Source organism: Arvicola amphibius, chromosome 12 (genome assembly GCF_903992535.2).
Source record: "Arvicola amphibius chromosome 12, mArvAmp1.2, whole genome shotgun sequence".
Taxonomy (NCBI): Eukaryota; Metazoa; Chordata; class Mammalia; order Rodentia; family Cricetidae; genus Arvicola; species Arvicola amphibius.
The window spans coordinates 58,435,349-58,507,437 of NC_052058.2; the positions used below are offsets into that span (position 1 = coordinate 58,435,349).

Genomic DNA, 72,089 nt, shown 5'->3' on the forward strand with positions numbered 1-72,089 from the left:
CATGGAAAGCCTGTCTATAAGAAGAATTCAAAGCCAAACCTCAACGGTGTTGGTACCAGTATTCCTGCCTCATAAAATTAAAGATTAGAACTGAGTCTCTGACCGTGCTAGCTTTTGTTTTCATTACGCATTAAGGCAAAGAGGTTTCACAGCTATAATTAAGGGCAATGGTAAATTGTCTTCGAATTAATCTAAAGAGAGAGTATCCAAGTGGGCCCAACTTAACCTCACAAGCTCTGTAATTCTTGCTCTAGTCTGTTGGAAACAAGACAGTGTGGGAGGCCCATGTCATGGTGTTTATGATGGGGAATGGGAGATGGGTTCTAGGAGCTGAGCCACAGCCACCAGAGAATAAGGCACAGGCCTGATGGGCCCGAGCAGTGAGTTATACCAATAACCTAAGTGTGCTTGGAAGAGGATGCCCACCCAGCTTGATGAGACAGCAGTCCTGGCTCACACCATTGTGTCTGGGAAAGAGGGCCTCTGAGCAGAGGGCATGAAGAGCCCATGCTTAGTTTTGGACCCAGAGAAGCTGAAATGACTAAGGGTTGGTGTTCGTTAGGAAACTGAGTGTGCAGTGCTTGCAGACCTAAGCTGGAAATTAATGTACGCTTCACGTCTTATAACAATGTAGCTTCAAATGGACAGAGTAATACCAAACGAACAGAAAGGCCCAGCTTGTGTATTAATGCCCTGTTCTCTCTTGCAGCATCATTAGAAGATTCTAACTCACCTGGCAGCATGGTACAAGAAATTTCAAATACAAGTAAGGCTTTTGGACCTGAACTATTGGGACAGAGGAACTATTGGGATGGAGGGTCTGAACTATTGGGATACTGGTGTGTGTGTGTGTGTGTGTGTGTGTGTGTGTGTCTGTGTGTGTCTGTGTGTGGTGGGTAATGTGTATGTGTCTGTGTACGTGTGTGGTGTGAATGTGTGTATGGCTATATGTGTGTGTGGTATGTGTATATGTGTGTGTGTTTTCTATGTATGTCTCTGTGTGTGTGTGGTGTGTATGTATGTGTGGTATGTGTGTGGTGTGAATGTGTCTATCTCTGTGGTGTGTGTCTCTCTGAATGTGGGTATATGGTATATTTTATACGTGTTTGTGTATGCGGTATTTGTGTGTGTGTGTGTGTGTGTGTGTGTGTGTGTGTGTGTGTGTAAGATACAGACAGGGAGATTCAGATATTGAACCCTACCCATGAACACAGGCGATCTGCTCTTATTGCCCAATAAGATATTCATAGCACTTGCAGTTCAGTATATGATAGATATTTAGTATAAATTCCTTAAGAAGAGAAGTAATACAAGTTTTTTCTGATCATATGCAAAAGCTATAAGTGGACAACTTTAATATATATACATATCTATGTATATATATATATATAATGTTCTGATATATTGGGTGATATCTACACAGAAAACTATTTTCTGTTCACAATTTTAAGAAATCAACTACATATCTATTGCATTTATAATAGTCAACAAGAGTAGATCGAAGCATTATCAGGAAATGTTGCCACAATGAAAATTATCATGAATGTTTTCTTTTTATAAAAATTAATGCTGAGGGGCTGGAGAGATGGCTCAGAGGGCAAGAGCATTGCCTGCTCTTCCAAAGGTCCTGAGTTCAATTCCCAGCAACCACATGGTGGCTCACAACCATCTGCAGGCCTACACACAGACAGAATATTGTATACTTAATAAATAAATAAATAAATAAATAAATAAATATTTTAAAAAATTAATGCTGAGATTAGAATCATACTTTGGATTATAGGCTTCTGCACACCCTCTGTCTGGAATAAATGCCACTTAGTTATGACACATTGCTTTTCCATGTGACAATCTAGCATTTGCTAATTTCTGTTAAATGTTGCTCTGGAATACACATAATAGATTTATCTGTGGGGTGTGTGTAAGTGTATGTGTCTCTGCGTGTGCATCTGTATGTGTGTGGCCTTACCATCCAAGTCAGTACAACTTCAGTTTTAGAGATAAGATCTACAAGAGAATCACCCCAACCCTTATACACCCTCTCCTCTGTCTGCCTAGTGACTCGCCTCCAGATCCTGCAGTCCACTATGAAGTGGCACCATGTGGTATGTGATATTCTAGGACATTCCTTAGTGCATCAGAAGTCTCCTCCTCAGGGAAAACTCACACTCACTGTCTCTATTACAAATATGTTGAAATTAATACTTAACTTGCATAGGTAGATGAAGACAGCTTGGTGGGGGACTATCGCTTACGACATCCTCCACTATAGCATTATGTTTTCAATCACTCTCCTGCACATCTGGAAATGACCTTCAGCACCAATTCTAAAGGACCTAACCCTAGCCTACTGATTCTCCACCCACCACCACAGCCTGATGGCTCTCCAAGTCTCTGCACTCAGATACCGTTACTGTGGAAATCACCAAACAGCAGCCGCTCCTTCCCCACCTCACTTCACATGACATCATTTGTCTATTCAGGTGTCATTCTGCTTTGCATCTCTTTTTCTATTTATCTTCTATGATTTTTGTGCTAGGCCTTTGGACACTTTTCTTATCCTTCACTACTAGAGATCAGAGAATTAATTGTATATTCTTTGCTCTTTAAGTGTGTAAAACACCTGATGTATTAATGAGTATCCATCCATCAGCTATTTACAAAAAACATGGATTGAACTATTGAACTTTTAACAATCTCTAGCACCATTTTAGTACCAATATTTAAGTCAAAATTAGTACAAGGAACACCACCACAATAAAATGTGTAATCTTTCAGGAATGGGCCAGTATAGTTATTAAAACTTTTATGCATAGTTTCATTATGATCTTAGATAATTAAAATTAAAGGATTGGTGACAGTTGATGGATGAGTTTAATGTCGCTATGACATGAAATTATTCTCCAACATTCCAAACCCAAAGGGTGAAAAAAGAAAATTGTTGGCATTTCATACATCCGCTCATCCATTTGTTTATTCAAAAGCAGCTTTAAAGTACCTGCAGCATATCCAATATGACGCTGCAGCTTTGAGATGCAGCACAAAATGAAATTCAGAGACTAGTTTTAAATTGCTCAGAGTCCAACAGAGAAGTGATTTAAGTTACTGCTAAGAAATGTCAGTAACTTATAAAGAAGGTACAGCAGGTTCAACGAGACAGGTGCATGCTTGGAGGGCCCTTCCAATTTACCTGTGTTTAGAGAAGACTTAAATGGATGTTGTAGGACAGCAAATATCCAGTTGAAAGCAAAGTGCATCCCAGGAAGAATATGGAACACAGATATACAAGAAAGCAAAAAACACCACACGCCATAACACTTCCCTAAGGGAATGACTTTCTCATGAACAGGGATTTACCTGCTACTGCTACTTATACCACTTACTGGAGCAGAAGTGAGGACCAATGGGAGAGAGATAAGATATTTTGTCATGAATGAAAAAAGAAAGATAAAAGAAAGAAGCAGGCAAGGGAGGAATGGCGGGTAGGGGGAAGGAAGGAAAAATGTCCTCAATTTCAGAGGTACAGCCTCAGATTAGGAAGGAAGGAAGTGAGAGAAAGACAGACAGACAGACAGACAGACAGACAGACAGACAGATTGAGACAGAGGGAGTCACAGAGAGACAGAGCAACCTTCCCCATTCAAGCAACAACTTCAGCTAATACACAGGAAACACTGGAGCCATACTAGTTAGCATCTCCAAATGCTTAAAATCAGCAAACATTCACGCCTCATAACAGCCCTCTAGAGGAAGTGCTAAATTATTCCCACTTTGAAAAGAAGCAAAAATTGGCAGAAGGTGACTTTCCTGTGGTGACATAATTCTTAAGTGATAGAGCCAGTAAGAAAACTCCAAGTCTGGTGGCAGAGACAGTAGCCTAGTACCAAGGCTGTAGGCACTAAAAAACAAAACATTCTGAAATCTCAGTTTCACTTCATTGATTTTTTTGGGGGGAGGATGGTGTTTTCAGACCTCCTCCCTCATCACTTTGCAATGTGTTGATACCTTTACTCTTTTTTCCTCTGGGTTGCTTTGGTTAACTGGGGTCTAGTTTTCCAGTTTGGAAGGGAATCATTGCATATTCCTATTGAGATCTCTTTAATGACCATGTTTAGTGGTCACATGGTTATGTTAGATAGCTTTTCATGAAACGGCACTTGATCCTTGTTCTCTAGCGTGAATTTAGGTGGTCCTCAGTAAGACTGAACTTCAGTTACCTAGCTAACATTTCCATAGATTAACCCTATACCGAATAGATTGCTCTCAGCTTTTCAGTGGTATATAGACACACACCTGGTAAAGAGCATCCCAACAAAGATAGTCTGAAATATTATAAAAGCAGAATGGCTGGCTGTAAAAAGCTGCCAACACTGTGGCCTACTCACAGAACTTCTAGTTTTAATCCTATAAACTCTTACCATCTGATCTGCTTCTTCATTCTCTGTAAAAGGGAGACCTGACCATGGTGTTAGGAATATCACTGTTCTGTAATTCTTGATTCATTGGCTTTTGTTTTTTTGTTTTTTTCCTGTGGTCCTTAGGAGTTTGAAGCTGAAATACTAATGGATGCATACTCAGGCCTGTTAAGTGATCAATCCATTATCTTGGCCATGAACTCTAGGTATGTAAGCTATAATGATCCCTGATTTCACTAACTAAATATCTTGCAAGTGTTACAGATTTAAAACATAATAAACCCTTAATCGTTCTCCATTCATCGGTTTCAGCAAGCATTGTTTAACTTTTAGGGTCTCTCTTTGAGTTTCTGGATTGCATTGAAAATCAGATATTGTTTGGCTGATGGTGGACAGGTTTCTTTTGCAATCAACTTGAAGATGCACACAATACAAGAAATACTGACACGTGTAAGACATAGTATCACTGGCTAGGAAAATGTGGTAGGAATACTGTCCAATTATCTGAAGTACACTGTGGGATTTATGGATTTGGCTGGGCATGTAATCAGTCTATAACTTTATTTCTAGGTAAATAAATTCTGATTTCTAAAGAAGTGTATACCATATTTTCAAGGAGCATCATTTTTTATACTCGATGCACTATTGTTAAGAGAATATCAAAACCTACGTGTCACATAAAGGCCAAAACTGTACATTTCATGCTAAGAAAACTCCAGCCGAGTCAGGTTGCATTTGAAACCTCACTGACTCCATTATATTCCTCTTCCTTGTCAGTTTCGTTGATCCGCTGCTGCAATTTGAGTTGCAGTTGGGAATATTAGAGTTATCCTTCAGAAAGGTATTTTCCTTGCCAGATCTTAGCACAGTGCAAGCAATGCGGAGGAACTCCGAGGACACCGAGGACCTGGAGGTAGGCGCTTCCTTCCTTGTCTAATGATAAGACCTTGGCACATACCACAGCATGCTCGATGGCACACGCCTGTGGTTAGAATCTCCTGCTTGTGTTGTTGTTTGTCTTACTAACCCATATCCCTGACATCCTCATGATGATGAGGATTTAACAGATTGTGCAAGGTTTATAGGAACAGATGAGTGAAGATAGTTTGAGTTAATTGGTTTAGCAAGGCAAAGGAGCTTGTCAGAGAGTTCTGAAAGGCAGGATGCGGGCAGACACAGAAAAATGTAGATACAGAGAAGCCTAAGATCAAGATCAGCAACATTTGTGGGTTCTGTCTTGTCCACATTGCTACATGGTGCTTGTGAGCCATAAGCTGGAGCTGCAACTGATAGAAGATGCTAATGAGCAATGGAAGATGCTAATGAGCAATAGAAGATGCTAATGAGCAATAGAAGATGCTAGTGAGTCAGGTCTTAGCAGCAGAGCTGCCCCCTCCCCCTCTCCTCTCTCATCTTATATTTACAGAGGAAACTAGGGCGCTTAAATTGCAAAGCTATACATATTTGGTAAAATATTGTTTAAGGTTGGCTGGCTAATTGCACATTTCTGTTCTGTATTTCAGAATTTATATGAAAATATTTTCAACACGTATGAAGATACTCTTATTATTTTAGTGTCTAAAGATTTCTACAAGATACAGATCTTAAAGGTAAAAGGAAAGCAAATGGTTTTGTTACGATATAAACAGTCCAGCACATTCTGTTTATTTCTAATTGGCCATATCAGTCTCTCCATCTAGTATTGGGAGGCTGGAATTTTTTTTTTCTAGACTTTTGATGGTTTGAAATAACTCACAGAGTTACCCATTTCCTTTATTTGAGTTATTAAAAGATTAAATTTTAGGAAATGGTGTTAATGGCTGCTGAGAAGTCGTGTCTTCTGTGGAAGTATGTGGAAGTTGGGGGGTGGAAAGGAACAGTATCGATATAAGCTTGAGTCTAAACGACAATGGCGACTCTGTAGGGATACCTGTTTGCCTCCTGTCCTACCACTGCTGGAGCTAAGGACTGTGTCATAGTTTGATTTCTGTAGCTGTGATTAAACACCTTGACAAATACAGCTGAAGAGAGAACGGGGTTTATTTGACTTACAATTGAAAATTATAATCCACAATTGCAGAGAAGTCACCATGGCAGGAATTCAGACAGCAAAAAGGAATGATACCAGTTTGGTGTCTGCTTGCTAGGTTGCTTATGCTCAGCTAGCTAGCTTTCTTCATTTATATAGACCAGGACCACCCACCCAGGAAATAGTGCCACCACAGTGGGTTGGATCTTCCACTCTCCTGGCTATGACCCAAGCAGGTCAAGGTGTGGCTCCATCTACATCTCTGGGAGGTATGAACCATAAATCTTAGCGGTGTCCTCATGGCGGTAGTTCTGCAGACACACAGAACCCAAGATGTTGTCTCTAGAATATATAAATCAAGACACAGAATAGTTCTCAGGACAATTGCCATTTCTGGATCAGATGCAATTTCAATACTCTCTTAAAGGTGAAATACAAATACTATACTTTTAAAGGGAAAATATGAACTTAAACAAAGAGGTGACATAACATCATAGTCTTAAACAAGACATTTAATGACACCTGAAAGTTTGGATTATAGTGAATATTAGTAACTGTTGAATAAAATTAATAAAACACAAGCATGTCAATATAATAGTGAAAGCCATACAAGAGTTGAAGGGTTGGGGTCTTGGTGTAGATTTAGATAAAATGAGGTCAAATATTGACTAATAAATAGATGATGCTGCCTGCCTTGGTAAAGTTGGAAACTACAAAGATGAACCTTTCAAAAATGAAAATATTGTGGTTCTAAAACAGCCGCTATGTTTTCAACAGGAAATGGTCATGTGGATAAATCAGAATAAACAGCACCTGCAAGAACGAGCCATGATGGTCATCACCAGAGTGCTGACCTTTGCAGCCAAGAGAGTCAGGAAATATGTAAGTTACTGACTTCAGGAATGCTGTCAACTCGAGACTGAGTTTCTAGAGGGCTGTGTTGTAAGAGGCCGCTTGTTCATTTCCTGGCTGCCCAGACTCCCGAAATAATCACACAGAAATGATATTATTTAAATCACTGCTTGGCCAATTACTTAAGTGTAATGATAGCTAGCTCTTACATCTATATTAAGCCATTTCCAGTATTTTATATTTTAGCACGAGGGTTGTGGCATACTAGGAAAGTTCCAGCATGTCTGCCTCTGGTGGAAGCTCCATGGCTTCTTCTTTTACTCTGCCTCCTTTCTCCCAGCATTCAGTTTAGTTTTCTCCACCTACCTCTAGTCTACCCTATCATGGACTCAAGAAAGTTTATTAACCAATGGTATTCACAGCATACAGAGGGGAATTCCCACATCAGGGCTGTTTTATAGGCCTTTGGGCTTGAGATCACTGATCCTGGCTTAGTACCAACGGGCTGGTAGACAGGGCTATCTAGAAAGTGGCAACACACTATATAACTGTGACTCAGCTAAAGCAGTGTTTTTTTTTTTCAGTGATTGAGTAAACAGCATTTTACTTTATACATATACTATGAGCATGCTAAAACCCTAGATTTTTGCTCTCTAGACTCTTGACCCAGCGTTATCGGTAATGTCACATATTTCTTCCTGTTTTCTAAAGTATTTTTAGACTTTTATTTTAAACATATACAGGTAATTGTGGAGCTGGGGAGTGGAGGGGATCTTGGCAAATGACATGGCCTGTAGAGTAACAATCCACATAAGGCAGGAAGGAAATCTGGTTCAACACTAGTTAGTTAGTTAGTTAGTTGATGTTGGTTAAAATTTCTACAGTCTGACCCCAAGTAGTTACTGTAAACATATTTATGTATAGCATGATTTTGGGGGGGAAAGTTTCCTTGTGTAATACAATCCCTTGTGCACAAAACAATACAATTTTATCAAAACTCTTCTCAAAGTGCATGTCCTTTCTTCCAAGAAGATGGGTTCTAGAGCTAGGCTACCTGTGTTATCTAAAGGATCTTGTGTGGTCTTGATCACCAGATAGTGTAGAGGTCATTTAGGCTATTAGCCACCTCCAGTACTGGTTGTGGGAGTTAGGGGGTACCCCTAGCCATACAGATAATGCAAAGATCACCCAGACTATTAGCCACCTTCCTTCCTGCACATGGGAGCTTGTTATAACCTGGCCGTCCAGGTAGTGCAGATCACCAGGCTATTAACCATCTGGATTTCTGGTCTTCTGGATAGAAAAATAGGTTATGCATATATTTCTTGAAGGCATAAAACACCCTGGGTGTTATTTTTTAAAATTTTATTTATTATTTTTTAATATATGGGTGTTTTGCCTGCCTGTATGCCTACAGGCCAGAAGAGGGCATCAGATTCCATTATAGGTGGCTGTGAGCCACCATGTGGTTGCTGGGAATCGAACTCAGGACCTCTAGAAGAGTAGTCATGGGCTCTTAACCACTGAGCCACCTCTCCAGCCCCAGCTCCATGTGTTTAACATTCCTGGGTTTTGTTGTGCTATCTGTGAGCGCAAGGACCTTTGTGCTCCCAACAGCTAATCCTTGAGTTGTCTACTGTTGACCACACTAAAGTCTACACCTTCCCTTACTCTCCTCTTACTGCACTCTGTCCCTGTCAGTGTGATGTGCCCTGTCAAGCCACGTGTCCACTGCCTCATTTTGCTTTACCACGGTTGCCCTGTGTTTACTTACGGCTCTTCATCGGGCTTGTCAACACCGTGTCCCATTGATGTTTCAATACATGCAGCTTTATTTCACACTTCTAAATGCAATATGTGTCTCGTGGTTTCGGTTGGTTATGACTGATGTATCTGACTTTCTGGTTGATGATTATCAAGATGCATTTTGATTTTTCTACCTTAAATAAATGCATTCTGTGTAGGTCTGGATGTGTATCTGGACATGCTTAGTGAAGCAATTATTAGAAGAAAGACGTGAGTAGCTAAGGTTCATTAAAACGTGATTTGTATTCTCAGAGTGTCCTTTTTCCTCACAGCTGCTCAAACACTGGGATATTAACAGGCTTGGTTGTTGAATTTCACATGGAAATTGAAGAGATGTCCTAATTGTCAAGCTTTCTGCTTTGAATACCTCATTGTCCTCTTTCTCAGAAACCTCACAGTGTGGACATTTCCCTCTTGTGGATGCTTATCTCAGTATCTCCTTTTCTAGTTTACCCTCTAAGTCATTTCCAAATGGTCAAGGTACAATAACTAGATGTGAGTCTCTCGTAGGGTCGCAGTAGCTCTCAACCTAAAGGCTGATTGAAGTTAAAGAGATCTAATATCAACCTCGCTGAATCCGTCCTTCGTGTGTCTTTGCATATAAAACTTTTATATATGCTCTACTAATTGTTCATTTAATTATTTGAATGAGGCTTAGGATTAAGAAAAGCTCATCTCTCATTTATTTTCCGTGTTTCTAACACATGTTATCCACCCAGCAATCATTTGATGCCAGCTGTTTATCTGCGGTCTAGTCACAGGCTTCTCTCTGAATACATTGATAGATTCCCTTAAGCCACACCAGAGAGTAGGTCAGACATTTGGGAGTTGTCTCTTATGCGACCACTCCCTTTTCTCTCTCCGTTACTGCGGCATAGGACATGCTCCTTGGCTCGTGGGACACTTCAGGTATGAAAAGATGTAACCACACACATTCAGGTGTGAACCCAAAGCCGCACCTTGTTCCTTAACAACAGATTGGGCCAGTGCAAATGGGATAACCTAATAGTGAAATGGTCTGCAGTGGTCACAAAAGGCCACCAGGTGGCAGCACATCAGCATTTTTCAGAGAGTTGCTAGAGACCCAGCTGCTTACTTATGTTCCTGAGGACCTAAACCTCATTGAGCTAGCTTTCTTTTAAAAAGTCTTAGAAAAACGGTTAAATCAATAAAATTTTTATAAAAACATATCTAGAGCTATATTTATATTATATATTTATTTATAAAACATTTATGTTTTATAAATGTATTTATGTATTTATTATAAATTATATTGTTATGTATTATGTGTTATGTATTATGTATTATGTATTGTTATGTATTATTATAAATAAATATATAATATAGTTACATTCATTTAACAACATAATCCAAACTACTGTTAATAAATTAAAAGCTGAGCTTCTGACAGATCTAATCTGTCTGAGTATCTGGAACAAGTGTATTTGTCTTTTCTCTGATTATGTGTAACTATACACTCTGTGCTACGGTATTATCCAGGTACTACATGGAGACTTTTCCTCTATAAACCACCCTCGCCCAGGTAGACTACTGAAGAATTCTGAATACCACTTGTGTCTTGTTAAAATTACTTTTTAAAATGATGATTCCCCTCACATGACCATGTAGCCATTAAAGCAGAGAAGCACCCCTGCACTCCACGAATACTCTGTTTATTCAGTTAAAGGTGGTCGCTTTCTACAGGCAGAAACATATAAACTAGGAATGTCATATTGGGCCACTAATAAAAAAGGCTCCCATCTTCATTCCTTTGGCACATTTAAAGATGAATTCCAGGCAGTGGTGGCACATACCTTTAATCCCAAGACCCAGGAGGCAGAGGCAGGAAGATCTCTGAGTTCAAGGCCACCTGGTCTACAGAATAAGTTCCAAAATAGCCAGGAGACACAGAGACACAGGGAAACACTGTTATAAAACAAAACAAACAAACAAAAATTAGTTGGATGGTAGTGGTGCAAGCCTCTAGCCTTTGGGAAGCAGAGGCAGGTGGATCTCAGTGAATTCAAGGCCACTCTGGGTTACAAAGTGAGTTTCAGGACAGCCAAAACTATTACACAGAGAAACCCTGTCTTGAAAAACCAAAACGGGGGTGGGGAGGGGGACTGAAGAGACAGTTCAGGGGTAAAGGGCACTGACTGTTCCTCCAGAGGTCCTGAGTTCAATTCTCAGTACCCACATGGTGGTTCACAACCATCTACAGTGGGATCTCATGCCCTCTTCTGACACGAAGGCGTCCATGCAGATAGGGCTTTTACTGGTGAACTTCCAGAAGGCAGACCAAAGATAAGCAATACCCCTTATAGAGGAGCTCAGGGGTAGCAGCCATGGGCACTGGGATTGCACAGCTGTAAAAGGCACCAGGGGAGTCAGTTTTATAGTGTGCAGAGTCCACGGCTAGGTAAAGCATTGATAACGTTTTTTGTCCTGCATCTTGTATAAGGCCTCCTGGCGTTATGAATGCTAGCCAGCAGGAAGCAAGATTCCAGTTCACTCCTAACTTGATTTGTCCGTATCCTGCAACCAAAGCATGCAGTATCCTCAGCAAGACAGCAAGAGAGTCTTACATATCATTTACATTCTTAAACATGAGTAGATAATCGAAAGTTACCTGATATTTGAGAAAAAAACTATAACTAAAAGAGACAAATTAAGTCAAGAGAAAAAATTTCTATCAAAATATGTCATTCAAAGTCCAGATGGTGACTTATCTCCCCCAGAGGTGGTGAGGAGATGAATTAAAAAATAGTAATTAAATAATAATAATTGAAATGAGCATGACTCTGCAGTGAACTATTTTACTTAGTCACAGACCATATTTTAATAAATTTTAAATTTTAACACCAAACACTAAAACACTTGGAGTTGCTGAACATGATACAGCTGCTATGAACTTTACAGAGAGAGAGAGGGGAGAGAGAGAGAGAGAGAGAGAGAGAGAGAGAGAGAGAGAGAGAGAGAGAGAGAGAGAGAGAGAGGCAGTGTTCACATAAACACTGGTTTGAAAGAGTTCACTGTAGGAGAATTCAAAATAGCTAAGTAGAAGCAACCCAAAGCCACCAATTAATGAATGGATCAAAAAGATGTGACATGTCATACAATGGCATATCACTCAGCCAAAACTTCATACCAGTTGGAAACAACATCACACGCATGATCTCCTTTATGTAAGAGTCACAGTGGGGAAACCTATATACAGAAAGCAGACGTGTGGGTGCCAGAACCCATAAGGAAGGGACATGAGTAGCTTCTTTGAAGGCAAAGAATGACTATCTGCATGGAGACACTTGGAACTAGACGCTGATAGTTGCAAAGCATCATGAGTGACTTTCACGTCACTAAGTTACATACCTCACAATGGTTAAAAATGGCAAATCTTGTGTATGGCCATGATAAAAGATAGAAAAGTGTAGTTAGTAGAAGGAGGATGTTAGAAGCAGCAGAGGGGGAGTTGAGGAGAAATAGTGGCCCTCCACACTGTTTGTCATAAAATAGGTGATCAACACAATAGCTCTGCCACATGCAGCAGGAAATAAAAGCTTGAGCATTCGAGATGCCCCAGCGAGTGAAATACACTTGCTTTTCAAGCCTAGGACCTGGGTTCTATTCCCAGGACTGACACGTTAGAAAGGGAGAGCCAACTCCTACACATTATTTTCTGCCCTCCACACATGCTCTGTGACACACACACCCACGCATGCGCACGCGTGCGCGCACGCGCACGCACACACACACACACACACACACTCACATACACACAAAGATTTATTAAGAAGAAGGGAAGGAGTGACTCTACCAAAAGAATTGTTGTAGCTTAAAACAACATGTCTTTGAGTTAAATTGGGATTTATTGTATCGGGAATAAATAGACAAAATCTGTCCACTGGTGTTGGAAGTAGAAGTGGAAGCTGATCGTTAGATGCAGGTATAGCGTCCAGATGAAGCTGCTGAGATGCTTAGAAGGAGTTCCCTTTGACATCTAGCTCCTAAATCCATCATTGTGTCTAAGACAAGGAACTGAAGAAAGATGGGATCTGTAAATGTCTGCAATAAAAAGGGAGAGGGCAGAAATTTGATCACAAGTCCTTAACTTTAGTAGCAAAGCTACTTTTCTCCAGGCCTTTTCTTCTTTGGATAGATTTTCCACAAAAGTGGAGCATAGCCTGTTAAAGTTCTCAAAAAGTCTGAGTTTTGAAAACTGTGGTTGATGTCATCTGAAAGGACTGTGAGTAGTTCAGCAGTCGGCTTCCTCTTCCCTTGGCCAAATCTAATGCCTACCCTGCTAACAATCTAGACAGCCACACCTACCATGCTACAGAGAGAAACTGCCAATAGTTTTCTTTGTAAACTCAGAAGTTACATCCACAGGTTCGTGAGGAGGAATAACCAGACAGTATGAAAGGCAAGAACTGTAACGCGGTATACCCTTAAGAACTCTCCTGTAAGCAGTCTGCCCCCTGCTTCAGTGACCTAAGTTATGCAGTATTTATTTATCAGCTCCAACATAGAAAGAAATTTTCACCATCACCACTTCTTAGGCTCGTTACTCAGGAGTGGTCCTTAAGATCTTGCCAGTCCATAGAATTGAGAAAGTCGGCAGGCTGAACCAAACAGTGGGCCACCCAGGGGATGAGAGCACACCTCCCTAGAACTAGGTGGGTTACTCACTCACTCAGAGATTCTGGGTTGTAGGGCCCCTAAAATGGAATGTAGCAGGATAGTGTCACATCAAAGTGTGAGTGAAAAGAGTTTAAGGACACCCAAGGAAGAAAGAGCTCCATTTTGTCTTCCCTTCTCCCACTGAGGCCCCCCAGTTCAGTTATGGCCTTGGAACTCACAGGGACTCACAGTGACTTGGGGAGGACAGACGCAAAGGGGATGGCACAAAATGTGTAGAAAGAAATAGACCAGGTCTTGGCATCTTTCTAAAAGGTGCATTTGGAGTTTTAACTTCTTCCACGAACACCTGCAAGAGCAAACACCACAACCATCTACCCAGGACAATAATCTCTCATTTTGCTAACAAGAAATATCTTGACATCCATACCACTAGTGCACAAAACTACAAACTGATGAAGCACTTTATCTTTAAAAAACTATCTCCCACAAACTTGATAAATGGTATTCCTATCTTCGTAAAAACACACATCATCTCTACATGTTTCTGTAGTTGTCTTTACTCGAGGCAGACAAATTATTCAAGACAAAAATATAAATATCCAATTAGCTGATGAGTCAAAGAAACTGTAGGGAGGGATGGCACCAACCGTGACAACAGCTTGGGAAGGAAAAGCGTATGCTTTGAGGGTTTCGTTTTCTGTGAGCTCTTTTCAAAATCAATTTCTCTGGCAAGCGTCAACAAACTCTGAGAAGAAAACAGCTTCACCTTCTCCCCTAGAGTCAGTTAGAGCATTTTCCCATGGGAAAAGTGGAACTTTACAATTGTCTGAAGTTCTTCAAAACTTCAGAACTGAGCCGAACACCAACAGGAGATGCCTACAGGTCTCTGCCCATTGCTGTCTCCGTCCTCCAGCAAGCCGTTTGCTACCTACTGATTGCTACCTGGATTAGGAACTATAAACTGATGTTGAATTACAATTATCTCAAACAGCCCCTAGGAACCCCCAACACACACACACACACACACACACACACACACACACACACACACACACTGCCACTGTACCTACAGCACCTGTTACAAACACAGTTCCTGGTTTCATTTCACAGTGAAGGAAACTGAGTGTTGTAAGGAGGGCTGCCTATTAATTTTCCGGCTGCCCGGCAGCTCAGACCCAAAGTAATCACACAGAAACTGTGTATTAATTAAACCACTGCTTGGCCTATTGGCTCTAACTTCTTATCAGTTAGCGCTTACATTTTAATTTAACCCATTTCTAGTATTCTGCGTAACACCATGTGGCTGTGGCTTACCGGGTAAAGTTCTAACGTCTGTCCCCAGTGGGGCTATATTGCTTCTCTCTGATTCCACCTTCTCTCTCTCCCAGCATTCAGTTTAGTTTTCCCCACCTAGTTTTGTTCTACCCTATCAGGCCAAGCCAGTTTCTTTATTAACCAATGGTATTCACAGCATACATAGGGGAATCCCACATCAACTGAGCCTCAACAGCAGAGCCCTGTTGTACAGGGTTTTAAGACTCTAGAATAGCAGTTCTCTACCTACTTAAGGCTGCAGCCCTTTTATGCAGCTCCTTATGTGGTGGTGACCCCCAACTATGAAACTGTTTTCATTGTTACTTCATAACTGTAATTTTGCTGTTATGAATTGAAATGTAAATATCTGTGTTTTTCAATGGTCTTAGACAACTCCTGTGAAAGGGTTATTCATCCCCAAAGGGGTCAGGACTCAGAGCTTGAAAACTGCTGCTAACTGGTACCCTCCTACTTAAGAGGATTCATGAAGTAAGGAGATTGCTTGTTTGTCCCAGCTGTTCAGAACTGAAATAATCACACAGAAACTTTATTATTTAAATCACTGCTTGGCCCATTAGCTCTAGCTTCTTATTGCTAACTCTTACATGTTAAGTTAACCCATTTCTCTTAATCTGTGTATCACCATGTGGCTGTGGCTTACCAGGTAGTTTCCTATGGCTTCTCTCCGACTCTGCCCCCTTTCTCCTAGTATTCTGTTTAGTTTTCTCCATCTAGCTCTGTTCCCCTATAGCTCTGCTATAGGCCCAAAGCAGTTCCTTTAACCAATGATATCCACAGCATACACAGGGGAATCCTGCACCAGACTCATTACAAACTTTTAATGTTGACTATGCAAATCTAATGAACTTTCTCCTTTGCTATCCAATTAGCCAAGCATCGATGCCCCGTGTTTAGGTCTTCTGGTAGCAGAGCTCTCACTCCTGTGTTCCCACAAAAACCCCTCAGTCGCACAGCAAGCAACCATAGGGATGAATTACGTCCTCTACATCGGAATGTGTCAGAACTGTAAGTACGCCTTGCCATCTTTTTCTGTTACTAAAAACCTCCTCTAATTATTTGACTTTTTGAAGAAGCACCTGTACCTATGAGTTATGTGTAAATCTGTGGTCAAGATCTGTGACCTTACTGTCTAAAATATGGCTTTAAACATTACTTAAATCTTGTTGAGGAAATTTCGTAATTAAATAACTGGTACTTCAAGATCTTGGCAGCTTTAAGATCTATCTATACTTCTTGAGTTGATGTTGACCATTGATGGTGAAGGCAAGGACAACCGGTCAGGAAGAGAGAGGAAGAAGTTTTACAAATAAAGCATTTAGAAGAGGCATGTTTTCTAGCTAATGGCTGTAACAGAGAAAGATTCAAGGAGTGAGCAAAGGCTGTATTGAGTGCCAAACATGTATAAGCCATAATTCACAAGTCATGTGGAAAGGTTTTGTCGTATTAGGAAGAAAATCTATGCTTAGATTATGCTATTTGTCATTTAAGATTTTAAAACACAAGTTAATAGGGGGAGCTAGTTCCAGACACATAGGCTGCTCACCAGAACAAACCTGAAGCCTACTTCTAAGGATAAAAATGTTCCAGTAATCAACAAGTTAAATTTAAGAATCTCTGGCACCCAGTAAAAGCTGCAATGCAGCCGAGTGCAGTGGTGTTCATCTGTCATCTCAGCACTCAGGAAGTTTATGGAAGAGGACTTGACTTCAAAACCAGACTGGGCTATACAGTCAGATCTTGTCTTAAAGGAGAAACAAAGAAAAAAATCAGTCATGAAAAAAAAGTACAAGAAAGTAAAGCAACCCACTTTGAGGATAAAAACCAGTCAAAACTTATCAAAAACCACGTCGGATAATGGAAGAGTAGAGGGGACATCATTACAACTATATTTTACTTATTTAAAAACTTAAAGGAAAATGTCAACATGGTAAGCAGAGACACAGAAAATTTTGAAAAGACCCATAATGCTCCACTACTCAGGAAGCTGAGGCAGGAGGATCATGAATTTGATGTCACACTGGGTTGCATAAACAAAGGGGGAAGAAAAGAAAGAGAAGAGGTAGAGAGTGTGGGAAGGAAAAAGAAAGGGAGGAGAGAGAAATCCATGAACTCATACTGAATTTATACAGGACAACAGACTATGTGAAATGAAAAACACTTGGGAGAAATCAGCAGCAATTAGACACTGAAGAAAAAATGCTCCATGAGACTATGGCAATAGCAATTATCAATGGTTAAATAGAGAAATAAGAAAGACTGAACAATGACCAAATGTTATAAAGTTTATAGAAGTTACCATTTATAGACCTAAAAAGTTGAATAAAGTACAAAAATAAAAGGAAACACAATAAAGACACATTTTAATTAAATTATTTAGCATCAGAGATAAAGAGAAAATGCTAAATTAGAAACAAGAGGAAAGAAATATTTATTTATGTATATTAGATTGTTCATCAGAAACAATGGAAGTCTGAGGCAATTAAACACCAAAAGAAAAATTATCATCTTATTGTTCTCTTACCACCAAAAATACCCTTCAAAAGCAAATTCAGTAAAGATATTTTTCAGATATGCAAGCATTCTTTACCAGCAGGCCTGCATTTCAGGAAATATTGTAGGAACTTCATCAAGAAAACAAAGCCATAATGTGAAAACTTAGATTTTCACTAAAGGAATAAACTACTAGAAATTGAAACCATGTAAGTAAATATATAACATAACACAAATTATATGTTTTCTCTTATTTAAATCACTTTAAATGATAATTATTTAAGACAAGGATGGAAATAATATAAAAGCAAAGTGAATGTGAATAAATGAATTAAAGTTGGAAGTGGAGAAACATATGAATACTTTTTAAAGATTTTTCTACTATGCACAAAATCATGAAAAATCCTGTGAAAGTAAACTGTGTTGTGTTAAAATGTAGCATATAAAACTTAACACAGCAATTAAGATAATGTGTAGTTATATATAACTAACTAGAGTGGAAATAATCAATTCACAAAATATGTTTAATCCAAACAAAGTCCATAATATGTAGTATAAAAAGAAAGAAACAAGGTGAGAAAGACAGAAAACTCCAATATAATAAATAAAAATGTTCAAAAGACCCCAAAATAAAAGGTTGAGATTGTTGGATTAGACAAAAGCAAGATCCAACTGTATACTGTCTGCAAGAAAACTGTTTAAATAGGAAGACACAAACATTAGTTAGAACAGAACAAAAAATACTAATAGTAATCAAAAGAATATATGGGCTGGGCGGTGGTGGCACATGCCTTTAATCCCAGCTCTCGGGAGGCAGAGGCAAGTGGATCTCTGAGTTCGAGGCCAGCCTGGTCTACAAGAGCTAGTTCCAGGACAGGCTCTAGAAACTACAGGGAAACCCTGTCTCGAAAAAACCAAAAAAAAAAAGAATATATGGACTATAGCAATATAAAAGGATAAATTTCAGAGCAGAAAATGTTTCTGGGGAAAGAACTGTTTTATAATGATGCAATAATAGAACAACTAGCATAAATAATAATCCTGAAGACCCAGGTGCCTAAAAGCAATAAAATGTATTATCATAAAAAACAGAAATAAATTTACCAAAAATAGAAGTGTAAGAACAAAGAGAAAGATCTACAGTTACAGTCAGAGAATTCAACAGCCTTCTCTAAGCAATGAGTAATCATACAGAAAATCATTTACAGAAGTTTGCACCAGCAACAGAAAAATAAGCCTCGAGATAGATATTTTAGGCTACAAAAATTAAATTATTTTCGACAAAATGGTCTTAAATGAGAAATCAAAATAATAAATATCTGGAAGCTCCAAAGCACTTGTAAGCAAAATGCCATGCTCCTAAATAACCTGTAATTCAAATACAGAAGATACAGGAAATAAATTCTGAACTGAATGAAAGTGAAAAATCTAATGTATCCAAATGCGCAGCAAGCAGATAAAGGAGCAGTAGGAGGGTAATTCACAGGTTGATAGGCCTGTCTTAGAATAAAGACAAGGTCTCAGTCCTGAGCAGCCTTCATCTCAGAAAACCAGAGAAAGAAGAGCAAAGCTGGAGCAAGCAGGAAAGGGGAACAACAAACAGGGAAAAATGAAATAAAAAACAGAAAAAAGGGCTGGAGAGATGGCTTAGAGGTTAAGATCACTGGCTGCTCTTCCAAAGGTCCTGAGTTCAATTCCCAGCAATCATATGGTAGCTTACAACCATCTGTAATGAGATCTGGTGCCCTCTTGTGACATGCAGGCAGAACACTGTATACATAATAAATAAATAAATCGTTTTTAAAAAACAGAAAAAAAAAACAAGGAAGAAGGAATGACAGATTCTTTGGGATGATCATGGGGACAAAAATAGAGAAAACTGAAATTACAAGTGTTAAACACGGCCTCATTTAAGGGCTTTATAAATTCTGGACCCATGCCACCTTAAGCTTCTATGAGAATAGGGCCACGAGCAGAGTACCAGCATATTGCAGGCATCCAGAATTGGGTAGGAAACTGGAAATTACTACATCTTAGGTTGAAACAGTAGTTGGATAAAAACCTTATATTCTTTTCCTTAACACAGCTAACATTGAAAAATACAGGCCAAGTGTTGAAGAAACCAATAACCCCAAGGTGATAGCTTCTGAATTCGAATTACTATCTAAGGACACACAAGGAGACAGAAACAAAATTGCCAAGGTATGTTCTATGTAGTTTGTTTTAAATGTGTTCTTGCCCTTACTCATAGTTTATTTCCTTCAAGTTAATGTTTTTAATACCTTAAGTGTCCTTTTCTGTATTCAGAAACACAAATAACTGAAGCACAGAGCATGTGGCTCCCTATATTTCATGCCACTTAAGGACTATGTCTACTATCTTCAAATACAGCAATTTAAAATATACTACTTGTTATAAAACATAAATTATATAGATGTTTCTTAATGAGACTTCTCTATGTAGATAATTTCCAATTTTTTTGACGAAATTAATGGAGTCAACAATTCTTTTCTAACATGTAATCATTTCCCCCACAAATATCAGAATGACATTTTAACTTCGATTTTATTTTTTAAAAATTTATGAAGTTTTACAAAAAGGACTAGGCATAATAATTTATGCTTAGAATCCTAGCACTCGGGAAGCTGAAACACCAGTGTGGCAAGTTCAAGGCCAGCCTGACTTGCATAAGCATGTCCTCTTCAGGGGAAAAGGCTATTTACACAGTGCGCTGATAAGTCTCAGTATTTAGCAAATAATTTTTACCCTATGCTAATCCTAGAGAAACCATTAAGGTCTGTAACTCTGTATTACTCCTTCAGTTTTCACAGTTCAAACTTCTTACCTTATAAGGATCCCCGGCATTAGGTCCCAGTTGGGCTGTCAACTTTCAGACAGACATACTGAACCAACCATAAGACATAAGTTCTGGGAAGGACCCTCAGGTTAGCCTGTCTCCTAGGATCAGAAGACTTAGGGTGCTCTTCCTTCCAAACTCCAAATATAGTGTAGTGGTTCTCTTCCCATGGTTGACATGGCTAGAATTGTGGAAGGCTAAGGACATGCCAAAGCAAATGTATCTAAATTTTATACATGGTCAAAAGATACCATACAGGTGTTTGCAGAGAGAAAGTGTGTGTGTGTGTGTGTGTGTGTGTGTGTGTGTGTGCATACCTGATGATTTCTCTTTACAAAGACAAAGGGTTTTCTTACATACATACCTCAAAACTTGCAAGGCTGGTTGAGTAGTATGAAATTGTCCATTTCCATAAGCAAACTGGGAAGCTATGTAAGTTTGCGAACAAACCCTTCTTCATCCATACACTCCCCCTTCCAGAGCAATGTCAGGGGATAGATCTCTGAGCACCATGATTGGGCTATTGAATCTGGGAGTCTTTCCCCAGTGGCTTCAGAGACTTACTAGCAACACGTCTGGGTTTGAATTCTCTCTCATCTGAGTTCAGTGTTTCTCAGGTTTAGAAATTCTTCAGCTGGAGTGCCTTAGACCCATGTGCTTAGGCTTTGTTGTTCAGTTTCTTATTGTTAAACAACGTAAAGTTCAGGGGTATCAAGTCATGGGAGAGCAATGACTAGGCAACACAAATGTAGACCTCCAGAGTAGAGAAAACAGGGCTGAGAGAACCCAAGGTTCTAACAGGAATACCCACATGTGGGTGGGAGGAATCCAAAGCTGTACCAAGGCACTCACGAGACCGTGGTCAAGTTCAAAAGATGCAAGCAGGGATGCAGCAAGGTTGTTCACTAAGAGAGCTGGGTATAAAACAGCACTAACGTGTGAAGACTGTATTCAACATGAAGACGCATTGTAAGTCAAGTCACTTCTGTTTTCTATAGGACCTGTTGGTGAGGCCAAGACTTCAATAATTCTCAGAGGGTCATGAACATATCATTCACCAAAACAAGTTCATACAATACAAACTAGTAATCTGACTCACAGAAATTTATAGAAAGAAACTCAGAATAATTAATCTGTTTGTGAAATGCTGTTCGTCACAGACATTTTTTAAATATTTTTATTCCTTGAAAATTCTGTACAACATATTTTGATCACATTCATTCCCCTCTCCCAACTCTTCTGAGATCCACCATTACCTCCCTACCCACCCAACCTTGGGTCCCGTTTTCTTTTTACTCAAATAAAAGTAAATTAAAGACAATTCGTTCTGTGCAAATTACTCTTGAGTGTTGGGCCTGCCCTAAAATGTGATTGATCTACCAGAGGCCATACTCTTAAAACTGGCCCTTCTCCTCCCAGCAGCTATCAAAAGACAACAGCTCCTCAGCTAGGGATGGGTCTTCCTGCTGGCCACACCCACTCCCCCACCCTGCTCCATGGTGAGATTAGCAGAGATTTTGCTTTTAAACTAGTATGTATAACACGTGAATACATAGCATTTTATATACATGATATAAAATATCAATTTATAGTATATTTTCCAGTCACTAATTCAAGTGGCATCAGGAATGCATAGTATTGCAATGTAACAGTAATAAATGGATGAGGCGATCTCTAGATTCTAGATGCCCACAGGCATGTTTGTGTGTGGGTGTGCATGTATATGTGCATGTACATGTGTGAGGAGAGGAGCACCCATCCTTGTAGGATCACATAGAGTCCAAAAGTTAACATCAGGTGTCTGCCTTGATTCTCTATTTTTTTAGGACATGGTCTCTCACGGAGTCTGGAGTTGATTGATTCAGCTAGACCTGCTGGTCAGTGCCTCCGAGGATCTAGCTGTCTGCTCCAGCCTCAAGCACGGAGCTCACAGATATACATCACCAGTCCCCAGATTTCCCACGACTGCTGGCCATCCAAGCTCAGGCCCTAATGCTTGCACACAAGCCATCTCCCCAGTCCCCACAAACTCTAATTTTTAACGCAACCTGTTGTCATATCCACAGCTTTACAAGACAAAATCCTCTAGTACCAGCTTTAGATTTCATTTGGAACTGTTTTTTTTTTCCTGTAATTTTAGGTAGAAATTAGAGAAACCATTGTTGAGTAAACAAATATTTCAATGAAGAAAGTATCACTTCCAGTAATATTTCAAAAATGTAACTTTAACAATTTACTCTGACTCTCTTCAAATAGGACAATCTGTGGCAATTCATTTACCTCCTCCAGCCACAGTAGTACTTGGGGTTTCCTCCACAGGTTTCCCTCACTGGTTTGTCGAGCAGGTGTAGGCTAGCACTGGAGGGCTGGGTGTAGTCTGCTGACTTGGACCTCAGACCTGCCTTATTGAGCCAAAAGGACAGTAATTCATCTCTCTGTTTTTGTTTGTCTGACTCTATGTGCACCCTATGGCTGTCTGGTGCCTACAGAGGTCAGAAATGGGCATCCTATCCCCTGGAACTGGAGTTAGGGTAGTAGTGAGCCACTGTGTGGGAGTAAGGAGAGAGCCCAGGTCGTTTGCAAGAGCAGCAAGTGTGTGCTCATAGCTCCTGAAAAGTCTATTTAGCTTCAGGACTCCACCCCTTTAAAGGCAGCAAGTATCATCTTTTATTGGTGAGAGTAGAGGTATTTGACAATTGCATGAATGATTTGTTTTTCACACAAAGGCAGAAAAAGAAAAAATAAAAATAGAAATTGTGATACCTTTGTCCTTTCTACTCCTGTGATCATTTATAGATTGTGGATAGTCCTCAAACTTCAAAAGGAGCTGTTTCCATAGCAATCGTTAGAACTAAGTCATGGGCATATGGAACGTCTATGTTGGGTCACGTTCAATCATCCTTTCTCCCCATCTCTGTCTCTCTCTGTCTGTCTCGCTGAAAAGAAAAATGTATATTTTCACATCACCTTGACTCTCTCAGCCTAGTTTCTCCAGGATCTTCTATGAACCCCACATTTGTTTCTCACATGTTGAAGACATCTTGGTAATATTTGGCACTGAAATTATTTTAAAGGCAGAAATAAGTTTTGTATAATTCCTGGGTTTTGTATAATACCTGGGTTTGGATTGTCATTACAAGAACACCACCACAAACATACTTTCTATCATTTTTTTTAATTACAAAAAAAGCAGGTTCCATAGTTCATGAATGGCTTATACTTCTGCCTGGTCTAGAACTCTGCCCTCCCCCCTCCCCCAAATATCTAAGCTTCAGTGTCTTGCTTACCCTAGTGGTCACAAATGTCCTTTTGGTTTCAGAGTGTGGGACAAATACTACTGCCCACCTTTCTGACTGACTTTGTGTGGACCCTCCTGAAGAAACTTTCCTCTCCTGATGAGAAGACAGCCTCGGAGGCCGCGACCTTACTGATGCTGACTTTGGAATATCATGCTCAGAAGATCACCATGGTGATGTAGTTGGCAACGAGCTAAGGAGAACAGAGAGTGCTCTCAAAAGTCCACTTTTCAGCTTTGTTATCTATTTTTTTTACATTCCGATTTCTTGTTATTGTTCACTGAATCACTTTAATCAGATAAGGCTTTTGTGAAATGTTTCAAACAGGGAAATTGTTGGCACTATTATAATGAATATTCATTTACCAATCATGAAAAATTAGAACATTTTGCCATATTTACTTTGATGGCTTTTAAAAGAGAATTGTATTAATAACAAATACCTTTGTAATTGAAGTCTCCCATGTAGCATTTAAGAAACATTTTCAAGGACTCTCATATTGGAGTAACACTGGGTAAGGAATTTGTGCAGCCCAATACAACATAAAATATAGAACTATGTCTCATTTAAAGTTAAAAAGATGGAAGTTTTGGGTTATTCCCTTTACTTTATGACCTTTTTCTCTCAATTCCTTATGACATTTTTATTTGCTATTAGATGTCTAAGTGAAAAGAAAACTTACTTTTTCATTATTAGCATCTTTTGTCCTTAAGTACTTGTATAGTGACAATTAGATTTATGAATATAAGGATAATTAATTTAAATGCAGAATCAATGAAATAATGAGGTTTGTATTATGTAGTTCATACATGAATAAGCATGTCAGTTTTACCAGGAGCTGCACAAAATTAACTCAACTGTTTTTATTTCACTTATTGTCATTCACATATCTTATTAGAATTTTCTGCCTTCAATGTCCTGACAAATAAGGAAAGATTGAAAGAATAAATAGATTGCTGTTGTTTTACTAAAGCAGAATACATTTAGAATGAACAGTTTATAGTGAATAGAGGTTCGTTTCTTACAGTGTTTGATTCTGAGAAGCCCATAGCTTTTACCTTGCAAGCTTGCTGTGTCATCTCCTGGGAGAAGTAGGAAAGGCAAGAGAACATTGCAAGACAAAGAAGAAAAGGCCAAACTCATTCTCTAATCATACACCTACCCCAAGAGCAAGGAACCCACTCCTAGGGATAACCATAGTAACCTCATAAGCACTGATGCCCAAGATGTAGTCATCTCTTGAAGGCCTCACATCTCAGACTGATCAAATGACTCTGTGGGTAAAATGCTTGCTGGGCAATGATGGAGACCTGACTTTGATACCTAGACCCTATATAAATGCCAAATACAGTGGAATATGTCTGTAACTCTAGCCCTGAGTTATAGATATTCACCTGAGATAGGTGGATCCCTGTGGCTCCTTTGCTTAGCCAAAATAGCAGCCTTTATGCTCAAACACACATTATCTAAAAAGCATAACTTAATAAAATGGTAGAGGAAAGTCTTCCTGACATCAATCTCTGATATCTACTTGCACCTGCACAAGCAAACACACACACACACACACACACACACACACACACACACACCAGAGAGAGAGAGAGAGAGAGAGAGAGAGAGAGAGAGGAGAGAGGAGAGAAAGAGAGAGAGACATTATCACATTTGGGAGTTGAGTTTCTATTACGACATTTGGGAGACGTCCTCAGACAACGACACCCTATCTTCCTCTTCCTTTGTATGCCATAATTTTCCAGCTAAGTGGTTGCAGTTAAATGCCTCTGGTATCCAGTTTGTTTTCCCACTGGACTTCCACAAATGAAGGCAATCCTATGCACATGAAGAAGCACAGTGACCATTACATGTAACTGGGGCTGCAGGAACGTGTAACATGAGGGTCTGCTTGTTGGTGTTTCTGTCCTGCCTGGTTCCCACAGTCGTTAGGGCCCAAAGAAAATCACACAAAGGTCTATATAAGTTATAAACTGATTGGCCCATTAGCTCAGGCTTTGTATTAGCTCTTATAACTTATATTAACCCATTATTCTTATCTATATTAGCCACATGGCTTGGTACCTTTTTCGGCAGGGCAGGTCACATCCTGCTTCTTTGGTGTCTGGACAGGACTGCAGAAAGAACTTCCTTCTTTCCAGAATACTCCTGTTCTCATTGACCCACCTCTATTTCCTGTCTGGTTTTCCCACCTATACTTCCCGCCTGGCTATTGGCCAATCAGTGTTTATTTAACATATAATTGACAGAATATAGAATTGCCCTGCACCAGGAACCATGCAAATCTTACAATATTACAAGGATTCCTTGTAATTGTCCCATTGGAATTGAATTATAAAGCCCAATCTCAAAAACTGCAAAACTTTAAGATGAAAAATCCAAGTTTTAGACGAGACTGAGAGGATCTGAACATGGATCCCCAATACAGACCCTTAGGTCACAGACCTATGAAGACAGTCCTGACAATGATGGACACATGGGACTCAGAGTTTCCTCTCTTGATATAATCACGCACTGGGGCAGAAGGTAAACTAAGAGGAGTCATTCAAATTCACAGAGCAGGCCAGATAAAGGACCGCATCATAGAGAGTTCTCAGAGCTGCTGTGGGCAAGACATTCCATAGAGCAAACACAACCTGAGAGAAATGGGAGGTCTGTGGTCATCTCTTTAACCAGACGGAGTTCTCGAACAGGAGAGAGCACTCATAGAGCCTAGAAGAAGCCATAGCATATCGCTGGAGGCAGGAAGGAAAGTCAAAAAGAAAACCAGGGGTGTGAAACTAGCTTATACTATAGCAAATCACTAGCCAAAGAGAAACAGAACAGAAGTGTGGTTTGGCAATTTATCACCTCAACCCAGCTACGTTTTTAAAGCTATTTCATGTAGTTATATATCCATAACTACATGACTTTATAGTTCCTGACCTTAAATATTTTGCGTTGTAATAATATAAATATACTTTCAGCTATTGCTTATTTGTATGCTAATTGCTACATTGGTCCTTTCAATAAAGGTTGAGTTCATAAAACCAAGAAATGGCTAAGCTTAAAGGTAAACAAGGAAGGTGACACTTTTGCTGACCTACAAAGATTCTTCTTCCAGGTGTCTAAAATTGTGGACGACATTTATGAGCAGCTCTCTTGGAATTCTTCCCACACCATGAAGAATGTCTTGCTGCGGGTTATCAGCCTGCTGATAAGAGCATCTCCTAAGAAGGTGATCTTTCAACTCATGGAGTTCCCAGTCCCTGCAGACAAGTAAGGCATCCCGCATCTTGCCCCTCTGTACACACTTACCCACAAGTTCCATAGTCATATGGCCAAGATAAAGTCTTTCTTTCCTGTAGTTAGGCATAATCTCTTTTTATGAAAAAATTCAATTTTTTTGCACCATCTTTGCTGGCTATAGATTTAAGTATGTTATATGTTACGCATAACTTTGGATAATGGTTAGCACACAGTAGGACCCCAAGATTTTTTATTAGTGTCACTGTGGGGAGGATGTTAAATTATATGCTGTTACAAACTTGCTTCAAAAAGATATTGAGTTTTTCTTGCCTGTGTTAATTTAATCATAATTTCCTTGAGAAAAATCTCCTAGACAGAGATTTTCTTATTTATAAAGGACAGACTTACACTATTTTTACCCACCAATAGAATAAAAAAAAGTTAATTACCAAAATAAGGGCCAAAGAAATGGCTTTGTGGTTAAGAGCTGCTATTACAGAGTCCTAGAGTTCAATTCTGAGCTCCCACACTGGGTGACTTACAACCACCTGTAACTCTGGCTCCAGGGGATCCAATGCCCTCTTCTGTCATCCATAGGCACACATATGCATGTGTGTGCACACACACAGACATCCACATGCATATATGCAAGTAAAAACATAAAAATAAATTTATTTTGTTACTAAAACTGAGAATCTTCTGCCCATTAACTGTTCATCTGAAACTCGACTTAGGACCACAAGAAATCTTAAAGAACCGAACCTATTACTTTGAGCTTATGGGCCAGTACAGCTCTAACAAGTGCGTTAGAAGAGCTTAGTAAAATCACAGGGCTCCACTTCTACAGTTCCTACGCTGTGGGGGAGGAGGTGTCACTTCCCTTCTACTGGCCGCGCAGAACTTAAAACAGCGACTAGCAAGCATGGGTCTCAACACCTTGTGTTTGCAGAGCTCTGCTTCTGATGTGGCAAGCGGCGAGCACCGAGCCAAGTGTCGCGCCCCAAGTGCTGAAGACGATCTTGTCGATACTGAAAGGAAAGCCTGGGGAGTTGGAGGAAACCCTGGTAGAAAAAAGGCGATTCTCCCTGGACGCCACCAACTTGATGCCTGTGGCGGTAAATTCTGCCATGAGTGTTTCTGCCCCCTGCAGTCCTCCTGATGGTGAATCTCCTAGCCTCACTGATTAGGCCACGCCTCCTTGGCACAGTCTTCTTCATGCATGCATCCACCTAAAACACATTTATTGTGTGATACATCTTGATGATAGCGTGTGTAATCTTGCCAAGATACAAAGATAAGGAATGAATATTTATATTCAGGATATAAAGATATAGTAGTGTGTGCGAGGGAGACAGGGTGACAGGGATGGTTTAAGGTGAGTAGGACATGGCACACCTCCATACGGAAATGCCTTAGAATCAGAATCCTGGGATGGTCAAGATAATACTTATATGCATCTTGAAAAGACAGAGAGCAGAACACAAATCCTGTTGTCTTACTTAGGGTTTCTATTGCTGTGAAGAGATATCATGACCACGGCAACTCTTATAAAAGAAAATATTTAATTCAGGTGGCAGCTTACAGTTCAGTGGTTCAGTCCATTATTATCATGGTGAGGAGCCTGCCAATATGCAGGCAGACAAGGTCCTGGCTACATATTGATCAGAAGGCAACAGGAAGCAGACTGTGACATTGGGAGTAGCTCACCCTCACTGTAACACACTTCGTCCAACAAGGCCACACCTACTCCAACAAGGCCACACCCACTCCAACAAGGCCACACCTTCTAATCTGCTCCTATGAGTTTATGGAGACCAATTACATTCAAAATTGTCAGGATGCAACTGATGTGGCAAGAAGGCCAAAGAATCTGAGGGAATTGCCCAAGGGCAGACCTGTCGTTGACTTTAGAGAGATAGCCACCAGCTAAGTCATAGAAACTTCAGTGGTCGTGTGGGTACTGATATCATTTCTGTCTACCAGTTTCCTCTCAAGTGTGATGTTTGGGCAAAGAGAGAAATTTAATGAACAGGGGTGCCATTGTTTATTGATATGAGGTGATGGGATGTGCATATGGATGGTAGTGGGAACTGCAGGGTTCAAGCGATTCAAGGATGACTTGATGTTGTTTGCATCACTTCCCTGAGGTTTTAAGAAGCCTAACGAAGACTTTGCTTACTAGTCAGATTATTCCTCATGGCTCCACAGGAAGGAGACCTTAGAATATAAGCCCTCTGTGAGGACCAGCTTTCTTTCCACAAATTTGGCATCTGGGAGGGAACCAGTAACAGTGCCTTGGAATTTCCTTACCAACAACGCCTGGCCCAGGTCCTGCTTCCCAATACGCATGCGTGCTGAAGGAGGTTGGGAAGGCATGCAGTCTTTCTTGCCCTCTGTATGACTGCCAACGTATGGAGGGAGACGGTTGCCTTTTTTAACTCCAGTTTCCTTCCCCAATAGGCATCCCAGGCCCTGTGCACATTTCTACCTGTGAATTCCTATAGGAAAGCGGTGACGAAGCTTTTCCCCGAGTTCCTGATGGCCCTCATGCTTCAACTCTTCTACTGCAGCCAGCTTTTAAAAGACAGGGCCCAGGACAGACCTCTGTAAGAGAGTGCTCTTTAGGGTTGTGGGGAGAGAAGGGTCCAGCATCTCACGTGGGCTAGTGTGGGACTTGTTATAAGACCGTGGGAGGTTCTGCTCACATTTATTCCACTCTAAGGGTAGCGTGCCTTCAGAAAAGCAATCATGTTGAGGACATGATCATTCACTAGGGTCTCTCCTCTCTACATGCACCACATAGAAGAGTCACGAGCTCAGAACACGGTTTCTTCCCATCGCTCCTGCTGTCAGGTCAATGAGAAGAGGAAGAAGCATAAAGGGCCATTTGATCCAAAGCGAGACACTTTCAAACTCTGCCGTTCCATGTGCTCTGATAGCAACCTCTCAGAGTTGCTGCACACACAAAACAGAAGAGTGGGTACAAATATTGATTGTAAACATAAGTCTGTCATAGTTTGATGTGGCTATGATGTGGGTGAGAGCAGTATGACAACCGCCCTCTGTTTCAGGACAAAGGTCACCGTTTCCTTTTGGACAAGGAAGCTAATTTTCCTGCCCTGAAAGGAGAGTCAAAGGACACCTGTCAGCTATTTGCTGTGTCTGGTATGACCATTTAAGCCAAACAGAGCACAGCTGACCTCATTAAGATACTTAATCCATTCATTGTCCTCTAAAAAAGATACACACCAAACCACCCCTAAGAAGACAGAAACCTATCTTGCTTATTTAGAACACTCCCCCTCCAGCCAAAGAAAAATGATAGTTCTACCAAGTCATTACATTTCTGGGTAAGATAGTAAGCTTGTTAATGTGATTCAACCTAAATTTTATGTGCTACCATTTTATATTTTAACTTTTGCGATCCATGCACTGTGCGTCAGGGAAGATGAAAACCATTTACCAATTACCATCCTCTGAGGCATCCTTCTCTCTAAAACTGTATCCTTGCCGAGATAGATGGAAACTCAGGTTGCATGTACTCAGTTATGTGTGGGTCACTGTCCTAGACTGTCTGTTCTTCTCTGGACCTCAGCTACGTACGAGACGGCCTGAAGGTTCTGCTGAATTGCTCTGGACTAAAAGAAGTGCACGATGCTCTAGAGAAGAAGAATTTCTGGGACCAGTTTTCTCAAGTCATGGATCACCAGTACGGGATCCAGGTCATCGCCAAGTAAGAACAGGGGACTCTGGGTAGGACTCTTGCTCCCCATCTTCTCTTCTGCATCTAACTCCAGGGTTTCATGTGAGAACACATTCCCAAAAGCTTCCCTAACAGCCTACATTGAAACTTAATTTTTGATCTTTTGGTGATTTAAAAGATTTATTCTGAGATAAATTCTTTTCTTTCTTTTTTCCCCCTTTCTTTTCTTCTTCATCCACCCATAAAATAGCCTCTCTTACATACAATGTAAATGTGATACTTTCCTCTCTGATTTTTAGCTGATCCCTGCTCTGTGAACATTCAAAAGTGCCAGATGCCCTCTAACTTTAGAGAAATCTACCAAAGGTCCATACTCAGTAAGCCAAGCATATTCTAGAAAATATAATGGAACATACTTTAAAAAAATTCCTGCAGTAGAAATATTTTTGAAGAGTTGTTCAGTTTCTTTTTATTTAACCCTTTGGACTATAGGGATCCAATTTTCTGACAACAATTACAAAAAATTCAAGAATTCAGAGAATACAGGGTCATGGTGTCATAAAAGAGCCTTTGTAGTTGTGGCTGACTCAGAGAATACCTTTTCTGTGGCCCATGGGCTTTAGATGTTTCTAAAACTGTAACTGTGTGGGCATATGTACTTTGGGGATATATGTTTTTAAATGAAAACTACATTTATGTAGATTTTTTTTAAACTGGCAAAACCTAACAGATAAAAGAAGTCACATCATAAGACTTAGATCATCTCCAAATACATAGCATTTATTAATGAATGTAACTAGTAAGTTTTATCATTTTGATTTACTTTTCATCAACTTTGACTATATAGTTATTTGGAGAAAGATGGAGTTCTAAGAAAAATCCCACATCTGCATGAGCTCCTACAACAGGACTGTGTAGGGGAATGGATTTCTATCCTTATAGACTTTGACAAACTAGACCTTTTGTAACTTCAAAGACAAGTGTTTTCAAAGGTAGGGAATGCAAGGAAAATATAGACAGTCCATTAAAATATAATCCCATACAGGCAAAGATAATTTTCAGACTTTCAAAGTTCTCTATAAGACTATGAAATAAGGCCCATTGCCTTGCCCGCAGTCTAGCCTGCAGCCACTGACGCCTACATAAGCAAAATGTGCTCCACAGGTAGCAACATCAACTGGGGAAGTAAAACTATATTTGTGAGTTCTATCTGTTCAGAATGCACATTTACAGGTTTAGTCAAAGGACATGAAGTTTGAAATGAAAAGCTGTCATATGATCCTTGAATATCCTACCTCTACCAATTGGATTCAGGATGGTTTATGAGGAAAACTCTAAGCCTGGCCACCAACTAAGTGTTCCTGGAAAATGATTTAATGACTCTGAACTTACTGCCCTTTCTCTGAAGTAACTTAAAGTTGTCCCAAAAGGAAGAGCACCATCCAAATCCAAAAGGCTGACCTTCAGCCTGTGTGGTTACCTTGGATTGCCATTTAAATATATATATATTTCTTCTCTCTTTGGTCAAAGACTGATGGATGCTTATGTAAAAATAAGCTTTTCTTAAAGTGAAAAAAATAAGAGATAAAAGAAAAGGGATGACGATAAGGAAAGAATTATTTCTCTCTAGCTTTGTAGTGATGCTGAAGCTTGCCTTAGATTAGGATACTTTTTGGAAAGTCTTTCTTTCTAACCTGGGTAGTCAACAGTAAGGACTGATAGCTTGTCATTGTCCTTGTTAATGCAGGATATTTATCTTCTTTGCTAGTTTGGTGTCTTGTACTCCCTTACAGAACTCTCAGTGAATGCAACTTCCCACAGTTCCCAGAGACCCTACATTATGTCTACAAGATTGCAGTAGAAGGTCCTAGAAGATCAGAAGACAGTATCGTCACAATAATATTCTTTGCTGAAGTAAGTTTTAATAGTACATTGTGACCAACTGCGTTCTCTCGTTCCCATTCCCTGAATAAACTTAAACAAAAACTCCAGCATCTCATCTCCCTAAGTACTTTTCTCATGAAAATTTAATAAAGTAAAAGATTTATAAAGTTGAAGCCCCAGGGCCGCTCTCCCCACCCCACTGCAGTGAGGACCACTGGTGCAGAGAGGCCGGCTGAGGTCCAGGCGCCGTGCAACCCGAGCACAGGGGCAGGGGATACAGGGATGCAGGGATGAGGGCTTCGGGGTGTTCCAGACTGCTGTGCCCACGGAAGTTCATGACTTCCCTGAGGTCGCAGCTTAACCACAAAGGCATGCCTACATGAATTGATCAAGGGGTCCAATCCAATCTTCAGGGCCAACAATCCAGGATTATCTGAATCAACCAAGGCCTACCTGGGAGGAAGTAAAGGAACAACTAGAAAAGAAAAATAAGGGTTCCAAAGCTTTGGCTGAATTTGAAGAAAACATGAATGAAAATTGGAAAAAAGAACTAGAAAAACACAGAGAAAAATTATTAAGTGGAAATGAGAGCTCGTCCAAAAAAAAAAAAAAAAAAAAAAGACAGAAAAAGAAAAAAGAAATCTGGTCGGTATTCTTCTTCTTCATCGAGCTGATTCTTCCAGCAGTTCTTCAGATTCTGAAGATGAGGATAAAAACAAACAAAAAAGAAGAAGAAAAAGAAGAGTCATTGCCACAAGTCTCCTGAGAGTTCAGTGTTGGACTCTGACTCGGACAGCAAGGACGGTTCAAAAACGAGAAACAAGTCAAAGGATGTGACTGAGACAGAAAAGGACACTAAAGGACTCAGCGAATAAAGAAAGCTGTATGAAGACAGAGCACTGACTTTCTGAGTCATTGTCAGAGTTGGAGTGTAAAGAGGTGATGTAGGTGTGTCTTCTATCAATCTGTTGATTTCATTGGTTAATTAATAAAGAAACTGCTTGGCCTGATAGGTTAGAACATAGGTGGGTGGAGTAGACAGAACAGAATGCTGGGAAGAAGGGAAGTGAGGCAGATGCTTCAAGCAGTTGCCATGACTCTACTCTCCGAGATGGATGCAGGCTAGAATCTTCCAGGTAAGCCACCCCTTGTGGTGCTACACAGATTACTACAATTGGGTTAATCAAGATGTGAGAATTAGACAATAAGAGGCTGGAACTAATGGGCTAGGCAGTGTTTAAATGAATAGTATTTGTGTTGTTATTTTGGGGCATAAGCTAGCCGGTAGCCCGGAGCCGGGCAGGATGAAAAGCAGGCCTGCCCTGCCCGCAGCTCCTCACTACAAAGAGGTACAGGCAAAAAGGAAGAAAAGCGGGGAAATGTGCGAGAGAACAGATAAAGATAAAGCCAAAAGGTAAAAGAAGCATAAGAAACACAGCAAGAAGAAGAAAAAGAAGGCTGCCAGCTCCAGTTCAGACTCATCACAGCATCAGGAAGACCAGGGCCCCTTACAGGGTGCAGTGCTGAAGGAGCTCTTAATGTGAAGATTGTGGCAAAAGTAGTAACGTGCATGAATTCCCTTGTGTTTAGATGTGGCCTGGCCTAGTCAGTAGCCACTCGGATGCTGCTGTATGAAAGGCCATGACTGTTTCCTGCTGCCTGAACAGCTTTTCCTCTCTCCCAGTACTTGATGACTCTGGGAAACCGTACTTTGCAGTCATACTAGTGGTTAAGGTATTTGGAATAAAGCTAATGTTTTTTTAATTAGATGTACTTAAGAATAAGTCAACAGAAATAGTTTGAAGCCATCTCCAAGATGTGACCAGAAATAATGAGATGACTCTAGGGAAATTTTGATTCCTATGCTGTAGATAAGTGTATTTTAATTTTTCCCTGTGTATATTTTGATTCACTTGGGGAAGGAGCTTTTAAAGGGGGGTGGTTTGCTAGCTCTTTAGCTACCAGAACAGCATGCCTTTGATCTCACACTACTTTTGTGGACACAGTAGCCATGTTCCCTGGGAGGTCAGAGCTGAGCACCATCAGTCCTGCCCTTGACTGAGGTTAATGATATTCATTGTATGCTGCTTTGAATGAACCAGAGATACTCGGCCCTTTGCAGCTTGAGAAAGGCCCCACAGCTCTGGTATTTACCTCCACTTCAGTAATACCTACCTGAATGTTTTTTAGGGTTAGATTGTGTTATATCATTTGATTTAATTCTGCCTACACTTTGACTTTGGAGAGGAAGTGTTTAGCAGACACTGGTACCTTCTGAACTGATAGCTAACAATTCTAAAGTGAATGTTTTATGCAGGTTTTAACCAGTCAGTATGGGTGATATAGCCAGTTATAGCTACTTTGTTTTGTATAGATTTTGTTTAAGCTGCAGTGTTTAACTTTTAACCCCTTACTCTTGCTATCTTAAGTTCATTACTATGTTGAGTGGCACACAAGATATTTAGCATGTAAAAAGCAGGACTTTTGGTTTTCATTTTTAACAGCTTCATATTGAAGCTAAGACTTTTTACCACAAACAAGTTGTGTGACAGGCCTAGTATGCTGTATCTTGTTACATAAAGCTGTTGCTAGAATCTTAGTAGATTTGTTTTTTTAAAAAAAGATATATAAAGTCAGAGGGGGAGGTGGGAAGGAGTCCTGACTACTCATTAATGTATTAACTGCATTTTTTTTAATTAAAGTTACTGAACAACTTCTTCAAGGAATCATTACCTGAGGAATTTTTGGTTCTCTTCAGAAACTGGATTAATGATTCCAATCCTTCAGTTAGCAAAATGAGCCTTCAGAAAATCGCAGGCATGGCGCCCGTTTTCAGCAAAGTATGTGAGTGAAGTGTGATGCGTGTCACGATTGTATGTCTTACGTTGATGCTTCTTTCAGTTTCTGTACAGCTAAAACCATCAAAGTCTGAAACTCAGTGCAGTAGAGAGAATATAAATCAGCTTCTTAGAGGGCTCTGTCCACCTTATTTATATTTTTTCCACAAAGCTATATCTTGTGCTCAGAATTTATTTAACATCATTGCTCAGAGTAAGAACCCCTCTTACAGGTCAAATCATAGACACCTGTCCATTCCCTCTCTGTATTTGTGTACTCATTGACTTCCTTCTTGGGGTACCCACCAGGCCTCTTCCATTCACTTATGGCATTTGCCCTTCACCTATACGTGACTGCATTCTTTGCCCTCTTGGACGATCACCTCAAGTCAGACTTCATTAGCTATTCCGACCTCTAGCAGGCTCCTCACGCTGAAGGCCACCCCCTCTAGGAGTATTCTTCTGTAATGGCGACGCTCAAAGTCTGGTCCTTGAACCACCTGAATCACACTCACCTGGAAACTTGTTAGAAATGCAAATTGCTATGCCCTCCTCAAGCCTGCGAACCAGAAACTCTGGGTTGTGGTTCACAGGTCTGTCTGTTTAGGTCCTTGAGGGACAGTGAAAGACATTTCCCACAAGCTCGCGTCGAGTAGCTTTCCAGTTCTAATAAATTTAATCAGGACCTCATGTCTTGTAATTCCAAATTTCAAAGTCTCTTGCACAATCCTAAAACAGTAGATACCCACAAATCATTGCTGATTCAATAGTGGACCTAATAATAAATCTTCATCTATTTGATCATAGCCTTCAAGCCTGTTTGTGGCTAACTATTTTTGCATTTTTAATTTCATGAGCTGTGGTCCATATGCTTAAAAAAGCATACAAGTCAATAAGAGGGTTTGTTTTTGTTCCTTTATTAAACAGAAAGTTATTTGCTGCTTTCTCCAAAATTCTTCTTCATGGTGTTCATAACAGGGAAATTTTATACCAAGGTAAGAAGGACAGTGGTGGAGAAATACAGATCTAAACTTCTTACTTTAGGCTTTAGGCATGGATTCAGTCCCTAACTCTTGACCTTTGACTACATATATATAGTGAAGAGCTAATCTTTTGCTTCTTTGGTGTCTCCCACTTCTTTTTTCCTTCCCCCTCTGTTCTCTTTGGCTCTGACTTGCCTCTGGGGCTCTTCAGTTCCTCTCTTTAAACATTTTACTCTCATATTTAGAGAGCACAGTACCAGATATGTTGGTTAAAAATTTAGTACCAACTCTCTGAAAAAACAGATAAAAAAATTTCTAATATGAATATTCTTACCATGGTTCATGTCAAATGCATGTTATAAAACATGGAATTGTGCAGAAATGCATAATATGGCTTTATTTACTCTTCCAACCATCCACATACAGTTCATAAATAGCCTTAAGTATGTAGAAAATAGTAAAATACATACTAGCAAAAGATGTTAGAATTGATCACGTTTAATACTACTTTGATTATACTTAATTATAAATTTATGTGATTCCTTTTTAACAATGACATTTTACAGCATTAGTTTACAAAAACCTTTAACTTTTTTTAATTTGTATTTTTTTTATTATTTTTTATTAAAAATTTCCGCCTCCCATTTCCTTCCTCCTCCTCCTACTCCCCTCCCCCTCCCTCTCCAGTCCTTTAATGGTTTTAAAGAGGACTTGTGATTGACATGCTAAACTCAGAACCGTACATACCATTTATCCGCTCAAGTCTCTTAGTCCCAAAGTTTTACCATTCTCTTCTTTTCTTGCATAGATAGAAAATGTCTGCAACCTGTTACTCCCAATCTTGGATGCTTTTCTCTCCAAAGAGCACACTGTTATTATCCGGGCCATGCTCACTCTCCGAAACATTTTGAGCAAACTGGACAAGGCCGTCTACTCCACAGTGTGTGTCAGGATTGCTTCAAGCTACTGCCCTCTTATGGATCATGTGAGTGACATCATGTGATTAGCTGTGTACGACCACTAGCTTCTGTGCCCCCTATGGCAGGATGATCTTATATCCTAGAATAAGCCGGCATAAGACAGCTATCTGTCCCTGGATACATTTCAGCTTAGTGGATACACTGATTAACACTGAAAACTGGGCAGTGGTGGTGTATGCCTTTAATTTCAGCACTCAGGAGGCAGAGGTAAGGGGAGCTCTGTGAGTTCAAGCTCAGCCTGGTCTACAAAGTGAGTTCCAGGACAGGCTCCAAAGCTACAGAGAAACCTTGTCTCAAAAACAAAAACAACAGCACTGGACCTGGGCTGGGTGGGTGTTAATCCCTCTTCTACCTTTGATATCATGGTGATAACAGATATTTCTTCAGCGCCTTGGTGCATCAGTTTCCCAACCTGTAAAACAGTCACAGAGGTAGGTTTATTATAAAGTTAAGAGTTTGTTTGTTCACCCCTCCAAAGCTTAGAGAACATCACATAGGAGGGGCTGGAAAGAACGCAAGGAACAGAGACTGGAGCACAGTGTTGCAAAAATGATATCATCTGGCCATGATATGGCCACTGTGCTGATGGAGGAGAGTTATCTGTCTATGTTACTTTCATTGGTTAATTAATAAAGAAAACTGCCTTGGCCCTTTAAGAGACAGAAAATTAGGTAGGTGGAGTAGACAGAACAGAATGCTGGGTAGCAGGAGTGGCGAGACGCTTCAGGGAGTCGCCATAGTGAGTCTCCATGCTTCTCCTCTCTGAGATGGACGCAGGTTAAGATCTCTCCTGGTAAGCCACACCTCGTGGTGCTACACAGATTACTAAATATGGGTTAAAGGAAGATGTGAGAATTAGGCAATAAGAGGCTGAAACCTTATGGGCCAGGCAGTATTTAAATGAATACAGTTTCCGTGTAATTATTTTGGGTAAAGCTAGCCGGGTGGCGGGACACAGCCCGCCGTTCCTTCTACACTGTGCCAATGAACTTACTGAAGTTGTGGATAGGTACAAAAGACCTGCACAAGATTTGAGCTTGTCAACATGTCATCGAGGAAGGAGGAAGGGCTCATAGGGGCCACCCTCCCCTGAGGGACTAAGCCAGTTAGTGGTGTCTAGAGAAAAGGATGTATCTTTCTCCAGGGGTGTAGCCACTGATAAATTACCCATGCTCCAATAAGGAACTTCCTGTCCACGCTCATGCAAGCAGCCTTTCTTAAATTCAGGGGTCACTACACAAATGAGATGTGAAAGTAGAAGAATTGCCAAGGAACAGAGGATTTCATCAAAAGGAGGAGAGAGAAGAAAATGACAGGAGATAAAAATGACTGAAATTCATCATACACATATATGAAACTGTCAATGAATAAAATAAAATAAAGAAATCCTTCAGTCGGAAACTGATTTGTCCAAAAGTAGGGACTTAAAATTCTCTTTCACTCAAATTTTGCTTTGAAGTTATTTTCCTGTTCTGTATTACTGCACTCCATTAAAATGCACTGTTTTTGCTACAAGATTACAAAGTTTATGCAGTACCTCAAGTAAATGTTTGTTATTAACATATTAGACTTTGCTTTATTTTAATTTTTCTTTAGTTTTGAGAATTTCCTTCATGGATACCAGTGTTTCTTAACAGTCCTAATGTTGCAACCCTTTAATACAGTTCCTCATGTCCTGACTGACCCCAACCAAACAATTATTTTGTTACCACTTCGTAGCTGTAAGTTTTGCTACTGTTATGAACCTTGATGTAAATATCCGATATGCTGTATCTGATATGCTACCCCCAAAGGGGTCGAGACCCACAGGTTGAAAACCATTGATGTGTATAATGAAATGTAACCAAATATAAGCCCCCATCCAACTTTCTCTATGTCTTCCCAACAGGTCCCCCTCCTAACTTCTTGTCTTATTTTCATACCCACTAGTTAATGCTGTCATGTTAAAATAATCATATAGTAGATTACAATAACAGATTTCTGTATGTTGAACCATCCCTGCATCTCTGGGATGAAGCCAGCTTGATCATGGTGGATAATTTTTTGACGTGTTTTTGGATTTGGTTTGGCAATATTTTATTATTTTCGTATCAATGTTTGTGAGTGAGATTGGTCTGCAATTCTCTTTCTTAGTAATGTCTTTCTGTGGTTTGGGGATCAGGGTAATTGTAGCCTCATAAAAAGAGTTTGGCAATGTTTCTTTTGTTTTTATTGTGTGGAACAATTTGAGGAGTACTGGTATACATTCTTCTTTGAAAATCTTGTAGAATTCTGTGCTGAAACCATCTGGCCCTGGGTTTATTTTGGTTGGGAGACTTTTGATAACTGTTTTTATTTCATTAGTGGTTATAGGTCTATTTAATTTGCTTATCTGGTCTTGATTTAATTTTGTTAAGTGGTATTTATCCAGAAAATTGTTCAATTCCTTTAAGTTTTCCAATTGTGAAGTACAGGTTTTTGAACTATGACCTAATGATTCTCTGGATCTGTATTCCTCCATGTCTGTTGTTATGTCCCCCTTTTTATTTCTGATTTTGTTAATTTGGATATTCTCTCTGCCTTTTGGTTAGTTTGGATAAAGGTTTATCTGTTTTGTTGATTTTCTCGAAGAACCAACTCTTTGTCTCATTGATTCTTTCTATTGTTTTCTTTATTTCTATTTTGTTGATTTCAGCTCTTAATTTGATTATTTTCTGCCATCTAGTTCTCCTGGGTGAGTTTGCTTCTTTTTGTTCTAGAGTTTTCAAATGTTCTGCTAATTCACTAGTGTGGGATTTTTCCAGCTTCTTTATGTAGGCATTCAGTGCTATGAACTTTCCTCTTAACACTGCTTTCTTTGTTTCCCATAAATTTGGGTATGTTGTGTGATCATTTTTATTGGATTTTAGGAAGTCTTTAATTTTTTTCCTTTATTTCTTCCTTAACCCATTGATGAATCAGATTAGCATTGTTTAATTTCCCTGTGTTTGGGAGCTTTCTGGAATTAGTGTTGTTGTTGAATTCTACTTTTAAGCCATGGAGATCTGATAAGATACATTGGGTAATTCCATTTTTTTAATATCTGTTGAGGTTTACTTTGTTATCTAGTACATAGTCAATTTTTGAGAAGATTCCATGAGATGCTGAGAAGAAGGTATATATTCTTTTATGTTTGGATGGAATGTTCTATAGATGTCTGTTAAGTCTATTTGAGTCATAACATCTGTTAGTTCCCTTATTTGTTTGTTGTTTTTTTTTTTTTGTCTGACCGACCTTTCCAGTGGGAAGAGTGGGGTGTTGAAGTCTCCTACTATTTATGTGTGTGGTTTAATGTGTAATGTAAGCTTTAGAAGTGATTCTTTTACATATGAGGGTGCCTTTGTATTCAGGGCATAGATGTTCAGTATTGAGATTTCCTCTTGATAGATTTTTCTTGTAACTAATATGAAATGTCTTTCTTTGTCTCCTTTGATTGATTTTAGTTTAGTCTATTTTGTTAGATGTTAGGACAGTTTTACCATATTGTTTTCTAGGTCCATTTGATTGGAAAATTTTTCCAACCCTTTACTTTGAGGTGATGTCTGTCTTTGAGGTTGAGGTGTGTTTCTTGTATGCAGCAGAAGGATGAATTCTGTTTTCGTATCCAATCTGTTAGCCTGTGTCTTTTTATAGGTGAGTAAAGACCATTTATATTAAGGGATATTAATGACCAGTGGTTGCTAGCTCCTGTTATTTTAGTTTTCCTTATTGGTGATGTTATTGTGTGTGTTTTTCCCTTCTTTGGGATTTACTGCTGTAATATCATCTATTGTTTGTGTTTTTGTGCACTTAGCTAACTCTCTTGGGTTGAAGTTTTCCTTCTAGTACTTTGTGTAGGGCTGGGTTTGTGGATAGGTATTGGTGAAATCTAGATTTGTCATGGAATATCTTGTTTTGTCCTTCCATTGTGATTGACAGTTTTGCTGGGTATAGTAGTCTGGGCTGGCATCCATGGTCTCTTAATGTCTGTATAATGCATGACCATGACCTCTGGCTTTTATTGTCTCCACCGAGAAGTCAGGTCTAATTTTGATAGGTCTACCTTTATATGTTAATTGGCCTTTTTCCTTTGCAGCTCTTAATATTCTTTCTTTACTCTGTATGTTTAGTGTTTTGATTATTATGTGGCGAGAGGACTTTTTTTGGATCCAGTCTATTTGGTGTTCTGTAAGCTTCTTGTATCTTCATATGCATATCTTTCTCTGGTTGGGAATGATTTCTTTTTTTTTTTTTTTTTAATTACAACACTGCTTGGTACATATAACCAAAGGTAACAAGCAAGAATTACAGTTAAAATATTTAGTCCATTTATATTTGGTAAATTAAGGAAAATACTCTATCATCTATCCTATCTTTGTGAGTCTAAAATTTTATATTTTATTTATCTTTTATCATAACTATAGGAAACTCTAACAATCTGTCTTCAACTATTCAAAGACCCCAGAAAGATATATTACCTAAGTAAACAGGAAGTTAATTATAAGCAACTTCCAAAACTCTAGAATTGGCACTGCCTTGATAATTACATAGAGTTCTTCTGTAACATCGGGGAAGGGAATGATTTCTTCTATGATTTTGTAGAATTTAATTTTTGTACTTTTGAGTTGGACATCTTCTATCCCTATTATTCTTAGGTTTGGTCTTTCCATGGTGTCCCATATTTCCTGGATATTTTGTGGTTAGCTTTTGTTAAATTTAAAGTTTTCTTTGACCTATGAGTCTATTTCCTCTATGGTATCTTCAGTGCTTGAGAGACTCTCTTCTATCTCTTGTATTCTGATGTTTATGCTTGCATTTATGGTCCCTGATTTTTTTCTCAAAATTTCTGTTTCTATAATTCCCTCAGCTTACGTTTTCTTTATTGTCTCTATTTCAGTTTTCAAGTCTTGAATATTTTTTCTATGTTTTTGATTGCTTTTTCTTGGTTTTCTTTTAGGAATTTGTTGATTTATTCCAATTCTTTTTTTCCCTTTTCCTCCATTTCTTTAATGAAAATTTTCATTTCCTCTTTAAGGGCCTCAAACATTCTCCTAAAGTTATTTTTATTTGCCTAAAGTCATTTCCTTCTGCTTCATCTATATTTGGTTTTTCAAGTCTTGGTGTAGCTTGGGCTGTGTCTCTGGTGATCAATTTTCTAGGTGACGGTAGATCCAAGGCTCAGATGGTTGCTCCTTGTGGTGCAGTCAGGGCCACAGTTCCAGTCACCCCAGAAGTCACTTGGTGTTCACAGAGATCGCTCAGCACTCTTTAGGGTTGCTCTGCAATCCGAAGGTTTGTTCAGTCCTACTTTCACAGAGATTGCTTGCTTGGGGCTGCTCCTTTTTAGGTGGCTGCCTTGGGCCTGCTCCAGTAGAGGTTGCTGGCTTAGGCCTGCTCCCTCAGAGGTTGCTGATTGGCACAGAGGTCTCTGCTCCCTCAGTGGTGACTCCCTTATACCTACTCCTGTGAGTTGCTTTGAGCCTGCTCCTGCAGGGATCACTAGCTCAAACCTGGCCCTGTGGAGGTCACTGCCTCAGGCCTGCTCTGACTGAGGTCAATGGCTCAGGCCTACTCCAGTGGAGGTCATTGGTTCAGGCCTGTTGCCACAGATATCCCTGGATAGATACGTGCAGAAGACTGTAACTTGATTCTCATCTCTCACACTGCACAAAATTCAATTCCAAATGGATCAAGAGCCTCAACATAAAATCTGATATCCTCAACCTGAGAGAGAAGAGAGTAGTGAATATGCTTGAACTCATTGGCATAGGAAATGACTTTCTGAATAAAACCCAGACAGTGTAGAAATTAAAACCAACATTTTTCAAATGGAATCTCATTAAAATAGAAGGCTTTGTAGTGCAAAGGATGCCATTATTCTAGAGAAAAGACAACCTACACAATGGAAAAAAATCTTTAGCACCTATATATTTGACAAAGGGTTAGTATCTAGTATATATTAAAAACTAAAAAACTATTCATAAGAAAACAACAAATTCAAAAATTGAGGCATGAGACTAAGCAGAGTTTTCAAAAGTTAAATATAAATAGCTGAGAATATGTTTAAAATATTCAACTCTTTAGCCATTCAGTAAATGTAAATGAAAACAGATAAAATTTTAATTAAACAAAATTTCATCATAGAGTTGTGCATTTTGAGTGTTCTTATTTTATCCATTTTCCATGTAGGAAACTGAGGCAAACAAGTTCATTATTCACAGAAGGTCATATAGCTGATAAAATAGTTGGTATATTTTTAAAATATGTTCAAAGTTAAATCATAAATACTTCATTAACATATGTTGATGTAATTTCTTTATATTTATTTATTTATTATGTATACAATATTCTGTCTTGTGTGTATGCCTTCAGGCCAGAAGAGGGCACCAGACCCCATTACAGATGGTTGAGAGCCACCATGTGGTTGCTGGGAATTGAATTCAGGACCATTGGAAGAGCAAGCAATGCTCTTAACCTCTGAGACATCTCTCCAGCCCCGATGTAATTGTTTAAATTAGTTTCATATTCTAACTTACAAGAGTACAACCGCCTTATCTTTTCCTACTTGGCACAAATACTCCTTGGAAACTAAATTGTGTGCCAATGTGCAAACTTCTAACTAGTTTTCAGGACTCTAGCACTGAACACAGCATGCCTAACACAACTCTGAGTGCTTTTATACAATGACTCCCCAACCTTACACAGATTATACCAGCTTATATTTTTTTTAAATATTCTTACCTCCTATCTTCCTAAATTTAAGAAACTCACTTGTTACACAATCTGAATTGTGTCTTTTTATTTAAATTTTCTCACACAATATACTTTGATGATATTTCCTCTCCTAACTCCTCCCACTCTCCCCACTTCCCTATCTACACAGCTTCATTTCACAATCATTCCATCATCTATCTATCTATCTATCTGTCTGTCTGTCTGTCTGTCATCTATCTATCTATCTATCTATCTATCTATCTATCTATCTATCTATTATCTACCTACCTATCTCTGTTCCTATCTCTTTCACAAATCAAAACATAGAATTAGAAAGCCATAAGACAAAATAAAATACAAAAACAAAACAAAATGAAACAAAAAGATCATGAAAAAATGAAATTTATGAGTCCTTTTAAGAACAACTTCAATATTCTATAACACTCTAAGGTATATCAAACAAATAAAGCTTTGTATATTAACAATGTACTTTGTGATATTATTAAATCAATAGATAATATACCCATCACCTAGTATATTTTTTAAGTGGTGAGGACCTTTAAGAAAATCAACAAGATTGACGAACCCTTAGCCAAACTAATCAAACGGCAGAGGGAGAACACGCAAATTAATAAGATCAGAAATGGATTTTTCTAAGAAACAGGAATTTTGAAGGACTCTCTTATCTTGGCAAAGTTTGACAGTCACCTTCTTATGTGCCCTACTTGTCCAATTTGGACAGCATACTGTAAATATTTGAGAAAAGGGCAGTTTCTTGCCTAGTGGCTAACTTTGACACAAAGAAAGCAAACTCCATATGGAGGTTCTTCTCTGTGCAGCATCCCTTTTTGAAGTAAATTAGTGCTGCCAGGAGCATATGTGTCTCAATGTCATGAAAAGTCTTATGCTATTAAAACATTTTAAATTCCATATTCTGTAGGTCTCTGAGGTGTGTGAAGACAATCTGTCTATCTAAAATATCTCTGTTTGACCTTAAAAACATACCTAACATGGCCATAAATTTGGTTGTTATAAATGACTAGCTACTAACCTATATTTCTTAATTATCTTAAACAGTTTGTAATAGCAGTATTTAAGGACTAGAATTTTACATTTTGAAATGCTGCATAGGTACAATACATTAAACAAGAGAGAGACATATTTACAATAAATTAAAACAAAGATAAGCTTATATTTGTTTCAATACAAAAAATCCATATTAATGTAAAATATTTAAGACAAGTAGTTGCTTTTTCTACTTTAAAAGTAAACTCAATAATCTACATTTTTTTTCCTATCATTCCTATACCTCCTTTTTCTTTTCAGAATGAGGTCCCTGAATCTAATCTCCTTTGTTTAGATTTTTTTCTGACCATGACCAGTAATAACTTTCAACCAACCCTCCTAAAACAATGACAAACATCCATAATCCACCAAATAGCAAAAAACCCCCACCCTCTTCACCTCTTAGGAATGGGGGCATTGTGTTTTTTAGACTGCTTCCTGTTGTATGGGGATGATGGCTCTTTGGGGGATCCTAAGAAAATTGAGGTAATAGTCAAGTCCTAAGAGAACTGGCTGTTGTCCAGTCTCAGTGTGGTGGGGAAAGTGCAGGTCTTATCTGCTGTTCTGGCTGGAGGAGTCTGTGAGGCTAAACCATTTCAACTATCCACCTTGAAAGTTTTCTGAGCAGTTTGTAGTCCAAAGCTAATCTTTGGGTAGTATTTGTCACCTTAATGACATAACCACAATCCAGGTGGAATCATCATTGTGGGGTGCTTCATCATTCTTTTGGAAACTTCAAAGGTCACTGTTAGAAATGGTCATAGTTCACTGAAGAAAACTTAAACATTTTAAATATCATAAACAGAAGATCTCAGAGAGAGTAAAGGATCGCAATTTATTAAATATACCCAGGGTACACAAACCCAATTCCAATTCATAGTTTTAGGATTCAAGCCAAGAATCATGTAAGGGAAAGTATATAAAGCTTATTTCTAAAATTAGTACTCTATATGATCATTAATATCATGAAAAAAGTACAATATATGTATATATATTATAAATTTTGAGATAATATTTATACTGTAAGAAAAATTTTAAAGAGTCAAAATAAAATCAAAGACCTTTGAAATTAGTGACAATAGAATAGTGCCTTAATTTCCTTTTCTTTCCCATACCAGGTGTTTTTCTGACATGAGACAGAGATTTTGGATTTTTTTTTAACATACATGTTTTGGTTTAGAGAAGTAGAGAGCCACTCTACAACTCCAAAGACAACTTTAATTTTTAGTTGAATTGGGACTAAAAAACAGAGAATTTGCCTTTATGTTTATAGAGAACAACAGAAACAAACATTTGGGAAGATTTATGAAATTTTATCCTGTTGAAAGTGTGCTATACCATTAGGCCAATTTACTCTTTTTCTTAGGACATTTTCTCTGGATGATTCATCCTTCTTCAGTTGTCTCATTTGTCTAGTAGTCAAATCCCTTACTTAGTTGGGTGCTTTTATTTTCCTGGGAATATCAAAACAAAACCATGCCCCAACCCTTACTTTGGGGAGTTTACCTTTTTGGCAAGTTATATCTGATCAAATGAAAGGTATTTTTTAGTCTTACAAATTAGTTTAGATTGAATGGCCACATTGTCTGATGAATTACTATCTCTATTTTTTGTACTTTTGAGTTGGACATCTTCTTCGATCCTTATTTTCTTAGATTTTGCCTTTTCATGGTGTCCCATATTTCCTGGATATTTTGGGTTAAGCTTTTGTTAGATTTAATGTTTTCTTTAACTGATGAGTCTATTTTCTCTCTTGTATCTTCAGCGCTTGAGATTCTCTCTTCCATCTCTTGTATTCTGCTGTTCATGCTTGCGTTTGTGGTTCCTGGTCATTTTCTCATGATTTCTGTTTCTTTAATTCCTTCGGCTTGTGTTTTCTTTATTGTTTCTATTTCTATTTTTTAAGTCCTGAATAGTTTCTTTCATATGTTTGATTTCTTTTCCTTGGTTTTCTTTAAGTGATTTGCTGATGTCTTCTAATTTTTTGTTTGTCTTTTCTCCCATTTCTTTAAGGGAATTTCTCATTTCCTCTTTTAGAGTTTCAAACATTCTCTTAAAGTTATTTTTAGGTCATTTTTTTTGGTTGTTCATATTTAGTTGTTCAGGTCTTGCTGTTGTAGAGTCTTAAGGTTTTACTGGTGTTGTGTTGCTCTTTGTGGTGTTGCATGTGTTCTTACTTTTTCTACTCATCTTTTCCTCTAATAGGTGTGGTTGGTGTTGTCTGAGGTTCTGTTGAATAACCTTCTAGGTGCCAGTGAAACCAAAGCTCAGATGGTTGTTCCTCGTGGTAAAGTCAGTGTCACAGTTCTAGTTACCCCGTTGGTTACTCCGTGTTCCTGGAGATAGCTCAGCACTCCTGTGCTTTGCTCTGCTCCCTTGGAGTTTGCTGTCTCAGGCCTTCTTTGGCCTAGGTTGCCAGTTTTGCCCTATTTCTATAAATCCTGGTCTGGAACCCTTCCTGCAGAAGTCCCTGGCTTGGAGTTGTTCTTGTAATGGTTTCTGGCTCCAGTCTACTCCCCTGTACCTGTACCTGTTCTGGTGAAGATGGCTGATTCTGGATCTGGTCGCTGGCCAGTGTTGGCTTTCGGGGCTGGATTTGTTCTTGGCTTCTGCTCCCAGTGGAACTTGTTTCCTCAGGCACTCTCTGTCCTAGATAGCTTCTTCAGAGCCACTCCTGTGGAATTTGTTGCCCAAGGTGGAGTTCCTTGCCTCAGGGCAAATGTGGCCTAGGTTATCAGCTTTGCCCTGTACCTGTAAGTCCTGATCTGGATTCCCTCCTGCAGAAGTCCCTGGGTTGGAGCTGGACCTGGAAAGGTTTCTGGCTCCAGTCTACTGCTTCAGAGGTCCCAGGCTCGGGTATACCCGGGATTGCAGAGGACCTGCTTACTCCCTCAGAGGTCCCAGATTTAGGCTCAGACCCGAGAGGTTCCAGGTTCCTGCCTATTCCCTTTGATGTCCAGACCAATGCCCAGATCCACAAAAGTCCTGACCCAGACCTACTCTCTCTGAGGACCCAGACTAATGCCTGGCCCCGCCGAGGTCTCTGGTTCCTGCCTATTTTCTTGGAGGTCCCAGATTCACTCACGCCCAGACTGGCAGAGGTCCTGGCTCAGGCCTAGTTCCTGGGGGGTCCTAGACTCATGCCCAGATCCACCAGGGTCCTGGCTTAGGTCTACTTCCTTGAAGGTCCCAGATTCACATCCGGGCCCTCAGTGGTCTCTGGCTCTGGCTCACTCGCTCAGTGGTTACTCCCTTGTACCTGTTCTGGTGGAGATGGCTGACTCTGAATCTGGTCACTGGCTCAATCCTGATCACCAGTGTCCCTGGACTGGATTGGCTTCTGGGGCTGGATTTGCTTTTGGCTTCTGCTCCCAGTGGAACTTCTTCACTTTCTGTCCTAGGTAGCTGGTTCAGTCCCACTCCCTTGTTCCCCATTCTTAACAAGGGCAACAGCTTTTGTTTATTTTTTTTTAATTAATTCACCTTTAAGAATTTTCAAGTGTCACCAGGCAGTGGTGGTAGCGCACACCTTTGATCCCAGTACTGGGGAGGCAGAGACAGGTGGATCTCTGTGAAATCAAGGCCAGCCTGGTCTACAGGGTGAGTTCCAGGACAGTCAGGACTGTTACACAGAGAAACCCGGTCTCTAAAAACAAAACAAAAAATTCCCAGGTGTCTCACCAGATGTGCTGACAATAACAATGAAGTGTGAGACTGGCTGTTATTGCACTGCACAGCTGGGTAGAGAATGCAGATGGTACACATCTGGATAGAGAACGCAGAAGGTGCACAGCCTGGCCAAGGGCAGCTGCAGCTGCTAGCGTGTACCTGGGGTCTAAGAGTGTGTGGCACTGGCTGCAGCAGTAGAAGCCTGAGTAGAATCAAGGTGGCCCATCTGATGTGGTAATAGCCCAACGAGGGTGTCGAGGGGAAGGGGCTGCCATAGAGAAGTTGCAATGAGAAAATTCCAGGTTTCCATGGAGGGCGTGAAGGGAGGGTGGGAAAGCTAGCCATAGCAGAGAGTGGCTGCCTCGTGATCTCAGGCCCTATGTTGAACACCAGATTAACCATTTACCTAATTATTCTTTATCAATAAAAGCTGGAGAGTCAGAGTAAGAACCTAAATAATCAGAGAAGCAGAGGAGAAGCAACCAGTGGTCTCCTCTCTCTCTATTCCTTGATCCAAAAAGGGTTGAGAATCTTTCTAAACCCCTCCCTACTGCTTCCCGTGTCTCTCTATATATGTCCTTAGTCCTCTAAAATCTCTATAGCTAATTTGATCATCTAAGAACTTGCTCTGCCCTCTGATTTAAAGTAAACTTTATGGACAGTCTTGGGAGTGTCAGAGTGTGATGAAAATACCCCACAACACTTGAGCCTGTTCCTGTAAGTTCAAGTTGAAGACAAAGTATGTGAGATCAGGAAGCATTCCTTTTTATGACTAGCTGAGTCCACTTGGTGTAATGTCCTCCTGATTTAGCTATACTGTTGCAGTGATGATCTTTATTTTTTATTATGTCTCAGATTATTTGTGTGTTCATTCTATTAATGGGCATTTATATCTTCGCTATTGTGGATAATGATTATTCAGATCTTATCATGAAAAGAAACTCTAACAAGCCCAATCTTTACTAAAAATGACAGTTATGTACGTACATATGTATGTATGCTGCACATATGTACCGCCATTAAAGAGAGTAGTCCTGACATGCTCAAATGAAGTCTTGGTCTTTTCTTCTGTGCACATTCCAGGTTAATGGTGGCATTCAGTGCATGGCCATTCGTCACTTTGGTGAATTACTGGTGGATATGAGTCAATACAAATGGATGCTGGACCATATAATCCTAGGAAGCCTTGTGCCCATGATCCTGTTTTTGGAGTCTACGGAAACAAGAATTGCGAATGTAAGAGCTTTTTATTTCCTTAAAATTTTTTACATGATCTTATTTCTCCCAATTAAACCCAGCACAGTGTTTTATGTAACAGCAAATCAAATCTCACTGATCTTTTTCTCTCTTTCAGGCTTGCAGATATACATTAACTATCTGTGTCTCACAACTAAAATGGTCAACATCATATCTGCTCCAAGAGGAAAATTACAATTTTGAGTTAGTGGTTCTCAGCATCTGCAACAACCTTGTAAGCAGACCTCTGCTTTAACTATCGTGAGCATAACTTTAAGGTTACACACATGGTGAGAGGTGAGGGGTGAACAGGAGGATCTTGTAGAAAGAATCTGAAGAAAAGGAAATATTTACATTTACAGTAAGAACTTTAGATGAAAGAAAGAGAATTTTTCACACTTTCAACATTGATCATTCTATCTTCTTCCTCCCATTTTGACCTTTGGGTGGTCATAAACTTGAGTAGAACACTCCACATCACCAAAAGAAAATGGGATTTATTTTGCCGTGACTGCATGAGCTGGTCTTTTGAAACCCAGTATGAACAAGGGTAAATAGGTGGGGATGAGAAGATGCTAACCACAGATTGGAAACACAATGCTGGGTTCAGGAACGATATGATAAAGAGTCTAATCCTTGCCAGCAGCCTGAACAGTAGAATTTATACAGACAAATCTCCAAGTTTTAAATTGGTCTTAATTTTATACCAGCAATTAAGTAATTAAGATCTCTCACTTTGACTGTTTTCTGGAGGAAGCACATATGTTTTGTCAACAGTTAAGAGAGTAATTTTCCTCTTTTATTCCTAGCTTTCCTCTTATGAGAGTTACATTACAGACTTAATATCTGACACCTTAGGGTTCCTGGGGAGCTCTCGATACTTTCTGAAGAGAGGAGCCATTATATTAGTAGGTAAATAATTTAATTTTTCTAAATTTGTCTTTGAATGTACAAAATAGGACTTAAGTCGAAGCTATTCATTTAAATATTTACAAATTTTTGTGATTGACAATACCTGTCATGGTGAATAGGTATGAATATGATAAATATAAATATGATGAATAAACATTAAATGATAAATATGATGGGTTAGTATGTGTGATTGCAATCAAGTTATATTTTACAGCACAGAGTAGGTATATATGTCTGATCGATTATTACATAAAATGTGTTCAACAAGATGAATAATAAGATTTCAAAATGTGATATCATTCCCTCCACTGCCTAAAATCACTATCTAAATGGCAAGAGTGATTTAAAACTTCATATAAACATCATGTTCAGCACAACCTGAATGCCTGTAACTACGAACAACAAAAAATAAGGAAGAGCTAAAGATCCAATGAAGTTTAGAAATAAAATATGTATGGGAGGAACCCAGAAAGCCATTCAAAGGGGAAGACAACTAAAGTTTTGATCTTGGACAAGTCTGACCAATGGCAGTGGTGGTTTTTCTCATGACATTCTCACTGTGAAAGTCTGGAATTCCAAGTCTGGGGATAGGTCTCCCCTTGTCCATATCTAGGACCCTAGGCCATCAAGAACAGAAAGGAATGAGGACATTCATGGTCATATCACCCTGTATAGAATCAGGACAGTCCAGATACAAGACCAACTGAACCGGGATGGGCATTAGGATTTTGATCTGTGATGTTCACAGAGCAGGGTGGGGGGAGGGAAAGAAGACAGACACATAGAGAGTTCTGTAGTAACTCTATTTCAAACCACTACAATCTCCTGAATAACCTGGAGCTTTCCATTACCATGTGTGACAACTATGGAATCCCCAATAAATCATGTTTTCATAAAAGGGTCGCATCATTTTCCTGAAGCAGTGCTTGAAGAGAAAGACAGAAAAGAAGAGGGAAAAATATAGAAAATATATTTTTTACCAAACATTTGAGACTCACAATAACTAATTCTATGAACTTAAAACTTTAAAATAAAGATTGAATGTATCTAAAAATAGACAGGTGTATCTGATTAAACAAGCAAAGACCACGAAAATAAGATTTTACAGCATAGGGGGAAAGTAAAGATACATAACCACCAAAGCAAAGGAAAACAGCTGTAACCCACAAATGAGAAAATCTGCCCTGTTAGTAGGAATAAGCCAATCCGCCACCACAGCAAAGGTCACACAGGTGAGATTAGGGTTTAAATTCCTGTGATGCTTTAGAATAGACATTGATTATGTATAGTTCCTTGAATATATATTTAATTTAAAATGTAATTTAAATCTCACAGATCTTATAAATCAATGGTGAAAATATACATGATCAAAAGATACTATTCATAATGGGCAAAAAAAAAGAAATAAGGAAAGAAAATGAGTGTCTTACGGTTTTTATTGCTATGAAGAGACATCATGACTGCAGCAACTCTTATAAAGGAAAACATTGAATTTATTGCCAGCTTACAGATCAGAGAGGTTCAATTCACTATCGTCATGGCAGGGAGCATGGTGGTGTGCAGGAAGATATGGTGCTGGAAACATCTTGATCAGAAGGCAACATCAAGTGGTCAGTACCACACCCACTCCAACAAGGTCACGCCTCCTAACAGTGCCACTCCCTATGAGATTATGGGGGCTAATTATATTCAAATTACTAAATGATTAAGGAAGAAATGGGAGGAAAGAAGAGAAGGAAGAAAGGAGGTGGGGTAGGAGGAGATAGCTGGAAAAGAAGAAGGTGTTTTTTTTTTTTTTTTTTTTTCCAGAAGCTGGAAAAGATGACAGAGAATGAAATGGGGAAGAAGGAAGGATGGGTTGAGAGAACGAGGAGGGAAGAAAAACAAACTTTGGGTGCGTGCACTGCAGCGTGAAGACAACGTAAGAACATTGCTGAAAGTGAAACTGGAACAATGGGTAGAGTGTAAATTCTATTTTGAGAAAGAAGGAATAAGGTTGAAAATTCAATGCTTTTTAAAAACCCATACATATATCAACAGTTTGTTCTCAAAGTTGATACATTGAATATAATACACGTACCCAAGTTAATATAAAAAGTTATGTGCAAGAACAGTGAAGATTCCAATCTGAAAAAATTTGGAGACAAGCTGTGCCAGATGTCAGCTTGGCTATAGTAATTAAAGAGCACATGCAAGGAACAGACAGGAAAAAAATTGAACAAAATAACATCAAGAAATAACCCCCACATTATATAATATTAAAGGGCAAGCCACAAACCTTAACAGTGATGAAAATATGGAATATTCTTTAAATGTAGTGACATCTGGTAAATCAGTATACATAATTTTTTCACTCTTACATTAAACAAACTCCAGATGGTCAAAGAAGATTCAATGCTATCCTGAAACCATAATTACAAAATAATTTGACAAACTAACATGGAAAAATGTTCTTGATAATCACAGGGAAGAGCTTTCAAAGTGAAAGTCACAAACTAAGCCATAAGAAATGATTCCCATGCTTTTCAATGAAACAAAAAAAACACTACAAAGTTAAAATGCAAATTAGAAAACAATCTGGTTAAAAAATGCAAAGAACATAAAAAGTTGACATTTAAGCATAAAATTTCCATAACTTCATAAAACAAGCAATGCAAGGCTATTTCCTTTCCGCCGTCTTGGAAGATCCCCTTCTCTTCTGTGTGCTCTAACTACCTAACCTCTGTGGACACTATGAACAAAGCACTCTTATCTAAAGCATAAGCGCTAACATTTACATGTAGGAGAAAACATGCAGTGTTTGTCTTTCTGGGTCTGAGTTCCCTCTCTCGAGATGACTGAGTGCTTCTAACTCCATCCATTTACCTGCAAATTACACAATTTTATCTTTCTTAGCAACTGAATGATATTCCATTGCATCAATGTACTACATTTTCATTTTCCATTCAGTGGTTGGTGGACATCTAGGAAGCTGGAGTCCCAGTTGTTTTACGATGATGTGTTATGTTGCTCTGATTCTTTTAGAAGGAAATGGAAATGATTTCTCATCGTAGTGATGCTCTGAACTTTAACCTTTCCTAAGAAGAACCTCTTGGTCATGCCCATGGAAATGCAGAAAGAATTCTTATTGCTGTTGCTGTTACTTGTGGTTATGGGGATTGTGATAGGCATGCACTCATCCACCGGGCTACATTCCCAACTCTATTTTTTATTTGACAGTTTTCTGCATTCCTCCTTGCTCTCTGTTGAGCCATCTAATCTCTTGAGCTCTCACAGAAAGCCTTTTCCCTGAACCCTCCTCCTACTTTTCAGGCCATTTATGTGTGAGATAGTTTAAATAGGGGTGCCTGCATGAGCATGGGTAGGAAGTTATTTGTAGGAATATGGGTGACTTATAAGTGGTTATACCAATGAAGAGTGGAGTTCTATGAGGGGAATTCTGAGTGTTTAAAAGAAAACTCCAAGAAACCAAGACAAGAGTTTTATGACCACAATCTCTTCAAAAACAGAATTGTTTGTTTTTGCTTTTGTGCCCCTCTAAGGTGTAGTGGATAGGAGTGAATTTATACAGATTATTAATTACAATTGGCTAGTGTTATTTGTTTATCTGCCTCTACGGAAAAACATGTTTTTACCACTTGAGGCTTGCCCACCATGTGCGGCTTGCCTGATACTTGAGGTTTGACCTTGTAATTGTACCTTTTACTCACATGATTCTTCTTAACTTGTCTCTTGTGATTCCTTACTCATGTGACTCTTATTAACTTGTCTCATGTGATGCTTTAGTCATGTGACTCTTCTTGTTTGATACTTTGAACAAAGTAAACTATTCCACAAGAAGTTAGTCCTTGGCTCTCTTCTCTGAGGTCCTACCACCAACTAGAGCAGTAAACAACAGGTGATACGTGAACAGAATGTGTCAATAGCCAGGTTGTCTTTCAAGGAATCTTCCCTCTGCATGTAAAAAATGGCAGTGCATGAGCTTTCTACAGAAAGGAGTGTGGGTGCATCTCACAAAGCTATGTTGAATGAGGATAGTAGAGCCTTAAAATTCATTCTGAAATGTGGAGAAGGAAACTGTCAAGGGCTTGTGAAGGTCTTCTGTGAATGTTTATGTAGCTAAGGTATGTTCACTTTGTGGTCATTCTTCAGACATGTTTTAATTTTTTATTAAATAATAATTGTTTGAAATCACTAAGATATATTTTAAGGAGAATCTATAATCTAGCCAGATAACAATGGAAATGTATCCAATAGTTTATTTGGGCCTAACTTTGCTTATCCCTTACACATAGGGTACTTGGGAAAATCCGGAGCACATCTACTACTCAGGGATGAAGTTGAAGTCATGATTGAGGGTAAGACTGAGGTCTTTGTGTGTAGATCCAAATAAGTTCACTCTTTTGTTTCTAGTTGAATGAGATTTCTATATAGAGGTTACAGGATGGAAATCAGGTGGTGGTGGGTTTACGAGTGAGAAAATCAAGAGAGGGACTAGGCTAAGGAACATTTGTTTTTGTTTCTCTCCCTATTCTCTTTTACTGTCCCTGTTTCATTCTCCAAGTTTATCCCATTTATTGTCTAGGATCTAAATCATCATGCCAGAGCCTTAAGAAGCTATTGGAAGTTCAGGGGTCATTCACTAATGTTGTCAGGGTTTCTGTCCTGCCCAGTTCCCGCAATCATTAAGTCCCAAAGAAATCACACAGAGGTCTACATTAGTTATAAACTGATTGGCCCACTAGCTCAGGCTTTTTATTAACTCTTACAACTTATATTAGCCCATTATTCTTTTATGTGTTAGCCACATGGCTCAGTACCTTTTTCAGTGAGGCAGTCACATCTTGCTTCTCTGATCAAGAGAGGACTGAAGAGGAATGGCATTCTTCTTCCCAGAATTCTCCTGTTCTCTTTGACCCACCTCTACTTCCTGTCTGGTTGTCCCACCTATACTTCCTGCCTGGCTACTGGCAATCAGCCTTTATTTAAAATATAATTGACAGAATACAGACCATGGTCCCACACCACACTCACATATCCTGCAAATCTTTTTTCTATCAGGTCCTGTGTGACGGCACCATGTAGTTGTTGGGTTACCCTAGTCAATAAAGCTGCCTCTTTCCTTGTGGATTTTACATTTTAGGGAATATTAGCATACATTACATTCAGAGGGGGGAGGAGTTAAAAAAAGCTACTGTTATTTCTTCCAAGGGCATGGGCAATAGGTATCACTCTGTTTTTGTGTCTCTCTATTGCCTTATTAGAAAATAGCTTGGAGGCAGGGCTGGAGAGATGGCTCGGCAGTTGGAAGCGCTTGTTCTTGCAGAGAGCCAAAGTTCAACTGCCAGCATCTGCATGGTGACCCACAATGATCTACAACACCTTTCCAGGCATCCAACACCCTATTCTAACCTCTGCAGGTACCAAGTACACATGATGAACATACATATGCTCAGGCAAACAATTCATAGGCATAAAATACAATAAATCAATCTAAAAACAGCTTAAAGAAAATAGCTAGGATAGCTGTCTGCCCCTCTTTCTTTCCCTCCCTCCTTCCCTCTCTCCCTTTCTCCCTCCTGTCTTTATAAAGTCTACTATTGTGCAGAGAAATTTCAGGTTCATAACAACACTCTTGGAGGTTCAAGGATTTCCCACGTGCTTCCACGCTGTACTCATGTAGTATCCTCCCACGTCAGCATCTCCCTCCTGGGTGGGGCAGGTGCTCTAAAGAGTTGTGCCCACGTGGTTCATCATTAGCTCTCCTTTATTCAATCAATCACTTTCATTCATTCAACACTTCTGATGACCTACTAAACGCCAAGCATTACGCTTCTCTCTTAACCCCTCTCAAGATTGTTCTCTTTTCTCTTTCCCATTCTTTCTCTCCATTTCTTTTCTAAAATATCTTTCTTCATTCTATTTCTTTTATCCAAAATAATAATTATAATAATAATATGGCTCACCCTGTAGCCCCAGCATTCGGACGATGGAGGCAGAACCGCCATAAGTTCAAGGCTGTTTGTCATAAGTGCATTTTTATGACAATGAATATACATTGACTCATTATATTAAAACATATGTGCTTTTTATTTTATGATAACCTTGATTTTAATCAGTTTTCTATTGGTAAGCAGTGTGTTATGTGACCATCACCAACACGAGTCTCTCATTACAATATCGAGCAGAATGCTTAGCACATATGTATGCCATAAATTTGGCAACCATTTATATTTTTCTTTAATAGATCTTATTAGTCAAGTAAAGGGAGGAAGAATTGCACGGGGAGAATATGGGGAAGAGCAACTTGGTAGAAGGTGATTGCTTAGACTTAATGCTTCTTGGAGTTAGAGACCTTGAACTAAGGACCCCACTGCTGTTACAGTTATTGAACGTGTGGCTCGGGATGAAGATCCTCTGATCAAGCTGTTGGCAGAAAAAACCCGTAAACTTTTTAAAGATATAGCCTATGAAATCGCCTCTTCTACCATCAAACAAACTTTTCGAAGATGGGTTAAGATGTTTCATACCAAAAAATTGAAGCCCATTTATGACTTGGCCAATATTATGAAGGAAATTATGGAAGACCTAAAAGTACATGCCGATGATAGCCTGGTGGATCTTGATACCGAGAAATCTGGAATAATCTTTGAAAAGAATATCTTTCCCTTTTCCTCCGTCCATGTTTAAACCCTTTTCTGAGGTATACTAAAAGTTGTCACCAGCTCTTCTAGTTATTAAAATATATGAATCCAAGAAGTCTGCCACCTGTCTGACAATGAGAAAACCCCTTCTCTGCAACACTGGAAATCTAGATGCATTCTTACGCTTTCTTGGCCCAGCTGGACAGACACTGTTTCCATCCTGTCTTAACATCCTGGTTGAAAATCTCTCCCATTGCCTTTATCAGATTGTACCAAAATCATTGCCTTCTTTTTTCTCACTGAACTGACTTTTTTGAAAGCACCCACCATAGCTTACATGGTGATGTGTGCTCTAAGACACACAGCACCTGGCATCTGATGAAAATAAAAAACCACTCAGTGAACACTTGCCAGATGAGTTCAATGCAGATAGAACATATCACTTTCATGCTTTGTGACATGTGAGTAATGGTATGTCATTGCCACATACTTGTAAGCGCTACTTAACAGAAATCATGAACGGCTGATTATTTGACTGGTAATGGAGAGAAGCACTATGTGTTAATTGTGTCTGAGTTATTTCCCATGCATCTGGCCATCTATAATGCTCATGGTTATATTTTAATGCCAGGATTACAAAAGAAGACAATCTCCATAAGGGTTGACCAAAGGGCAGAGAGCTTGTGCCAGGCAATGTGTATTGACAAACAGTCCTACTAAACTCTCCAGAGTTCTTTCTCCCCAGACATAGCTGAACAAAAGGTCTGAACTGCAGAAATTATTGCTATATTAGACAACCAGGTCTATGATATCTAGATTCTATCTAGAAGATACTTACATAACAACATGTTTCTTGAGTTTTTTTTTATTTTTACAAAGTTGAATTCAGATGAGTATCAACAGATGAATGACAAACTAAATGTAGAATTATCTAAAGTGGAATATTGTTAGATATTGTAAAAAATGAATAAAATACTAACACATCAGCCTGAAAATATTACATTACCAAGCGAAAAGATCACACATCATCTGGTTCCTTGTACATGAAATATTAGGAATACATAAACCTGTAAGCAACAGAAAGTATGCTAGAGGCATCCAGGAATTATAGAAGGAGAACAGGAATAAGAACTTGATAGATCTCCTTTGAGAGTGTTGGAAATATCCAATAACTAGACAGAGGTGGTGGTTATACAACATCCTAAATACACTAAGTCCCACTGAATATAGATTGCAAAATAGCTGACTTTGTGTTGTATGAACCTCGCATCAACTTTTTAAAGAGTGAGAGAACACAGGCCCACTCTGCCTGAGCCATGGAAATCCTGACGCTACATGACTTCCTGACTAAGCCAGTCACCACCGTGAGCCAGGGTCCTGTCAGGTGAGAGTTGTTTTAGCCTCTTCTGGAATGTGTCCCTCCCTCTCAAGGGTAGTCACAGTCCAGGAGGATTCTCTCTGGAGCTCCTGGTATGTGACCTTAGGTGACCTTCGACAAAAACAAAACATTTGCGGGTCAGGTCCTCTCTGTTCACAGTGTCCTTACAATGTGCAAGCAAGACCAGCCTGTGGATATGTTTTTTTTTTTTTTTTAATGGTGTCAATATGAAAGTCAGGGAGATAGAAGAGCCCAAATCCATAAACAAAACTCCTTTCCCAGGCTGTGTTTACACTATGGGAATAGTTATCACTTGAGCTCAAAAGAGGAAGAGAATCTACGACTTCTCCACGTGGAGTTCCCTGCTAAGCACATGTTTGTGAGGAGATTTCAAAGCGAACACTCCACCATGCAGGCCATTAGTTGCTCACACCCCACATGCCACCCAGCCAAGTACATGTCCTCCATAGGACAAGACATGACAAAAGTTTCCGCAGCGGATGCAAAGCAGAAGGGAAGACTCCAGCTTCAGCAGCTCTTGCCTGACAGGAAATATAGTGCCTCACACAACATGCCCAATTCCTTCCTGGTGAAGAAACTCAACTCCGCCACTGCAGACAGAAGACCCCTCGTACACAGCAAAGCCTTCCTATCCCACCACCTGCATGGGCACCTGGATGGTTTCTCAGACCAGGCTCCATCCATCAAGGCATTGATATAGAATCACGAGGTATGTTTCCATGTGAAGATCTCAGTGCTGCAGATCAGTCTCCCCATTCTTGCCCTGTTTCCCCTTCAGAAACATCTGCCTCCTTAAGGCCTGGAAATACACTACTCAAAGCTTGACTGCTGGCTAGGAAACGTTTCTATGAAAATGCCAAAAACTTGAGCCCAGGAAGTCTGTGCCAGCTAACCTTGGTTGTCAAATTGACTGGATCTCTAACCAACCGAACGAAAATCAGTTGTGCGTATCTGTGAGGGATTGTCTTGATCAGTTTAACTGAAATCTAAAGGACCATCCTAAATGTGGCAGATGAGGAAAGAGGAAGTACAAGAGAGAAAGGCTTTGGTTTTGCCTGTTGTCTTCATATTGTGCTGGTAAGCTCATCTACCGGATTGGCGCTGCTGCTGCTGCTGCTGCTGCTGACACTGCTGCCATTTTTCACTGACGTTAGAACCCGGTTTCATTGGCCTCCTAGATAAACTGAAGACCAGTGGCTCTCCAGGAATCCTCTAGAGGAATCTTGTGTTGGGAACCCCTGCATTTAAAGTTGTAGTTCTACCATTGTCCCGATGGCTCTCTGAGCTCAGGACAAGATTTCCTCTTCTCTTGTCTAGTACTATTTGGAGAGTATCTCCAGGCTCAGATGCCAGACCCTATTTGGAGGATGACCTTGCACAGAGCTCCCAGCAAACACTGTGGGACTCAGCATGTAAGTCCTGCTCTTTCCTCCTGCCTGTATGATAGTTAGGGCTGTGCCATGACCAATCAGCCCTTCTTGCCCATAAGCCTAAGAACCTGTATAATACCTTACGCCTGGGTTAATAAAATAAACTGACTCTCTGAAGTTGACTCCTGGAAGTTCTTTCCATCATGGCTGTCCGAAACCTGGCCACCTCTTCTGCTCCATTTGCCCTCGTGGGCCGGTGGCCAACTACTTCTAAGGAAGGAGACCACACTCATGATCTGAGAGGGTACCGGGCTCATAACTCCTCCAATGTGAATTCACCAGCTGTTGGACTATCTGTAAGCCAATCTAAGAAATCCTCTCATATGATCTGTTCATTCAAGCAGTCCTTTTCCTCTCAGGAGCCCCTAGTATGGAACCAAGAGAATGAATAACATAACAGAATTTTCCCCACATCACCAGAATACACCCCTGTCATCTTGCTACTGCTTGTGGTTTCAATTCTGGGGCCTTTTCATAACACGTGCACTCCTTAGTCATGGGTGGCTACTTGCAACCTAGCCACAGTTCAACACCATTAACACCACATGTTAGATCTGCATTCCCAAATCCTCAAGTGCTTTTTATTCTATTAGTTTTCATTTTTATTATTTACAACCTAATGGAATTCCTGATGCTGTCTTTGTTTTTTGTTCTCATAGTGAAATCCCCCACTATTATGACACTATATTCTTTGGCTCATTGTTAAATTCCACCCCATTTTTTATGCACTGCAAAGACAAAGAATCTGCCAACTAAAACTGTAAAATGGCATTGTTACAAGACATGTCTTTATTTAAGAGAAGGTTAAAGTGCAATTCAGTTAACTATTCTAAGTGAAAGTTTGATTCACTTATTTTTAAAACAATGTATGCATGTACAGTGGTATATACATAAAAAATTTTAGAAATAGATAACAAAAATCATAATGTTTCAAAATCCAAGGAAAACAAATGAAACTTATAGATACAACCCTTTTAATTTTCACTTTTTACTTTTAAACTTTATTTGTATATATTACTTTTGTGTATTATTCTAACTCGGAATATAAATACTATAGGAATGAACCCTGAATTTCTCACCCACTGGAACCCCACATCCTGTCATGTAAGGAGCACAGATACATGTTGACCAAAAGAATCAGTTTGAAACAAGTCACTGTACTTGAAGAAGAAATGTAAATCCATCTGTGAAGGGGTGTATGAGAGTGTTTAGAGGGAGGAAAGAAACAGGATTACAAAATTATGTAATATAATCTCAAAGATAAAATTAAGTTTAAGAAAATCTGCTTATTGTAGTGTTTTGAAAAAAAATGACCCCCAAAGGGCCATTAGGAGGTCTGGCCTTGTTGGAGTTGGTGTGGCTTTGTTGAGGGAAGTGAGTCACTGTGGGGGTGGGCTAGACAGGCTCCTTTGCTCAAGCTACACTCATTGTGGTACACAGTTCACTTCCTGTTGCATGTGGCTCAAGATGTAGGACCTTCAGCTCCTTTTCCAGCACCATGTCCTCCTGGACACAGTCATATTTCCAGTCATGATGATAAGGACTAAACCTCTGAATTATAAGTCACCCCAATTAAATGCTTTCCTTTATAAGAGTTGCTATGGTCATGGTGTCTCTCCACAGCAATAGAAACCCTAACTAAGACATTTCCCAACATTCATCTCCAGGCTTTTTTGCTGATAAGTGCTCCATCATATTTGACATCAAGCTCCTAGAACTTTGCAGAGTTGTCAGACCATAATAGGACCGAGACAAATGTTTTTGGAAATTCTGAAACCATGGTGATGAAGAGAAATTTAGGTTCTGTAGATTGAGCCTGAAATAGTGAATTTTGAGCAGGGTCATGAGTTAATTAGACTGTCAGGAAAAATTGGTTTGGAGGTAATCTGCTGTGGGAGGCAGAAAGGGAAATATAACCAGAATTACCACCATGGTTTTGGGGGGTGGGTGTTAATTGAGAATTGTTGTCAAGACTGGTGGTAGGAATTGGGGGGTGCGGTGGGAAGGGGATAGCACTTCCATACTATAAATATTTCCCCATGCAACTTTAGATCCACCAAAAATGTCAATATCCGCTTTAAATTCCAGCTTACTAAACATAGAACAAGATCTAAAAAGTCAATCTCTATAAGTTAAACCACTTTAAAGAGCCTTAGATACTCAGGAACTCACAAAGCTGAAAGAGAATCCAATATTTTGTCCAAATGCTCTGTTTTCAGAAAGCTCTGCAGATTCTTCCACGTGATCTTCCCTCTGCACTCCTTCCTTTGCCAACTTAACATAACATGAAAAAAAATTAATCTAGTTGAATTTTGAATATATATGTTGAAGGGTAATGCAAAAAATAACTTTGGAAGCTTTTAGTCAAAGAATATGAGAAGTGTAAATCTATAATAGAAATGTGTGATTGCAATTAGTTTCTTAGACATATATTTATGAGGCCATAAGATCTCAGCTATTCCACAGTGTCAGCAAATCTTATTCCTAATGTTTTCAGCTCCCTTTTTGCCGTGTGATTTCTCACTCTCTTTTGTTCCTTCTCACATTTGTAAGTATGAAAAATATCTCAGAATAAACCATTCCTTCACGTACTATCAGACACAGAGAGGGCACTAAAAGTCCCTCTTAAGAAGAAGAGGCTGGAGGAAGCCCAGTGTAGTAGATGTTGTCTGGGCTGACAGAAGAAGGGAACGTTGCTTCCATTACATAAACTAGCTAGTTAATTTTACAGAGTGCATCTCAAAGACACAGAGGGCATAAACCAAGCTATGTACAATATTGTAAAGTATACAGCAACATTAATCATTTAAGTAACTAGATAGCATTTTAGAATTCATAAATCTTTAATTCAGTTTCCATTCATAACACATCCATCATTCCACAGATGCACTGACTGATAAAAATCTGTAAACTCATTCCGGCAAAGAAATATTCTTTACTCAGAAAAGTTAAAAATAAATGAACCCACTCAGAGAAACCCACAGGGATTTTGAGTGTTGGTTATGCTCTTATCAATGAAGAAATTATTATTATTATTATTATTATTATTATTATTTTATTATTATTAGTTTGATTTTTAGACAGGGTTTCTCTGTGTATCCCTGGCTGTGCTGGAACTTGCTCTGTAGATCAGGCTGGCCTCCAACACACAGAGATTTGTCGATCTCTGTCTCCTGGGTGCTGAGAATAAAGGTGAGGCCCCCACCACCAGGCTTAAATCAAGATATTAGATTTAAATAGAGATCTCAGATTAATAGCTTACTGATACACCTAAATCCTTGGAAAAACAAGAACAAACAACTCCCTCAAAAAAAAGGAGAGAGGATGAGCTAATCAAGATCAGGACTAAAATTAATGAAATAAAAATATTGATCAAATGAAGAGTTGGTGTTCAGAAAATAATTAACAAGACTGACAAATCTTTAGCCAAATTAACAAGAGTATACAAATTAATAAAATTAGAGTTGGAAAAAAGATGTTACAACAGACACCAAGAAAAGCCAGAGACTCATAAAAGATATACTCTAAAATTCTGTATTCTACCAAACTGGAGAATTTAAAAGAAATGGATTTATTTCAATATATATTTGGCTCACCAAAGCTAAATCAAGATGAAATAAATAATTTAAATAAACTCATAATTATCTGTCAAATCATTAATCTTAACTTCTAACTCTTCACAATTTTTATCTTGTTAAGCTATAACAATAAAGTAGTAGGCTAGCCCACCTGATTCAGCAGCTGCCATCAGTTTCTACGCACACCCAAGTTTGTCTAGGCTGAACGTAGAGCTATCAGGTAATCCACATAACAACATCCCGAAGACAGTTTTTAATTCCCCACCCCCACTTTAGATAAAAACACAAAGAATTTCTCAGGACCCTCAACTGAGTAGAAAGTTCAAAGATTCTAACCCCCACTTTCTGGCTCTAACCCACCCGGCTCTCGATTGTTTGGTTCTTCCGCTCAGGCTCACCATGTGAGATCCTCATACCTCGTTACTCCAGCACCTACATTCACCTGAAGGTCCTCATCATCAAACCTTTAGCATCGGAATACCCTCAACAATAATTGTGTTATAGAAAACATATACCATGATTCTGCTTTGTGTGTTTGTGTGTGTGTGCATGTGTGGTGTGTGTATATGCAGTATAGGCACCTATGTGTATACAGTTGTAAACATCCATACATGTACTTATGGGGGGGGGGGTATTATGTGGTTTGCTCTATTATGATTCATTCTGTTCCCTTGAGACAAGCCTTCTCACAAAACCTGAAGCTCACTTCACCTGGCCAGCCATCTCTGGGGATTTTCCTGTCCTTATCCCCAGCACAGAGGTTACAGGCAGGCATAGCCATGCCCGACGGTTAGTTGTCTGTTTGTTTTATGGTGTGGGTGCTGAGGATTCAAACTCAAGTTCCCGTGTGTGTACAGCAGACACCTTACCCACCAAGCTATCTCCTCAGCCTCATATATCCTTCTTTTAAATGAAAAGAAATCTTTGGATTTGTTGACTTCATTTCTCAAGAACTGGTCAGAAACTAAGCTAGACTTAAGTATATGGGAAAGTACCAGCCCTGGGCATCTGAGGACATATGGTTTTATTTTCCCTATACCAACCCTTGGTATAATCTGTGAAATATTTTCTTTGTCATTGAGTCAATATTTATCAAGCACTTCCTCGTTAGCAATGCCAGGAATACAGTATCAAGCAGAATGGACACATAAACTTTATTACTTACCATGGATACAATATCAAGCAAATAAACATACAAGTAAGTGTAATTATAAGTTATGTATGCAATGAAAGCGAACACAGTGTACTCATATTGCCCTAAAGAAATCTAATATAAAATGGGAATTTGAAAGTCTTCATTGGCAGAAAAGTGAGCATTACAGTGAGCTTCATCCCCGGAGGAGTTGAAGAAAATCATTAAAGCATGAGAAATCCCATATGTGCGGGAGACTGAGGTGACAGTTTCCTGGTATGTTCACGACACAAAGACAGCCAGGGTGGATGGGCTTAGCATCTGAGGGGATGCTAGGATGCAGGATGATACTTGAATTGTTGACGGTGGCATAGGATGTTCTGACTATGTAGGGTTATTCCAAGGACCTTGGAAAGGCACTGAGGAACGCTGAGTGGGAAAATAAAATCCCAATTGAGATTTGAAGAAACGTCACTGTGACTTTTCTGTTCAGAAATGGCTAGAGGTAAGAAAATTTGTAAATAGGGACACTAGTCAGGCTGTGTAGAAGACCAAGAAAGAAGAGGTTGTAATGAACTATACTACGGTTTGCAAAACAGACAAGCCACACCAGGCATGATGGACAGCCCACACTAAGCTCAAACTGTCCTAATAATGGATGGTTCATCTGCTCTATAAGACCGTGGATGGCTGACGCCACAGTAAGCACACAAATGCTTATGTTTGCAAGAAAAGACTGACAGCTCCTTTTACATCTGAAGGTCTGTCCAGTACCTGACTCTCTTTGCTGTAGCTTAACTCTCCTGTGACAACCGAGCCCCCCATGTGCATTCTTTTCCTTTACTCCAGCCCGAGACTCCAGCAGCTCTGCCAGGTGCTCGCCCAGCTCTCTATGGTCTATAATTTTCCTCCATGCCCTTTGATAATAACTTAAACTGTGGTGATACCAGCCAAAATGAAATGCAAACATCTTGTAGTTTGGACATAGATTCCCTATGTCTTAAAAATTGAAAATAAAGGATGAAGGAAAACCGAGACAGGTTCCAACTTTAGTGTTTTATTACACTGCCAGGCGGTAAAAGCTGACAGACTAATGAAATGTTTAAGAGCAGGAATTTTGGACTGAGTGAGATGGAGATTAAATCCTTATGTAACTTAGCTGTTACATAAATCATTCATTTAACTCAAGGGCGGGGAATAGAAGCCCTGTCTAAATACCCAAAGCTAAATTAATTAACACAATCTTTAGAGTCTGTTTAACAATAAATGTTGCTTGCTGAGTTGGAGTTTTTTCATAAGGAATACGAAAAATATTCACTTCATTTACTATATCATTTTTTAATTTTTTAGCACAGTGACATTTTCTACCCAGTGACAGAATTATTCGGTCATTTCAGGTTGTTGCCCCAGCTTTATGTGCAATATCCCAGGAGGCGCAAGTGGGAGGTAGAGAGGTACATGGGCAATAAAACTGCTCCTCAGTCTTCATCTAGGATCCGCAGTGAAATTTACTGAATCCAGCTGAAGCCTGTCATCATCAACCATTGGGACACAGGAGACCCTACTCACCCCAGGTCACAGGAGACCCTACTCACCCCAGGTCACAGGGGACCCTACTCACCTCAGGTCACAGGGGACCCTACTCACCCCAGGTCACAGGAGACCGTACTCACCCCAGGGCACAGGAGACCCTACTCACCCCAGGTCACAGGGGACTCTACTCACCCTATCTCAAGATCTGATCACACTGAGCTCTCAGCCAACCACACTTCTCTGACCCATGATAAACGTTTTTTTCTGATAAGCATTAACTCGGGAAACTAGGTAGTATTATTTATCTATGGCACCATACCCCCTGTATTCTTATTTCTAACCCCATGCTGTTTGTGAGGAAACTCCCAGCATCGTACAAGCCTCTATGTGCTTTGCTGTCCTGAAAGGAAGGCAGCAGGTCCAAGTCCTCTCTACAACAAGAGTTGCAGACCGTAGGGGTGCATCCGTCCTCCAAGCAAACACTGGGGAACAGCAGCCTGGACACAAACCCTGCTTCTCTCTCTTTCCTGAGAGACAAGCCTGATTGCCAAGAGTTACAAAATAAACTGCTGTTCTTTTGTACCTATGATTTGTGTCTAGAGCTCAAATTTTTAAGTAGTTTGCTTTGCTTTATTCTGTTGTGCCTTCTCGGGGTTATTAAGTTGTTGCGATTTGACAAGGAATAATGATGATACAGTAAACACTGAAAACCAAAAATTAGTTAATGTATCTAAGTATTGTTCCAGTAGGTAGATGTCCTCATCGAGTGTCTTAATCTGCTGAATTTGTTAATACAAACAAGTCTTATGAAGCAGTGATCACGCATTTAGATTCTGAGCATTGCTAACATGGGTTCAAGTGCAACTTTTACCACATCAAACTATATAGTCTTGGGTAAGTGGTCATAATTTTCAGTGCCTCAGTTTCCCCATCAGTATCATTAGAGTGACAGTAGCAGTTCCTTTTTCACAGTGTTTCTTTTGTGCTGAATAAGATAAAAAAAAAACTGCAAAAAAACACAAAGAACAAAAAAAGTAAACTTTCCAGAACACGCAGTAAATGCAATATGAGTGTTTGCCACTATGACTGCTCTGTAGTGATGTGCTTCTCCTAGTTGCTGAGGTCAGTGGCTGAGCACCTAGAAGTTGGCCTATAAGAAATGAGAAAAGCAAACCACTTTATCCATCACAAAAGAAAATGAGTTTTGGCGCATACAGTGATACTGAAATGCCTATGCTTAATCAGCAGAGTCAAATATAGAAGATAAATTTAAAATGAGTTAATCAAATAGTCCCTCATCTTCATATATTCAAGTTTTACTAAATGTATCCTTGGTGTCATCTTATACGAGATACTTCACTTGATGCTGTGGTATAGTTCTGGATTCATGGTCCTCACCACCTTATAAGGGAAGACAGACATAAACAAACTGAGAAAGAGCAGATGCCCTGGTAGGTGTCCAGGCTTTACGGTGTTGCAGATTGCCAGCTTTATCATGGGATATACAGGTGAGGGGTAGAGATGCAGAATTACACTGGATCATGGGATATACAGGTGAGAGGTAGAGATGCAGAATTACAGTTTTCATGGGATATACAGGTGAGGGTAGAGATGCAGAATTACACTGGATCATGAGTTTATGCTAAAAATAGTAAGATTATAAGACAAAGAAATATTTTTCTATAATCTTGATATTACTAGAAAGGAAAGAAAGAATCTTCCAACACAGTCATGTTTGACTGGGGAGGACGGAGGAACACTATTCTTAGAAAAAGGACATGTGATAGTGGAATCTATGCCTCCTTTAATGCATACTTTGGTAAGGTTTGTGACCTAGTGTGGATCGTTACCATTAAGTACTGTCTAGTTCGATAATGAATAATATTTTAGTGTAAAATATGTGTGCTGGATGTGCTGTTAACATTGTGTGGCTTTGAAATCAGCCTCCTATGAGCTATAGTTGGCTTTGGCAAAATGGAGTCTGGTGAGGAGTAGAGAGGTATTGCATAGACACCACTTGAAGAGGCCATCAGTCAGTAATATAATAGGGACGACTCCAAGTGTTACTCTATACTGAGTACAGAGTCCCATTAAATGTAACCATTTAATCTCAGGACAACGATGTGGTATGACTATCAATGCCATTATTTTGAATTGAAAAAAATGTTTAGAGTGAACTGTTCCACCCACTATCAAAGATCTACAAGACAGTAAGACGAGTTATTTGTGCTTTTTCAGTCTCTGGTCTATGGTATCCACCATCAAGTGAATTCTTGCTACATAAATAAAAGAGACTTGCAGAGTAGTTAGTTCTTTAGCTTCCTACTCAATACAAGCCAAGCTAGTATCTGTCAGTCCAGTAAAACATAACTCTCCCTCAGGTCCTTGGAAGACCCAAACCCAGCTCTCAAACCAACTTTTGATGGCCGAATCAAAACTGGAATCTCAGAATTAGGGACAAAGTGATACGTTTCACTAAGGATTTCAACTCACAATACTGTCAAGTGTCTACCCAACTCAGGCATTGTTCTAAGAGCTGAAGGCCACAGAAGTGAATACAGTTCGTAAACACACAGTGCCTTTATTGAGACTGGAACCTAGCAGATGGTAGAGGAGTAACAGAAAACAAAGGATAGTAAGTGATTGAGTATGGTGTCTGATGGTGTTAACCAAGGAGAACAAAGCAAGAAGCAAGGAGAGAAAATCCGAACAGAAGTGATTTGTGTCACTGCAATCCCTTCCTACATGCGTCTTGGCTGTGAGATTACAAAGGGGCATCTCTGTGTTGGATGCATGGCAGGAAGGTTGGGTTTCTTCTCAGTCCAGGAAATCCCTCATTTCCCCAGGAAACCATAATGAATAAAACCCTTTATACTTGGAACAGGGATCTCCGGCTGCTACCCAGAAAAATGTTGCTTGGCTAAAGAACTTGACCATCTGTTTTAAGAAAAGTGGTAAAGTTCAGGGACAATGGAAGGCTTATAGGTTAGAGGTTTTTCCTGTATAAGGGTGGAGATGACTCTGATTGTTTGCTCAAGGCAGTGGTTCTTGACCTTTTCAGTGCTGTGATCCTTCAATTCAGTTCTTTGTGTTGTGGCAACCCCTAACCAGAAAATTATTGTGTAACGACTTCATGACTGTAATTTTGCTCATGTTATGAACAGTAATGTAAATAGTTGATATGCAGGATATCTGATATGCAAACCCAAAGGGTTGATAGCCACTGACTTAGGGGATCCAGTTAATATACCCCCCACCCTGCTGGGAGGAAAATTTTCATCGTGCATCTTATCCAGAGTTGCCTGGTTGTGTAGCAAATATCATACGCTGGGTTCTGTACTGTCCTTGGGAACTCCCTACCCTTGTGATTTGATTGTCATATTAAACTAAGGAAAAGTCACAAGAAGAGGACAGCATTGTGTGAGCAGATAAACTTGTCATGCTTCAGGGCACATTTACTTCTTAATAGGTCTATATTCCTCACCTCAAGATCAGGGATTTTATTTTATAGTTTGAAATGTCTCATTTATTATCTCGGGTGACAGTTTTTTTTTTTTTTGGTTGCAAAAGATAATCTATGCAGTAAACTGTAAAGTGATCCTTAATTGCTACTGACACTATTAAACTTTATTTTTGCAACATTACAAAGTTGTTTCAAGTTATTTGCCTTTATATTCTGGGCTTTGCTGGCCTTGCTAACAACCTTCAATCCCGTCCTTAACACTTCAGCCTCATGCCCTCATCACACCACAGGCAGAGTCAACAAAAAGAATTCCATTCATCTTCAAGTAATCCTGCTCAAACACCAGACATTTGTTTTTTTCATACTTCTGAGCTAAGAGTCTAGGATCAATCTGTATCTAGTTTCTTCTGTCCTTGACTTCTCGGTGGTTCCCATCCTCCTAAATCTTCCTTCTCATATGGACCTGTTCAGGACTGGCCATATTCTAATGACATCATTTAACCATAATTAACTCTTCAAAGACCCTATCTGTAAACACATTTACACTTTGTGCTACTGGGGGTTATTAGGAGATCAACAAAGACAGAAATTGTTGTAGGGTACAACTCAGCTCATAATGACTTCACTTCCACTACACCTTACTTTTCACATTGCTGGGGCTTGTTCCCTTTCCATTTCTTCTATTCAGGTCCTTTATCTTCCATCTCTGCCACCATTACAATAAAGGCCACAGTTCCACCATTGCCCTGTCACAACATTTAAGGAAATGGAACCTTTGCTTGGCATAATACATATGAATTCCGTCAACTGCCGTGCTCTTTTAACTCACTGAGAAGCTGCCTCTAGCAGGGGAGTTGCCCTTAGACTTCAGACCTGTCTCTGTTAGGGTTTCTGCTGCTGTGAAGAGACAACATGACCACCACACTCTTATAAAGGAAAACATTTAATTGAGGTGGCTCGCTTACAGTTGCAGAGGTTTAGTCCATTATTATCATGGTGATAGCATGGTGGCATGGTGCCGGAGAAGTAGCTGAGAGTTGTACATCTTGCAGGCAACAGGAAGTTGGCTGAGATCCTATCCCGAGCATAAGAAACTTCAAAGTTCACCCCCACAGTAACACACTTCCTCTAACAAGGCCATACCCACTCAAACAAAGCTACAGCAACTAATAGTGCCACTCCCTATGAGCTTATGGGGGCCAATTACATTCAAACTAGCTCAAGAACTCTACATGTTTATTATGTCCAGCATTTCTCAAGACCGTTTCGTCCAGTGACAGACTGGCTGCTCTAATGTTGTGAAAAAATAGTTCAAGTGTAAAAGTGTGCACTTTAGAGGACAGTTAGAGAAAACACCACAACCATTGGGGTTACTACTAGTTATCCCATGCTATAAAAATGCTTAGAGAAGGAACAAAAAACCAGAAGTTCAGTCATGGGAAGCTCCCTCCGTGGAAGGGAAGCTCAGTTGAGAACTCCAGCTGACAGCCTTAATCTGCCCAGTCTGTCTCCATTAAGCAACTGATTCAATGATTCTGCCATCTCTCCCACTTGCTGTAAACACCTGATTTGATGATGTGTGCTCTATATCTGCTACTTGGCATTTATTCTTTTATTTTCACTTCCTATATACTTACTAAATAGGTTTAGGTCATGGTTTTAAAATTTCTCTGTGCCGTATTGTGTTTTACCCTGCTGGCAGCAACAGAAGGCACATTGGAATCAGTTAGAAGTCAGACACTGTTATTTTTAATCTAAATTTATATTTTATTTTACCAAAAAAGTCTCGAGAATCAGAGACTGAAGTAAACACCTGCTAGCTCAAAGAGGTTGAGGAGCAAGTAGCTGACATTTTTCCTTAGCTGGCATCTCAAAAAGAGAGATCTTTTACCTCAGTTCCAATCCAAAAGGAACTGTCAAACTCTCTCTCCCTTCCTTCTACTTCCTGTGCCTTCCTTATCTATTGTCCTAATTC

General features: G+C 39.5%; 1 protein-coding gene and 1 pseudogene across 1 annotated transcript; both read left to right on the plus strand.

The window, feature by feature from the left end:
- The first annotated feature begins 741 nt into the window (after positions 1-741).
- On the plus strand, positions 742-59,678 carry Mroh9 (maestro heat like repeat family member 9). The gene is made up of 22 exons (XM_038348559.2): positions 742-766; positions 2,059-2,105; positions 4,542-4,621; positions 5,193-5,328; positions 5,939-6,025; positions 7,222-7,326; positions 15,945-16,080; positions 19,652-19,767; positions 23,742-23,891; positions 26,831-26,985; positions 27,905-28,070; positions 29,416-29,561; positions 30,551-30,688; positions 32,452-32,572; positions 35,245-35,382; positions 37,171-37,347; positions 49,871-50,023; positions 50,142-50,258; positions 50,833-50,935; positions 55,231-55,293; positions 57,321-57,529; positions 59,373-59,678. Exons 1-22 carry the CDS (start codon positions 742-744, stop codon positions 59,676-59,678), a joined length of 2,874 nt encoding a protein of 957 aa, XP_038204487.2.
- LOC119827654 lies at positions 32,833-34,086 on the plus strand (annotated as a pseudogene).
- Positions 59,679-72,089: the final 12,411 nt, after the last annotated feature.

Bases quoted from the DNA above. Each gene is read 5' to 3' on its own strand.
- Mroh9 (XM_038348559.2), top strand. From the start codon at position 742: ATGGTACAAGAAATTTCAAATACAA. The intron at 30,689-32,451 runs GTAAGAACAGGG...ACTCCCTTACAG, and splicing joins GGGATCCAGGTCATCGCCAA to AACTCTCAGTGAATGCAACT. The intron at 50,259-50,832 runs GTAAGCAGACCT...TTTTATTCCTAG, and splicing joins TCAGCATCTGCAACAACCTT to CTTTCCTCTTATGAGAGTTA.